Genomic DNA, 72,089 nt, shown 5'->3' on the forward strand with positions numbered 1-72,089 from the left:
GGTTCCTATGACCCCCATCTTCCTCAGAATTCCCTGAATCCAGTCTAATAATTGGCTGTGGGCTTCTGCATCTGTGCCCATCAGTTGCTGGATGAAGACTTTCTGATGATGATTATGCTAGGCTTTAGGTTCTGGTCTATGAGTATAGCAGAATCATTTCATTGACTGCTCATGTTTGGTTCTATCCTGGGACTCTGGACTATCCAGTCTCTGCTCTTGGTCCTCCAGGCAGTGTCAGGGGTGGGCTTCCTCTTATAGCATGAGTCTCAAGATGGAGACTGATTGGCTGGCCACACCCACAAGTTCAGTGCCACCTTACAGGTAGGATAAATCATATACTGAAACTTTGTGGCTGGGTTGATGTCCCACTCCCACCACTGGAAGTTTTGCCTGGTTACAGAAGACAGCTCACTCCGGCTCTGTACCCCTAGGAGTCTTTAGCCAGGGTCATCATTGTAGGTTCCTTAGAGTTTCTACTGCACTAGGTTTCTACCTCACCTTTGAAATGCCACCCAATTCCAGTTGTCTCTCCCAGTACCCTCCATCCTCCTTCCATCAGATCCTTCATGCTCCAGTCCATTTTTCCTTGTTATGAGCTGTAATATACATACCAGATATGCAGATTTCTGATATGCAACCCCTGTGAAAGCGCTGTTTGACTCCCCAAAGGGGTCGTGACCCTCAGGTTGAAAACCACCAGCCTAAGGTCTCATGTAAAACCCCCAGTGAGTTATTCTACATATAGCACACAGACATTCATCTGATGGCTCTTAAAATCTGAATAACGGAATGCTTGTCCCATGCCATACTGGGTTTAGTACAAAGCATGAAAAACAAAGATTTATGATACTGTCATATCAGTACTTCAGAAATATAATTTCATAATAGTACTAAAACATTTGGTGACCCACTCATTATTGATCTATGTCATAAATAAATATACCTGTATTTGTCCATCCAATCTCTATTTCTCTTTCTCTTACCTAACTCCCAGGCACTCTTCCAACCTCTGTCTTCAGGGAGCTGGGATCACAGGAACATCTCCCAACTTCTCATGGACACTCCTGCCACCCATTTATACACACTCACACAAACTCCCTGTCATTGTGTCATTGTGTGGTTGCTCTTTGGGATCACAAGTGCTACTGTGATCAATGACCAATAAACAGCTCCAAGTCTTTCCTATAATTTTCTTTTCCTTTGTTTCTCCAGACAAACAAGTTCAGTCTTGGCTGTCCTGGAACTTCCTCTCCTGACCAGGCTGGACTCAGACTCACAGAGAGCCACTGCCTCTGCCTCCAGAGCTCTGGGATTAAAGCATCAGGAGACTCATTACCCCCAACAGTCCACTGAAGCCACTAAGGGGACACCAGAAAACAAGTGGCAATCACTGGCTACAACGAGGGTAGACTAGGGGTATGGATTTGCTGTCCCTTTCTTTAGAGTCAGGTAGCAACCACCTAAGAAATAAGGATGCATACCTCATCTCTTAAAGACAGGAAGGCTGTTTAAGAAGTGCACTGAGTAATGAATTTAACTCATGCACTAGACTCTATTGTAAGTCAACTGATGACATTTAAATTTGGCTTGAGACCTGGCAGAACTTATGAGATTAAAAACAAAGTCCACTGTTAATTTTATTTAGAGTTAATAGGCTCTGGAGTGAGACTGTTTCCAAAGAAATCTGATGTTTTATTCCAACCATTTTGAAAGAGAGGAAATCTTTAACTTTCCTACTATTTCTGGATGCAAACATGGCAGGTGTTGATAGAGTGCACTTCACTAATCTTCTAATTACAGAATAAAAGAGATCAGAAGCCTTGGGGCAGGGAACTGAGGGCTTTCTTTGCATGATTTACATTCTAGCTAGTGACACTCTTTATGTCCTCGAATACGGTATCAATCCATAATTACAGGTGACTTTCTTAATCCAATATAGACATGACAAGACATACTAAGAACAGAAATGTAACATTGCTTGTACAATATAAACAAGTTATAAAATTTAATGTGGGTCAGTATAGAGTACTTATCTCTCACATGAGAGGCCTCAGTCCAATCCTCAGGAAAAGAGAAAAAGAAAAAAAAAAAAAATATATATATATATATATATATATATATATATATATGTATGTATGTATATAAGCAAAGGTCATGTATCTGATAGATATAAAATTTTTTATCATACCAATTTTATAAATGATTTTAAATTCTTTACAGAATATCCACAGGGAACAAAGTTACAATCCTCAGATTATGTCATGAGGTATCACTTTAAATTGGCTAATTACTATTTTCATGTGTAAACACTTGTGAGGGGAAAACCCCACATTCTCTCCAAATATAAATGTGACCACTTGGCCACCTAATTAATAGCTGATGCCAAATAATAATGAAACTCTGTCTAAAATAACTGGCACAAAGCCAAAAGCAGACAAAGCAATTATATAAAATGGTTCATCAGAATACTAGAAAAGCCATGATTTAAATAGAAATGAATATAGGTTTTATTAGCATGAATGAAAAGAAAATTAGACCTTTTTCTTTAACATATTCCTTTAAATTCAAGTGTGATCTTACATCGCTGCCTCTAAATTAAGTTAACTTTTTCCTGTTTGAAGGCTTCTCTAACTTGGTGAAGGGAGGCTTTGAAAAATACACCTGGTAGACTGGAGAGCGAGCTGTTTGCAAACACATCATGCCAGATTTGAACACAGTATTTACTTAAAACTTAACTAAGCCGGTTATTTTCAGTTTGGATATCATAAAATAATTTTCAGTTTTATCTCTGTTGGTGATGTTTTGTTCATGATGGAATGTCTAGAAGACAAATTTTCTCAATAATGTTTTTTCTTCCTTTCCTTTTGAGGTATTTATAAAACCAAAAACAATTATTTCTAGGTACTTAATTCCACCCTCCAGGGCATGAAGTGTGTCTGTTATCATACAGAACACCTAGATTGCTTTTAAACTCAATGATAATTAAGGAACATCAGAGTAAACCCAAGCTGTTTCACAGGGAACCAGCACCTATCATCTTCTGGCTACTGAATGACAAATTTCTTGTCCCCTGGAGTTCCACCAAGAGTTGTTAGCTGATTTTTTCCCCTCCCCTAAACAATAGAATGTTCTTTCTTAACATAGCCTTTACTCTTTTAGGGATCAGATAAGTCTAAGCTTTAAATGTAAACCACTGAAGGCAAAGAAAGCAAGGCCAGACACATGCAGCTACAGAAAACTTAAAAGCTCTTCCATGGCCAAGGCAAAAGAAGCAATGAGCAGAAGGAAAGATAACACCCAGAATGAGAGGAAAACATTTAAATTTCTGATATGACAGTAATATCCAAAATATATAAAGAACTCCTAAAACTCAAAAACTAGCAAAACCTATGTAATCCAATCTTAAAACGGACAAAATATCAAAAAGGGTCCTATGTCTACCTATCACACTCAACCCAAGAGAGCTGAGGCCAGAGGATAAATGGAAGCTACAGCTGGCTCAAGTCCATAACAGCTACTAGAGAGACTGAGGCAGAAGGATGAGAAATCCATGGGTCTAAAGCCAGCCTAGGCAACTTCGTAAGACTTTGTCTTGAAATAAAACACATAGGAGCTGGATACACAGCTCGGTGGTAGAGTGATTATCTCAATGGCTGAGGTCCTAGATCTAATATCAGTACCTGTAGGTGGGAGGCTAAAAAGGAGCATCATTCCATCCCTAGATTTCAAGGCCAGTAGAGACAACAAAACCACAGAAGAGATATGTCACCTCACAGTTGTTATCACCATATTTATCATAAAATAACAGCAGGCATTGGCGACAACATGGACACAAAATACAACACATAGATACTCTTGGCAAGAGCATAAAATGGTACAAATGTTATTAACCCCACCCCCAAAAAGGCAATTTCTCAAACTACAAAAGGCAGACTACCACATGGTATGATCCAGCAACCCTACGTCATAGTGTTATCCAGAAGGACGGAAAGAAGGAGGGAAAGAAACGCAGGGGTAAAGTGAGACCACGTTTTGGGGTTTGGTTTTTGTTTGTCTGGTTGGTTGGTTTTGCTTTATTTTTGACAACATTCCAAAACTGAGAACAAGGAAAATATTATGTAAGTTGGACTTCATCAAAATTAAAATGATAGACAGTGTTAGGGATGTTTCTGAGGGTCACTGTTGCTCACTGTCACTAGTATTGAGTTAACATTTAACATGTAATAACATCTTGTCTGGAAAAAAACATTCTTAAACTTCTTTCAAAAAATTTTAAATTGTTTCAAAGGGCATCAAAAATATAAAAAGACAGCTCACTGAATGGGAGAAAGTATTTGCAAATCTTGAATCAGATAGAGGATTGTAACCACACCATATCAACAGCTTTTATACCTCAACTATAAAAAGACAATCTAGGGGAAGTGAATGCCTCAGCAGGTAAAGGTGTTTGCCACCAGGCTTGAAATCCTGAGTTCAACCCCTGAAACCCACATGGTAAAAGAGAGAGCCAACATGCAACACGGGACACATAGTCCTAACTTTTACCACATATGTATTTTTTAAGACCACAAGAGGTTTTTTTGGTTTTTGGTTTTGGTTTGTTTTTCTGAAGACAACTCAAATGGACAAAAAAGAAGGCCACATGATCCAACAATTTTTCTTAGAGGTATACATCCAAGAGAAATAAAAACATCTGACCCTCTCCCAAATAAAGTTCTCAGCAGCATTATGCATAATAGTAAAAAAAATCCATAAATTGATGATGCTAAAAGAAACTGTGTATCCATATAATGTATTATTAAGGCACATTTTAAATGGTGATTACATGGTGGTATATGAGGTATCTCACAATAAAGCACTTAAAACGAAACCACTAGGATTTATATCACCAAGCAGTTGTGGGGAGGCAGCCATAGAGATTACCAAACTGGTTGTTTGGCTAATAGGAATGAGAGGCAGTGCCACAAAGAGAAGGAAGTGTATGCACAGAAACGCTGTAACTGAAGCCATTATACTGTATGCTCACTTAAAACTCTGCTTTCCAAGGCAGACATCCCCAAACACTGAGTGGGTCAAGATTAGACACCAGAACCAATGACATTCATGGTGATTCCCTGCCTTCTCCTCAACAATGAGGCTGAGCTGGGTGGCTAGTGAACCCCAGGGACCTGCCTGTCACTGCCTTCCCAGCCCTGAGAACAGCAGTGAAAGGTGCCATGCTGGCTGGCCCATTATACATGATGGGGAGCAAGGTCAAGTCTTGCAATATGCCATTGATGTTTTGACTGTCTTACAATAGCCACAAAAGCCACTATTACCCTGGCAGGTCAGGCCAAGCAAGTGAGTGCGAGCATTGCTAAAACAAACTCTTCATCCTTGCTGAAGCCACCTTTCAAACATTTACAAAATATTTAAAATAGCCCTGAGGCTTAACTCTAAATTTAAAGTAAGGGAAACCGCTAACTTCATCACCTACTTTGGACTCCCTTAATCTAGGAAATATTCCCAGGAACAACAAAAAAGAATAGCTCCCTCTCCTCTCCCACCTCCCACCGCATCTCTGCAGTCCCCACATGGGCCGTGCCCGCCCCCCACCCCCTCCCCCAACCCCCTCCCCCAAGTTGGGAAAGTTGCCGCAGGATCCAGCAGCTCAGTGTATCCCGGGTCCCCGTGTCCCGCGCCCTCCCCGAGGGCACCGGGTCCCCAGAGTCCCTGACTGCCCGCCGCTCACCTAAGGCGTGGGGAAGCCCTCCTGCCCGCAGCCGCCTCGAAAACTTGGGGCCAAGTTGAGGGGTGGGGGGTGGATTTCGGGAGCGCCACCGGCTGCCCTCCTCCTCCTGCCAAGGCCCCTCGGTGCTCAGGTGACTGATTTAAACCGGTGCCCAGGGTCGCGCTCACTCCCGCGAGCTGATGCTCGGAGTTGTCCCGCTCCTCCCCGGGCCGAGGGAGAAAAGAAAGAAGGGAATGGACTGTCCAGGAGGGGGGCTGCTGGCGAGGCGGGGTGCACACAGCGGCGCGGGGGGGGGGGGGGGTTGGGGGGGCGGGGGACCGGCGGCCGCGCCTGCACAAATTTCAGCTCCCGGAGCAACTGTCCAGACTGGGGTGCTCACTGCCTGTTTTGCTTTTGTCCCCAAGCTTTTCTAGGGGCTTCGGAGAGGATGTCTAGCCCTCCCCTACCCCCACCTCCCTAGACATACACCCCTCTTCAGTGGAAGGAAAAACAACTTTGGCGCCCCCCGGGGGGTACGGGTGTGGAAGTGAAGGTGGCAGCCAGCGCCTAGCTGTCAACAGGGGGGCGGGGAATGCAAGGAGCCTGGAAAGGAATGGGAAGGCTGCGAGCCCCCAAGCTTTCTACATCTTACAGCATAAGCTATTGGTGTTCTGTTCAGGAAATGTTCCCCTGTGCCCATGTGCTCAAGGCTCTTCCCCAGTTTGTTTTCTATTAGTTTCAGTCTGTCTGGTTTTATGTAGGGGCTCTTGATTCACATGACTTAAGCTTAGTACAAGGGGATAAGAATGGATCAATTTGCATTCTTCTGCATGCTGACCTCCAGTTGAACCAGCACCATTTGTTGAGAAGGCTACCACTACTTGGCATATACCCTGAGGATTCACCATCATGTAATCAGGACACATGTTCCATTATTTTCATAGCAGCCTCATTTATATTAGCCAGAATCTGGAAAGAACACAGATGTCCCTCAATGGAAGAATGGATACAGAAAATGTGGTATATTTACACTATGGAATTCTACTCAGCTATTAAAAACAACAAATTCATGAAATTCTTAGGCAAATGAGTGGAACTGAAAATATCGCCCTAAGTGAGGTAACCCAGTCACCAAAGAACCCTCGTGGTATGCACTCACTGATAAATGGATATAGCCCAGAAGCTTGGAATACCCAAGACACAATTCACATAACTAATGATGTCCAAGAAGAAAGAATGAGTGGCCCCTGGTCCTGGCAAAGCTAGATGCAGCAGTGTAGGGGATACCAGGACAGGGAAGCAGGGGGGGTTTGATTGGTGAACAGGGGGAGGGAAGAGGGCTTGTGTGACTTTCAGGGAGGGGAACCAGGAAAGAGGAAATGAGATGCTGATTGCCAGCAAAAAGAATGCAAACAGGCAACATTGGGAAGTTGGAAGTTGAGGGGAAGCTCTAGAATGTATCAGAGTCCTGAGAGGAGGGACACTCAAGACTAAAACCTAGGGACCTGAGATTAGTCTTAGTGTTTACTGACTCTATTGAATATAATGAATTAACTCTTTGTATATGATTTGTTAGAAAACAGATTCCCCAAAATAAGAGATACCTGTGAAAGTATTAAAAGCATACAGAACATCAGGTAGACACATAATACTCAAATATTACATGTGCAGAGGAATCAAAATAGTAAAAGCTATGAAGAAAAACAACAATGTCACATATAAAGGCTGATTAGAACAATGCTTGACTTTTTTTTTACATAGAGAAATATTTATATAAATAGTATACATGTGCCACATAATCAACAGATAGATGGTATTTCTTAGTCTTAAGTCAGGCTGAGGAGTGATCAATGCCTCTGACCAATTAGTGAATTAGTTTTGGAGACACTGGCAACTGTGGGAATGAATGACTCCAAGTACTACCCTAGAGCTATAAGGAAAGGAAGCTGGTCTCTTCTTGATTCACCCCATTCCTTATGTTGAACAAGCAGGTAGGCAATAGAAAAGCCAGGATTGTCTCTACACTTGTCTATCCCTGGACACTGGGGGGCAGGAGGATGATTCAATTAAAACTGCAGGTTTATTTTCTGTTTACACTTTACACATTTTGCACTTGGGAGAAGGAAAACTACAGCTGGGTCCTCCCTCTGAGGTTTCTCTGGTGGCAATGTAATGCATTTCTTTGTTCCTGTTTCTCTGCTCAAGCCCTGGCTTTGAGCACAGAGGGCTAATATCCAATATATACAAAGAACTCAAGAAGCTAGACTCCAGAGAGCCAAATAACCCTATTAAAAATGGGGTACAGAGCTTAACAAAGAATTTTTACCTGAAGAACTTTGAATGGCTGAGAAGCACCTTAAGAAATGTTCAACAGCATTAGTCATTAGTCAAATGCAAATCAAAACAACCCTGAGATTTCACCTCACACCAGTCAGAATGGCTAAGATTAAAAACTTAGGAGACAACAGGTGTTGGCAAGGATGTGGAGAAAGAGGAACACTCCTCCACTGCTGGTGGGGTTGCAAGCTGCTACAACCACTCTGGAAATCAGTCTGGTGGTTCCTAAGAAAATAGATAGAATATCTATCTATTTTTGCACTCCAGATTTTATTCTCATCATCTGCACTCTGACTGTTCCACTTCACATACCTCCTCCCCACCAACCCCAGTCTCCACAAGGATGTGCCTAACACCCTCACCACATCCCCGCTCCATCCCACCAGATCTCTAAATCCCCTGAGGCAGCCAGTCTCTTGAGGGTTAGGCGCACCTTCTCTGACTGAAACCAGACCCAGCTGTCCTCTGCTGTATATGTGTGGGGAGCCTCTTATCAGCTGGTGTATGTTGCCTGGTTGGTTGGTGGTTTAGTGTTTTGAGAGACCTCGGGGTCCAAGTTAATTGAGAGTGCTTTTTCTCCTACTGGGTCGCCCTCCTATTCTCATTCTTCTAACTTTCCTCTAATTCAGCCATGGGAGTCAGCAGCTTCTGTCCATTGGTTGGGTGCAAATATCTGCATCTGACTCTTTCAGCTGCTTATTGGGTCTTTCGGAGGCCAGTCATGATGGCAGCCTTATTCTTAAATCTCCATAGCCTCAAGAGAGTGTCAGGCCTTGGGGCCTCCACTTGAGCTGGATCCCACTTTGGGCCAGTCCCTGGTCCTTCTTTACCTCAGTCTCCTCTTCATGTCCATCCCTGAAGTTCTTTCAGACAGGAACAATTGTGGGTCAGAGTTTGTCTGTGGGATGGCAACCCTATCCCTCACTTGATGCCCTGTCTTCTTGCTGGAGGCAGGCTCTATAAGTTTCCTCTCTCTACTGTAGGGATTTCATCTGAGGTCCTGCCCTTTGAGTCCTGAAAGCCTCTCACCTCCCATGTCTCTGGTACATTCTGCAAGCTCCCCCCACAACATCCTACTTCCTGAGGTTGCCTGTTACTCTTTTTTTCTGCTGGCCCTCAGGGCTTCAGTCCTTTTCTGTCACCCAATAACAGACCAGGATCCTCTCCCCCCCACCCAAGCTCCCATCTGCCCACTTTCCCTCCCAGTTCTTTCCCTACCCCCTTGTGATTGCTTTCTTCTTACTCTGGTGGTACTGAGCCATCCTCAACTTCAGCTTGTTTAACTTCTTGAGTTCTGTGGACTGTATCTTTGGTTTTCTGTATTTCTTTGTCTTTTTTGTTAAGAAAGCTTTCTTTATGCACTATAGTACTGACAGTTTTATTTCCTTCATCTGTGACTTGTTATTTTCCAGTGTCTACAATCTAAAGATACTGTCGCATTTAAGAACCCAAACAAATGTCAATCGTTCTCCAGTGGTTTCATTCTGTAGAAGTGATGAGCAAACACAGATTTACTCCACATTTTCTCTCATTATAATTGACTACATGAGTACAGGCATTGATGACAGTAACTTCTACTCTAATAAACCTAGGGAATGGGCAGTAATTCTCATGTGTCTAACATGATAACTTGTTAACATGCACAATAAATTCCTGGCACAGGCAGAGTGCTAAAATAGATCCTGGACAGTGAAAGAATATTTCCAATGGAAATCTAGTAGCATATTTAAAATAGACTAAGCCTTATTACATGCCAATTTTATATAGCCCAGTAGCATAAAAAGATCAATATATAGCAAAGAACAATGTGTATATCTAATTAATTGTTAATATCAAATAAATGTCTGTAAATGTTTTAAATTATAAGATTTAGTAATCTCAGAGGCAATTATATTAAAGTACAATCTAGAGTATTCTGGAGTCAAAACACTGCTGAAGATATTGACAGTTGGAAAATCAATAGGGCACTTCCAAAGATTTATTTCATTCTAAAAACTGGTGAGTTTGGGTCTTTTCTGAAATCAGTTCAAATCATGGGAATACTGTATCATTTCTCTTTTTTTCCTTTTTCTTTAAATCAGAAGAGACAAACTTCAGTGGGATCTATATCTGTTTTAAAGGATCTTACCCTCATGAATAGGTTATCTGTACATTCATCAGTTTGATAAAATAATTTACTTAGAAGAATGGTACCCAGAATCTATGTGAAATAGGTCAGTTGTAGAAACCCAAAATGAAACTCACAAGTACAGGAGAAGGCAGCATTCTGTCCAAACAAACAATGGGTGGGAATTTATAAAATACTTGGTTTTTTATTGGTGCAAGAGTAGTTTGAAAAGGTGCTTGTAGTGTTATATCCATATTGCCTTCTGGTTTCTCTGAATCTAATAAAGGGAAATCATTATTTGCTGTAATTGATCGCACTTAGTTCTTGCATGCCCCTCCCATTTCATAGCTTGCATGCCTTATGCTTCACCACACATACACAGAAAATACGTGATCAGTATTATAAAATTTCTAATGATGGCATTGCTTGATAAGACATTGGATAACTTGTAGTATATGGCCCATACTTCTGGTATACAAAGTAATTTCTGGGTTGAAAGCTATGCATATAGGTATTAGAGTCAAACAATGAAATAGTACCAACATGTTAGTTCACCTGTGTTACTTTCTGACTGAACAGCAATGGCCAACTGCAAATTATCAGCAGTATCTGCACTTCAAAACACAACTTGCCTGGCTATATTTCTACTACAGTCCTTGGCTTTCTCGCTACTACCCTTCCCCCCTCCCCCCGAACCAAGAGCTCAAATCTGAGATCATGGTGTCTATGTCTCTCATATGGATACATTAGGCTATATTTTAAGACTATCATAAGAGAAAAGCATGGTGGAACATGCCTTTATTCCCAGATCTCAGAAGCTGAGCCAAGAGGATGGATCTTTGTAAGTTTAAGGTCAGCCTGGTCTACACAGGAAATTTCAGAACAGCCAGATCTTTTACATAGGAAAAACCTAATTTGGTGTTGAGTGGTTGTTCTTTGTATTATACACATCTATATCAATACTCTACATATCAAAGCAAGTGATACATCCTTAAGTAATTACAGAATCTCATTTCTGGGATTTACCTCTTATATAAATTCATGATCATTGGAAAGAGGTGCCAAAATTTGGAGGCTATTTCTTACAATAGGAGTTTATAACCCACAGGTAAATTTCCCTTTACATGGTCTATTAAATTCTTCATTGCTGTTTGTTATAATTCATAGTTTAAGTGCTAAATGACTCTAAGTTTTACGTTATGGGGTAGAATATCTACACACACCTATAATACTCTCCTAGAGAAGAGGAGCCACTGGACTTTCCACCAGTGCACAATGGCCAGGGGTCCATGTCCTCCTACTGTGGCAGCTGCTGAGTCTATGTTCTAGTTCCTTTATGTTGCTGATGTTAGATGGAGTATTCTGGGAACATGAAGTATTTGCTCCATGTGGATGAAAAAATGATGTTTCTTACCACACTACAACCATGTCTAATCTGAAAAATTTTGGAGAGTTTTCGATTATAAATGTTACCAGGAAATCTGTGATAAAACAGGGCAAATACAGAGGGTCTCTGTCATTTTGCATGGTTTCAAATCACATTTTATTTAAAACTCTTGGAGGTTAAAAGTATGTAGTTCAAAATTGTGAGAAAATATTAGCTTTCATAAACCATAGGGGTGGGCTTCTTGTAAGAAATTTAAACATTGTAAGATCAGATATTCAAGTGAGATCATCATAGTCCAATTTGATATAAGAGGATGTTTTCCAGTTTTCACTTTGTGATGACCAGTATGTTATACACATTTGATTAACTTTGGATGTCTTTGACACATTCATGGCTGTGCATATTTGTTAGGGTCCTTATAGGAACAGGAGGGAAGATGACCTTTGAATTTGGTCATTTAAGTGGGATTCCATCCTACTCACAGCTCCCAAGGGCTAACTAAAAAGCTAGAGACAGGCAAACCCATCTAAGCAGAAACATTCCCATGTCTCTGATGGCTCAATGCAGAAGCTATGGGAACAGCACAATCTCAGGTTTATTATGTGGGGAGGTATTTGAAATAATGCCTATGTGGAGGAAACTGGATATTTATGGATCTCCCATGCCAGGGTCTTTTGAATCCTATTTTTTCCTTCTCATATTTGACCCTATATAATATGAGGAATATTTATTCTCAGTTATGCTGTCCTAAAATATATTCCTTTCAGGTCAAAGGGCAGTTGGCCAATTAATAATGATTCAGAAATTCAAATACTGAGAGTCAAAATAAACATTTAATACCAATACTGTAGAAGTTTTGATATTTTAGTATAGTTTTTGAAAGGCAATTAGAAAATTGTACTCTATAATTTCTCTAAACCAATCATAACCAGCATCAAGAGGCCAACGGTATATTTAACCACACTAATTTTTTATTGCCTTTCTTTGGTTGAAGAAACCACATTGAAAATGAGTAGAATTTCACACATTCTACACTAATTATATCAGAATTCAGTCTTGTTTGCTGAACCCAGTACCCAGGATTTTTGATCATTTCACAGCATTTTTATCATTGGTTTAATCTAAGCATATTCTATATCAGAACTGACAAAACACTGAGTCATTGAGCTCAAATACTCATTTATATTTTTCTTACTTAAAATCCACCAATGATTTTTCCTCTCCAGACGAACACCATTTACAGTTTTACTTATTTTACAAAATGAAACAAAAGCAAAATCAAAACCATCATCAACTACAAAATAGCCTAGACTCTCAGAATAATCCCTCATTCCTATCTCATTGTAAAGGCTTCTCAAAGCCAGGTTTAAATTTTATGCCTAATTACCTTTTAGGCAATAAAAATTTCCAGGACTTTATTGTGATAGCTAGGAAGCCATGAGATATATGGTGCTATATCAGCAGATAGATGGTAAGGTGGCATTAGCTTAATAGAAGAATTTCATGCAATTTTATATCAAATCCTAAAATGTTGTCCCAGAAGAGCAGCATTTGGTTCTGGGAGTTTATCTAAAAGACTGAACAAAGAGGCAGTTATTTTAAAACAAGCTTACTAGATTTGTAAATATGAAGAAAACAGACAGAGTAATTGTATCTTATGTATGGACCTCCATGAATAAAATCAAAGTAAGAATAAACACTCGAAATATTGCTTAAAATGTTTCCCTAGATTCAGGGGGAAATGAAAAATGTACATGGAATAAAAAGATGATAGACATAAGGATGATCCACTGTGACTCACCAAGTCATACTTCTGTTTCAGAATGTCTTCCATGTTCCTTCTTTCAATTGAACAATTGAAACTTTTGTTGTCAGTCACTATTTTTAGTGAATATTTCTGGGATACATAATCTCTAATGTATGCAAGCAAATATAACTTCTATTTTGTTGATATTGTTCACATATTTGACCACAAATTACCTCCGTACTGCTGCTAATTTCTCTTTGTCATTGATCTTTTGGGTTATAGCAAGTCACTGGTTATATAATTTAGAGGTCAGCAGACTTCCTTTAATAGTTCAAACAATGCAATACCCATCAAAATCCCAACTCAATTCTTCATACAGTTGGAAGGAGCAATTCTCAAATTCATCTGGAATAACAAAAAACCCAGCATAGCTACAACTATTCTCAATAACAAAAGAAATTCTGGGGGAATAAGTATCCCTGACCTCAAGCAATACTACAGAGCAATAGTGTTAAAAACTGCATGGTATTGGTACAATGACAGGCAGGTGGATCAATGGAACAGGATTGAAGATCCAGAAATGAACCCATACACCTATGGCCACTTGATCCTCGACAAAGGGGCGGAAAACATCTAATGGAAAAAAGATAGCCTTTTCAACAAATGCTGCTGGTTCAACTGGAGGTCAGCATGCAGAAGAATGTGAATTGACCCATCCTTGTTCCTTGTACTAAGCTCAACTCCAAATGGATCAAGGACCTACACATAAAGCCAGACACTCTGAAGCTAATAGAAAAGAAACTGGGGAAGACCCTTGAGGATATCAGTACAGGGGGAAACGTTCTGAACAGATCACCAATAGCATATGCTCTAAGATCAAGAATTAACAAATGGGACCTCATAAAATTACAAAGTTTCTGTAAGGCAAAGAACACCATCAAAGGACAAATCGGGAACCAACAAATTGGGAAAAGATCTTCACCAACCCTACATCAGATAGAGGGCTAATATCCAATATATACAAAGAACTCAAGAAGTTAGACCCCAGAGAACCAAATAACCCTATTAAAAATGGGGTACAGAGTTAAACAAAGAATTTTCACCTGAAGAACTTTGGATAGTGGAGAAGCATCTTAAAAAATGCTCAACTTCATTAGTCATTAGGGAAATGCAAATCAAAACAACCCTGAGATTTCATCTCACACCAGTCAGAATGACTAAGATTAAAATCTCAGGAGACATCAGGTGTTGGCGAGGATTTGGAGAAAGAGGAACACTCCTCCACTGCTGGTTGGGTTGCAAATTGCTAAAACCACACTGGAAATCAGTCTGCGGGTTCCTCAGAAAACTGGGCATGTCACTTCAGGAAGATCCTGCTATACCACTCCTGGGCATATACCCAGAGGATTCTCTAGCATGTAATAAGGATACATGTTCCACTATCTTCATAGCAGCCCTATTTATAATAGCCAGAAGCTTGAAAGAACCCAGGTATTCCTCAACAGAAGAATGGATGCAAAAAATGTGGTATATATACACAATGGAGTACTATTCAGCCATTAGAAACAATGAATTCATGAAATTCTTAGGCAAATGGATGGAGCTGGAGAAATTTATACTAAGTGAGGTAACCCAGTCTCAAAAGATCAATCATAGTATGCACCCACTAATAAGTGGATATTAACCTAGAAAACTGGAATACCCAACAAATAATCCACACATCAAATGAGGTACAAGAAGAACAGAGGAGTGGCCCCTTGTTCTGGAAAGTCTCAGGGTAGCAGTATAGGGCAAAATCAGACCAGGGAAGTGAGAGGGGTAGGTGGGAGAACAGGGGGGAGGGAAGGGGGCTTATGGGAATCATGGGTGAAAATCAGTAAAAAGGTTTACTGCAAAGGAATTGGATCTAAGTCACAAAGGTGTTGAAAGACATCAGGCAGACTGCTCTTCTATAATACTGAGCATTTGCCATAGCTGAAATCAAACAGCGGAGGCAACAGTGCATTTCCCGGCAGGACTATCTGTTCTTCTGGTCTTCTCTGTCTTGAGGACACATCTGGTTTAGCTAAGTTACTGAGTATTCTATTTAATGTCACTGGTTAGAAATTACTTTTATACTACACTTTCTCTTCAATCACAATTTTGTATAACCTAGAAAGTATTAAAATCAAATTGCATGGTGATCATTATACACACCTTGGTTTTTTTAGTGCAACTTCAACAGTGACATGTTAGAATATCGACTCTAGATACATTTTGTACCCATTAGCATTTTTAAAAGTCAGAGAGGAGGTGAATCCCTGAGCTACATTCCATTCTGTTTTACAGAAGCAATGGTCTTCAATGTTCTGCATGCTACATAAGAGTTAAATTTATGATCTACACTAAATCCAATAGTGAAAATGGAACAATAATATAAGTATTAGAACAATAGACACTTTTTAAAAAACTCATTCATGAGGAAGTGCAAGAGGCCTGGTGTGCACCCGGAGGCAGACTGGGAGCGCACAGATTGCTCCAGCAGCACAGAGATTAGGTTCCAGTCCTGAGGCCTCTGGCAGGAGCCTTCAGATCTCCACTTCGGGATCCAGAACAGCCTGGGCTGCAACACCACATCTCCAGGTCCTGCAAGAGGCCAGAGGGGCACCCGAAAGACTGGCTGGGAGGAGTCAGTGTGCTCTGGTGAGTCCAGCAGGTCCCAGTGGGAGCCTTCAGGTGTCTGCTTCAGAATCTGGACAGCCTGGGCCATAGCACCCTGTCTCCAGGCAGTGCAGGAGGTCAGCTGTGCACCAGAGGCCACCTGGGAAGAGGCAGCTTGCACTGGTGAGTCCAGTATTGACAAGACCAGCTAACACCAGTGAAAACTAGATGGCAAAAGGCAAACGCAGGAACGTCACTAACAAAAATCAAGGCAATATGGCAGCATCTGAACCCAATTCTCCTTTAACAGCATGTCCTGGATACCCCATAACACCAGAAAAACAAGATTGGGATTTAAAATCACTGGTCATGATACTGGTAGAGGAACGCATGAAGGACATACTTAAAGAAATTCAGGAGAAAATGGATCAATAGTTAGAAGCCCTTACAAGGGAAACACAAAAATCATTGAAAGAAATTCAGGAGAATACAAAAGCCAATAAAGAGGAAACGCAAAAATCACTTAAAGAAATACAGGAGAACTTTGGTCAACAGGCTGAGGTCATGAAAGAGGAAACACAAAAATCTCTTAAAGAATTAAAGGAAAGCACAAACAAGCAAGTGAAGGAGCTAAGCAAAACCATCCAGGATCTAAAATCAGAAGTAGAAACAACTAAGAAAACTCAAAGGGAGACAATTCTGGAGATAGAAAGCCTTGGGAAGAAATCAGGGGACATAGATGCAAACAAATATCAACAACAGAATACAAGAGATAGAAGAAAGAATCTCAGATGCTGAAGATACCATAGAAACCATGGACTCAACAGTTAAAAAAATGCAAAATGCAAAAAGCTTGTAACCCAAAACATCCAGGAAATCCAGGACACAATGAGAAGACCAAACCTAAGGCTTATAGGCATAGATGAGAGTGAAGATTTACAACTTAAAGGGCCAGCAAATATCTTCAATAAAATTATGGAAGAAAACTTCCCTAACCTAAAGAGAGAGATGCCCATGAATATACAAGAAGCCTACAGAACTCCAAACAGACTGGACCAGAACAGAAATACCTCCCATCACATAATAATGTACTAAACAAAGAAAGAATATTAAAGGCAGTAAGAGAAAAAGGCCAAATAACATATAAAGGAAGACCTATCAGAATCACAGCAGACTTCTCACCTGAGACTATGAAAGCTAGAAGACCCTGGGCAGATCTCATGCAGACTCTAAGTGAACACAAATGCCAGCCAAAACTACTATACCTAGCAAAACTCTCAATCACCATAGATGGAGAAACTAAGATATTCCATGACAAAACCAAGTTTACCCAATATCTATCCACAACCCCAGCCCTACAAAGGATGATAGGAGGAAAACAGCAATACAAGGAGGGAATCTTCACTCTGGAAAAAGGAAGATAGTAACCTTCTTTCATCAAACCCAAAAGAAGTTAACTAATCAAATTTAAAAAATAACATCAAAAATGACAGGAAGAAACAATCACTATTCCTTAATATCTCTTAACATCAATGGACTCAATGCCCTAATAAAAAGACGACTAACCGACTGGATACGTAAAGAGGACCCTACATTTTGCTGCATACAGGAAACACACCTCAGGGTCAGAGATAAACACTACCTTAGGGTAAAAGGCTGGTAGACAATTTTACAAGGAAATGGTCTCAGGAAACAAGCTGGAGTAGCCATTCTAATATCAGATAAAATTGACTTTCAACCCAAAGTCATCAAAAGAGACTCTGAGGGACACTTCTTGCTGGTCAAAGGAAAAATACAACAAGAAGAACTCTCACTCCTGAACATCTATGCTCCAAATGCAAGGGCACCCTCATTCATAAAAGAAACTTTATTAAAGCTCAAAGCACACATTGCACCTAACACAATAATTGTGGGTGACTTCAACACTGCACTTTCCTCAATTGACCAATCAGGAAAACAGAAACTGAACAGGGACATAATGAAACTAATTGAAGCTTTGGACCAATTAGATTTTACAGATATATATATATATATATATATATATATATATATATATATATATATATATATATATATATATATATATATATATAACATTCTATCCTAAAACAAAAGAATATACCGTTTTGTCAGCACCTCATTTTACCTTCTCCAAAATCGACCATATAATTGGTCACAAGACAGACCTCAACAAATATAAGAAGATCGAACTAATCCCATGCCTCCTATCAGATCACTATGGAGTAAAAGTGGTCTTCAATAGCAACAAAAACAACAGAAAACCCACATACATGTGGAAACTGAACAATATTCTACTCAATGATACCTTGGTCAAGGAAGAAATAAAGAAAGAAATTAAAGACTTTTTAGAACTTAATGAAAATGAAGACACAACATACCCAAATCTATGGGACACAATGAAAGCAGTGCTAAGTGGAAAACTCAAAGCCCTGAGTGCCTCCAAAAAGAAAATGGAGAGAGCATACACTAACAGCTTAATGACACACCTGAAAGCCCTGGAACAAAAAGAAGCTATTTCACCCAGGAGGAGTAGTAGGCAGGAAATCATCAAACTCAAGGCCGAAATCAATCAAGTAGAAACAAAGAGAACCATACAAAGAATCAACAAAACCAGGAGCTGGTGCTTTGAGAAAATCAACAAGATAGATAAACCCTTAGCCAGACTAACCAAAGGGCACAAAGACAATATCCAGATTAACAAACTTAGAAATGAAAAGGGAGATATAACAACAGATACTGAGGAAATTCAAAAAATCATTAGATCCTACTACAAAAGCCTATACTCAACACAACTGAAGAATCTGGAGGAAATGGACAGTTTCCTAGACAGATATCCTACACCAAAACTAAATCAGGATGATCAAATAGATCATCTAAACAGTCCATAACACCCGAAGAAATAAAAAGGGTCATAGAAAGTCTCTCAACCAAAAAAAGCACGGGACCAGATGGCTTCAGTGCAGAATTCTATCAGACCTTCATGGAAGACCTAACACCAATACTCTTCAAACTATTCCACAAAATAGAAACAGAAGGAACTCTACCCAACTCGTTCTATGAAGCCACAATTATGCTGATACCAAAACCACACAAAGATCCAACAAAGAAAGAGAACTTCAGGCCAATTTCCCTTATGAATATTGATGCAAAAATACTTAATAAAATTCTCGCCAACCAAATCCATGAACACATCAAAACGATCATCCACCATGATCAAGTAGGCTTATTCCCCGGGATGCAGGGATGGTTCAATATAAGGAAATTCATCAATGCTATCCACTACATAAACAAACTCAAAGAAAAAAACCATATGGTCATCTCATTAGATGCAGAAAAAGCGCTTGACAAAATCCAGCATCCTTTCATGCTAAAAGAATTGGAACGAACAGGAATTCAAGGCCCATACCTAAACATCATTAAAGCAATATACAGCAAACTGGTAGCCAACATCAAACTAAATGGAGGGAAACTTGAAGCAATCCCACTAAAATCAGGGACTAGACAAGGCTGTCTTCTCTCTCCATATCTTTTCAATATAGTACTTGAAGTTCTAGCTAGAGCAATTAGACAACATAAGGAGGTCAAGGGGATACAAATTGGAAAGGAAGAAGTCAAATTATCACTATTTGCAGATGACATGATAGTCTACTTAAGTGACCCGAAAACCTCCACCAGAGAACTCCTACAGCTGATAAACAACTTCAGCAAAGTGGCTGGTTATAAAATCAACTCAAGCAAATCAGTTGTCTTCCTATACTCAAAGGATAAGCAGGCTGAGAAAGAAGTTAGGGAAATGAAACCCTTCAAAATAGCCACAAACAATATAAAGTATCTTGGTGTGACTCTAACCAAACAAGTGAAAGATCTATATATGACAAGAACTTCAGGTCTCTGAAGAAGGAAATCGAAGAAGACCTCAGAAAATGGAAAAATCTGCCATGCTCGTGGATTGACAGGATTAATATAGTTAAAATGGCCATCTTGCCAAAAGTGATCTACAGATTCAATGCAATCCCCATCAAAATCCCAACTCAGTTCTTCACAGAGTTAGAAAAAGCAATTCTCAAATTCATCTGGAATAACAAGAAACCCAGGATAGCTAAAACTATTCTCAACAACAAAAGAAATTCTGGGGGAATCAGTATCCCTGACTTCAAGCAATACTACAGAGCAATAGTGTTAAAAACTGCATGGTATTGGCACAGTGACAGACAAGTGGACCAATGGAATAGAATTGAAGATCCAGAAATGAATCCACACATCTATGGTCACTTGATCTTCGACAAAGGAGCCAAAAACATCCAGTGGAAAAAAGATAGCCTTTTCAACAAATGGTGCTGGATCAATTGGAGGTCAGCATGCAGATGAATGCGAATTGATCCATTCTTATTTCCATGTACTAAACTTCACTTCAAGTGGATCAAGGACCTCCATGTAAAACCAGACACACTGAAACTAATAGAAAAGAAACTGGGAAAGACCCTTGAGGACATGGGAACAGGGGAAAAGTTCCTGAACAGATCATCAATAGCTTATGCTTTAAAATCAAGAATTGACAAATGGGACCTCATAAAATTACAAACTTTCTGTAAGGCAAAGAACACTGTTAAAAGGACAAAATGGCAACCATCAAATTGGGAAAGGATATTCACCAACCCCACATCTGATAGAGGGCTAATATCCAATATATACAAAGAACTCAAGAAGTTAGACCCCAGGGAACCAAATAACCCTATTAAAAATGGGGTACAGATCTAAACAAAGAATTTTCACCTGAAGAAATTTGGATGGCCAAGAGGCACCTTAAGAAGTGCTCAACATCAATGGTCATTAGGGAAACGCAGATCAAAACTACCCTGAGATTTCACCTCACACCAGTCAGAAAGGCTAAGGTCAAAAACTCAGGAGACAGCAGGTGTTAGCGAGGATGTGGAGAAAGAGGAACACTACTCTACTGCTGGTGAGGCTGTAAGATGGTACAACCACTGTGGAAATCAGTCTGGATGTTCCTCAGAAAACTGGACATGAGACTTCCAGAGGACCCTGCTATAACTATCCTGGGCATATACCCAAAGGATTCCCCAACGTGCAATAAAGACACATGCTCCATTATGTTCATAGCAGCCTTATTTATAATAGCCAGAAGCTGGAAAGAACCCAGATGCCCTTCAAAGGAGGAATGGATTCAGGAAATGTGGTATATTTACACAATGGAATACTACTCAGCAATTAGAAACAATGAATTCACAAGATTTTTAGGCAAATGGTTTGATCTGGAAAATATCATCCTAAGTGGGGGTAACCCAATCAGAAAAGAATACACATGGAATGCAATCTCTGATAAGTGGATATTAATTAGCCCAGAAGCCCTGAATACCCAAGGCACAAATCGCATATCAAATGACTCCCATGAAGAAGTATGGAGAGGGTCCTGATTCTGGAAAGGATCAATCTAGCATTGGAAGGGAATATAAGGACAGAGAAAAAGGAGGGAGGTGATTGGAGAAGGGATGGAGAGAAGAAGGTTTATGGGACATATGGGGAGGGGGGATCCGGGAAAGGGGAAATCATTTGGAATGTAAACAAAGAATATAGAAAATAAAAATATTAAAAAAAAAGGGTGGATTTTGTCTGTGCCCCTCAACCTACACCAACACAAACACACACACACACACACACACACACTCACACTCATACTTGTGTGAGTGTGTGTATATATAAACATACCTATGTGCATATGTATATATAAATATGGATATATATGCATATACATATATACACATACTTTCATATATATACAAACATACATATGTGCATTTATATACATACATTATACATATGTATATATACATGCATATGTACACATATAAATACTAATCTATATGCACTTATGTGTATATGTATATATATACATACATACACATATACATACACACACACACACACACACACATATATATATATATATATATATATATATATATATATATATATATATCACATCACATATCACTAAAATAAAAAGTGACACAAGTGGAAACCTCACAGATGCTTGGTGATATGTAGGGATTGGTTCCAACACTTTGATCAGGAATCTGCATGTGAACCCTGAAGGTCCTGTTACCTAACTGGCTCTTCATCTATCAATAAAGATCCTATTGGCCAATGAGCTGGTTGGACTAGTCAGGATTTCCAGCTTCACTACAGTAAGGCTAGCAGATTCAGGGGAGGAGCAAAAGATTCACCAGCTACAGAGGGAGAAAGAGTCACCAGCCATGTGAGATCTAAGGAGTATTGGCCATTGGCTACTCCCACACCTGGTATGAGGTTGCAGGCAGGAGATTAGAAACATAATTAAGCTGAGGGTAGATTTAGGGTGCTGAGCTTGGACTAAGGTGACTGAGCACAAAAGCTGAGGGCAGATTCAGAGGTGTGAAGCTGTGGGAGAAAAGTCGGGAAGAGGAGTGAAAAGTGAGGAAGGCTTGGAAGAGCCTGGCCATTGAGCTAAGGCAGATCAACATGAGCTCATCTGAGGATCTGATGGAACCTTATCCCTTGACCTTTATCCTTATCAATCGATAATATGCCACCAGTGATACCAGGTCTACACAGACCTTCAAATACTTGAGCATTCTATGAGTAACCATTTTTATCTGTTCAATTAAATACTATTTTTATGGAAATTAACTGGGGAGTATCAGAGGTATTTGTTAAATTTAGCTATTCAATGCAGTATTATTGGAGAAAAATCAATGTGTTTATTTTCAAAGCCTAAATAATACCAGACATTATGGAGCAAAGAAAGTGGAGGATATGTTTTGCTTTGTTCTGTTTTGTCCACATCCTTCTTAGAAGACAATGTTCCTCCATTTGTCTTTTTGAATCTTTTTGAATCCTGATGAACATCACAGATCAAAAACTAAGGTATATCCTTAGATGTGAAATGTATGTTGTGGAAATTATAGACAAAATGGGGTCATCATAGAAGGGTAAAGTTGGATTTGTCACCTTGTATAAAATCAAACTAAACTGGATTTTGTAAACATCCTGGTTAATTGGCTTGATCTGTGAATTAGGAAGCATTAAGTTGCCCAACAATTTCTACAGCTATCTTCCTGTGAATACTGGTCCAGAGTGTTGCTCTTACAGAAAGGTGGACAAAAAATTTCCAGTGGGCAGGAAAAGGTTCTTGCTGGACAGGTTTGCTTGTTTTCTGACTAGGTCCACATTATCCACAGCCCACAGGTTATCCAGTGGGATGATACATTTTATCTTAAACTTGTTCTTACTCCTAGAAAAAGAATCAAGTATCTCTGTTAGTTTGATTTACATTGTAGTTGGTATTGCTGGTAGAAATAATCAGTTGCTCCTGCCCCAGAACAGAGAACTTCAGGCACAGTTCAAGCCAATGTAGATGGAATTCAACAAAGCATGTGTGAAAGACGGTACTGGATATGAGCTTCTCAGTGCTCACAAATAGACATAGCCTGATTGTTTTCTGATTGAAGAAGGTTGAAAATGAATATACTGTGAATATGTATGTATATATATATATATATATATATATATATATATATATATATATATATATATATATGGCATTTTTAGAAAACTATGTATCAAGATTTCTTCCTTAAATATTGTTAATTAGTAACCATTTTTATTTCCACAATGACCATACCATAAAATATTAGTTAAAATTTTGTACTTTACTTAACCACATTAAATAATTTTTCTAAAATAAATGATATAGAAATATTGTCTAACTGGATAAAATTCATTTTCCATTGCCCTTCTTTGTATGCTAAGAAGTAACGTCAGCTCACTACAATGGCTCCTTTAGTAAACACACAAAGCATATCTCATACAAGTGTCCAAAAAGATGATTATTTATCTCAATAATTTAAACAAGTAATTAGAAATATGTCTTCCCATCAAGCATTCTGATCTTATCACGTGTTTATAAGAAACAATAATCTTGGAAGCATTGACTTCCTACTTTCATCATTCCTTTTCTATAAAATTTGTCCTTTGAAAAATTCACATACGTAATAGTTCATAATTATTTTTTGTTGCTGTTGTTCTCTCTTTTCCCTTCTAACTTTTGACAGAATACTTCCCAGATGTGTGATGTTCTATTACTTCATGATAGGGTGAATATTACCTCTTTGTGTATGAATGTGTGAGTGTGTGTGTGTGTGTGTGTTCACATGGGTATATAAATCTGTATTGGACACTGTTAAGCTAATATGTTGGTCCAAATCTGAAGATACTTACTGTCTCAGATTCAGGAGGCAAATGACACAATATAAACCCTGAATCAAAAATCTTGTGTATATACATATACATATACTCTTCAACTCTGTGATATTTTCGAAACATGATGCTACAGAGAAAATTTCCCACACTATTTCATGTACCATATAACACTCAAAATACAGGAATATATAATATTTACTAAAGGATACACATGCACACTCATAAACAAACAACAAACAAATGTCAAATCAAATGAAACATTTGTACTTATATTTTTTCACCTCAAGACTTCTAATTGTAAACATACATATATATCTGTATATATGAACCAAAATTCAGAAGAAATACATAAAACTGAAATCTCCAATTTAAATGTCTGATAAGTAATTACCTTCCTTGCAAATGGAAATAATGATGATCATCTCCTATGAAACTAATAACGCTCTTAACATAACATGAAAGACATCCTCAAAATAATTTAACTTTTTATTCACTAGACAGCAGAATCAGGACACACATATGGTCTTTCAAGAAAAACATTCATTTTAGTTTTCTTTACTCTCAAAAATTAATTTCTCTTACATATACTACACTTGAAACTACACTTGAAAGGCACACTATGAGTATATAAATATATAAATATATATTTATATATATATTTTCATTTTTCATTCAAATGAGTTGATTACTATCTTCTAAAAAATGTGAGTATTTTCAAGTGTGGACTGAAAGTGAGTTGAGTAGAAATAACAAGAAGGATGACATATTGACAGACAGCCTGGATATTCACCTATTTTGAGCCTGCATCAGTCAGATACCAACTAATGTTTTCTAAGCTGGGTGCTTACAGTGACTGATCAGGGGTGAAATCCAAATTTGCCCTATTATTCTCTTCTAAACATTTCATTTTTTCACAATTTTTGTAGTGGATATTCAGGAATAGTATTTATGGATGACCAGAAAACTTATCCCCCCAAACTGAAAATATTGTATCATTGATATGTGTCCTCAAAACAATTGACAAACTTATGAGAACATACCTTAAATTATTTAATTATAATGTCAGTATCAACTTCATACCTTCTAGAAAAGTATGAAGGCTATGATCATGGGCAGAGGAGAATATATGTGATGTGGTCCCAGAAAACACCTCCATGGTCATAAGTTAGAGTGCAACTTTGTATACTGCTTCATTCAGTCACAGCACTTTTCTCTAGTATGTGCAGAATCACCAACCAGGAAGAACTCAGTACCTGTAGTTTCCCCTGATTAGTAGCTGCTATTAGGAGGGACCAACTAACACCAGAGATAGCCAGATGGTGAGAGGCAAAATAAGAACATTATCAACAGAAAGCAAGGCAGCTTGGCAACACAACAGGAAGTCCTAGATACTCCAAGCCACTTGAAAAGAAAGATTTGGATTTAAATTCACAGCTCATGATGCTGATAGAGGACTTCAAGAAGGACATAAATAACTCCCTTAAAGAATTACAGGAAAACATAACCAAACATGTGAAGGAATTGAGCAAAACCATCCAGGATATAAAAATGGAAGGAGAAACAATAAAGAAATCACAAAGGGAAACAACTCTGGAGATAGAAACCTAGGAAAGAAATCAGGAGTCATATAAACAAGCATTACCAACAGAATATAAGAGATAGTAGAGAGAATCTCAGGTGCAGAAGATACCATGGAAAACACTGACACAACACTCAAAGAAAATGCAAAATACAAAATCTCCTAACCCACAACATTCAGGAAATTCAGGACACAATGAAAAGACCAAACCTAAAGATTATAGGTATAGAATAGAGTGAAGATTTCCAGCTTAAAAGGCCAGTAAATGTCTTCAACAAAACTATAGAAGAAAACTTCCCTAATCTAAAGAAAGAGATACCTATGAACATACAAGAAGCCTGCAGAACTCCAAATAGATTGGACCAGAAGAGAAATTCCTCTTGACACATAATAATCAAAACACCAAGTGCACTAAAGAAAGAAATAATATTAAAAGCAGTAAGGGAAAAAGGTCAAGTAACATTTAAAGGCAGACTAATCAGAATTACACCAGACTCCTTGACAGAGACTATGAAAGCCAGAAGAACCTGAAAAGATGTCATACAAACCCTAAGGGAAGAACACAAATGCCAACCCAGGCTGCTATACCCAGAAAAACTTTACCATAGATGGAGAAACCAAGGTATTCCATGACAAAAACAAATTTACACAGTACCTTTCCACAAATCTAGTCCTTCAAAGGATAATGAATGGAAACCTCAAAAAGGAGGGAACTTCACCCTAGAAAAAGAAAGAAAATAATCTTCTTTTAACAAACCAAAAGGAAGAAAGCCACATAAACAAAATTCCACCTCTAAAAACAAAAATAACAGGAAGCAACAATCACTTTTCCTTAATATCTCTTAATATCAATTGACTCAATTCTCCAATCAAAAGACATAGACTAACAGACTGGATATGTAAACAGGACCCAACATTTTGCTGCATACAGGAATCCCACTTCAGACACAAAGACAGATACTACCTCAGAATAAAAGGCTAGAAAACAATTTTCCAAGCAAATGTTCCAAAATAGACTTTCAACCTAAAGTAGTCAAAAAATGTAAGCAAGGGTACTTCATACTCATCAAAGGAAAAAAATCTACCAAGATGAACTCTCAATTCTAAACATCTATGCTGCAAATATAAGAATACCCCCATTCATAACAGAAATTTTACTAAAGTGCACATTGCACCTCACATTATAATAGTGAGAGCCTTCAAGAGCCCACTTTCATCAATGGACAGATCATGGAAACAGAAACTAAACAGAGACAGAGTGAAACTAACAGAATTTAGGAACCAAATGGATTTAACAGATATCTATAGAACATTTTGTCCTAAAACAAAAGAATATACCTTCTTCCCAGCACCTCATGGTACCTTCTCCAAAAGTAACTAGATACTCGCCTTGGACACAAAACAGACCTCAACAGATATAAGAAGATTGAAATAATCTCCTTTAAACTTAAGGAATTAAAAGACAGATAGAATAAAAGAAAGTCATTGAGTGAATGCAGCTGATTCCAACCTTCCTAAGTCTTTCTGATTCTCCTGCCTCACTTACATTTATTTATCTAGTGAGTGTATATATGCAGGTATAGGCGTTTCCCAGAACACAAGTAGAGAACACCTCTGTCCAGACTAAGGCTTCACAGACAGTGCCTAACCCAGCCATTTCACTGGTCCAATACAGCATTTTTAAGATGCAGGAATAGAGGCTGGAGAAACAGCACAACTGTAGGTTGCTTGCCTAAAGCATGCACAAAGCCCTGGGTTTGGCTTCCAGTACAGGACAGCCAGCCATGAAGATGCAACCTATAATCTCAGCACTCACAGGCAGAGGCAGGGGGGTCAGAAACTGAAGATTATCCTTGAATAGGGACTTCAAGGCCAGTCTGAGATATATGATCCTCTATTTCCCAACAATAAAAGGCACAGAATATTAACAAAAGCAGAACAAAACAAAACACTATTTCTCTAATCTGTAAGATAAGAGGAGTCTAGTAACTGGTAAGGAATATACTCTATAAAACTACTCTCAAGTCTTGAAAAACTACTACCAAAGAGGGCATTTATACACTCTGAAACACTGTGAACGAGATCAGTACTTACTTGATAATCATTTCTCTTAATATTTGGAACATCCATGTTGTGAGTAGAGGGACAGATATCTTCATGTTTTCTGCCAGTGAAAATGTCAATTCTAACAAGGCGTACCTGACAGAGACGAGAACAACAGGAAACATGGTTAACCTTATTTATTATATATAAGTACACTGTATCTGTCTTCAGACACTCTAAAAGAGGGAGCCAGATCTCATTATGGATGGTTGTGAACCACTACTTGGTTGCTGGGAATTGAATTCAGGACCTTAGGAAGAGCAGTCAGTGCTCTTAACTGCTGAGCCATCTCTCCAGCCCCCTTTCAACTCTTTCAAAGTCATCTTACTTTCTTTGAAAAAGTTGCAGGGGCACAGAACTGAGATTCGTTAAGTACCCAAAACCTGAACAGTTTGGTGGCATCAAAACTCAACACACTAAGTAACTCAGGACTTCAATTAACAAGAGTCCCCAGAAAGTGAAAACCAAGTCTCTTAGAATTATAAGAACTGGATTGCCTCAACTAAACAAAATGTTTTAGACCACCAGGATTCAATAAAATTTTTGTTTCCAGTTAATGAAACATACTAAGGGCCCAATTAAAGGAGAGCATTATTGAGAGTAATGCCTGATCTTGCAAGAGACTGAGGTTAGAAAAAGAAGTTATTTTAAGTATAGAAACCTCATGATGTGGAATGGAACACAAATGATCTTATCAGTGAAGCCAAAGAATGACTTGGAAGGACCTACCTTGGCATGACCATGCTTCCCAGTCTTGGAAGTTGACATCTCTATGACTTTGCTTGGTTCCCCTTTAAGCACCAGGAAGCTATTTTTATGCAGGGCTGAGCACTGCATAGGAGAAGTGCTGTAAGCCCCTGCATCTCCAGTCGTGAAATCAATTTCCTCTGCATTGGTGGGCTGGGGAGATGTGTGGATATTCTGAGGGAACTAGGCAAAAAGTTTGTTTGCTTTTTAATAAAGGGCAGGCAGGCTGGCAGCCCTTCAAAGGAGGTGGGGAGGGAAGAGTTAGCAGTAGAGTGAAGGGGACACTAGCACCTGGCCAGCAGGTCCAGTCCCCACCACCCTACTCAAGAAGAGCCCATGACCTTCCTGTGCAGGAATGTGGAGCCCCCAGCCTCCCCCGACTCCATCCCGGCTGCCAGGGCATCAGCCAGGCCGCAGGTTCAGGGAAGACTGAGAGGCGAGCACCTGGCCGGCTCCACCTGGCCCTCAGTGCGCCTAGGACCTGCAGCGGCGCCGCCCTGGATCCCGGTTCTGGCCAGCGGGGAAGGGCCCGAGCCCGGGCGATCCCGAGCTTGCCGCCCTCTAGTTCCCGTGCATCTCGGCTCCTCGCCTCACCCGGACCCCCGCATCACCTCCTGCATTTCCCGCTGCTCCCCCAGGTCCAGCTGCAGGACTTCACCTTCCGGCCCACACCACACCACTTTGTTGTGATCTCCAATCCCTGAGGCTGCAGCAGAGCCCAAGGCCTCTGCTGGTCCAGGAGACTGGGCGGGGCGACAAAGCTTCCAACACCTTGCTCTCACTGTGGCTTGCCCAGCCCCGCCACAACCCCCGCCCCCAGGCCCCCTCCCCGCCCCTCACGGCCACACTTCTGAGATAGGCCCTGCACGCCAGGGGCCCGCCTCCAGACCTCCCATTGGCTGGAAGCTTCCTGAGGTCCCGCCCCATCAGGTAAAGCCTGCACTGGGAACCCCAAGTGCTGCAGAGTAGAGCACTCCCCCCTGTGGAGCCACCTGCAGTGCACTGTTTGAAGCCTCCCTGTCTTCCTGGGCAGGATGCATCCTCATCTTTACTACCAGGCCCAGCTGACCTTGGATTTGACCTTTAGGACCAGGTAGCTTGCTCTGGGCCCTAGATCTCAGGCACATGGATGCTGTCACTTAAAGGTCTTCAAACTCTCAAGTCCTGCTGATTTTGCAAGAGTTCAGATTGTTGGTGCAGTGGAACTGTGATTCTGATACAGCTTGCAGTCCCCCTTAGGGCTGGAATCCGTGCTTGAAGCTGAAGAGTGCTAGGTGTGCTGTACTATTTCATGACTCTGCATTGTAGATCCTTAGAGGACTCCAGACACCCTATGGTGAGGTGCTGGTGCAGCCTGGAGAGTCAACAGTGTTCCCAGGGGCAGGGAATCCCATGGACCAGGAGACTCTACAGTGCCCTTTGATCTTCCTGGCATAGCTGTGCCCAGGAGTTTGAGATTTTGTTGTTGTTTGTGTTGTTAAGGATTAAAGACAAAGATTCATGTGAAGTCTGCTTTCCTTTCACAGTTTCACCATAGCTTTATCTCTCACCTTGGAAAGAATTGAGGTATTCAACTTACCAACCCCACAACGCAGTTCAAGTCGTTCAGTGATTTGGCATTGCTGTCCTATAAGCAAATCCAGTCGCATAGTCACGTGTGCAGATATGCTGAACATATTTCATTTGTGCTGTTTAGAAGCAATAAGCCCATGGCTTCCATAAATTAAACTCTGCCTCTTGTTACTACATGAAAGTGTCAAATCACCGGGCGGTGGTGGTGCATGCCTGTAATGCCAGCACTCTGGGAGGCAGAGGCAGGCGGATTTCTGAGTTCGAGGTCAGCCTGGTCTACAGAGTGAGTTCCAGGACAGCCAGAGCTACACAGAGAAACCCTGTCTTGGGGAGAAAAAAAAAGTGTCAAATTAAGACCCAAGGCTTCTGAGTTCCCTTTGATTTTCCTTATACTGCCTAACTTTTTCCCTATTGTTGTTGTTGTTGTTGTTGTTGCTGCTGCTAATATGTAAGTAAGAATTGCTTATCTCCTTAGATGCTAAAAAAGCATCTAATTCTGAAAAAAAAATACAACACTCCTTCATGTTAAAAGTATTGGAAAAATCAGGAATTCAAGTCACACACCTAAATGTAATATGGCCAATATACAACAAACCCATCAGACAACATCAAATTAAATGGAAAGATATTGAAGCAACCCCACTAAAATCAGGAGCACGACAAGGATGCTCACTCTCCCCAAATCTATTCAAAATACTACTCAAAGTTCTAGCTAGAGCACTAAGGCCACAAAAGGAGATCAAGGGGATACAAATTGGCAAATAAAAAGCCAAGGTATCACTATTTACAGATGATATAGTATACAGGAGCAAACCCAATCATTCTCTCAAAGAACTTTTAAAGCTGATTCACAACTTCAGCAAAGTGGCTGAATATAAAATTAACTCTAACAAATCTGTAGCCTTTCTTCATACAAATGATAAATGGGCTGAGAAGGAAAATAGAAACACAACACCCTTTACATTAGTTAAAAATAACATAAAATACCTTTGGGTAACTGTATCCAAACAAGTGAAGTTCTTTTATGACAGAACATCAAGTATTCTAGAAAGAAATCAAAGAACTCAGAAAATAGAGAGATATCCCATGATCGTGGATTGACAAGATTAACATGGTAAAAATAGCTATCCAACCCAAAGAAAGCCAGATTAAATAAAAACTTCATCAAAATTCCAAATGATTCTTTTAAGACATGAAAAGGGCAATTCTTGGTGTGTGTGTGTGTGTGTGTGTGTGAGTGTGCGTGTGTGTGTGTGTGTTTGCGCGCGCACATATTGTGTGAGCAACGGGGAATGTGTACCAGCTCTGGATAAATATGGGTCCCTGGCCAGCAGTGCCTAGCAAACCCCAGACTGTCACTCTCCTGCTGGAACCCTCCTCTCTCTGTGCCCTGCAGCACCCAAGGCCAAGGCCTTCCTTCTAGCATGTCACTCAAGGAACCAAAAGCCAGGTTGGAACAGCTCCAGACAGTGGATGGCCTTGACTGACTGCAGGTGGGGCCTGCTAAAGGGTTTCCGGGCTGCTGTGGCAGGTGCCTGCAACTCCTGGCTCTTTCTAACACAGGAGCCCTCCTTGCTGCTTCCCCCCATCTCCTCCTCTTCCTCCTCCTGCTCCTGGGTCAGGGATCCTGGTGTCTATGGTGCCAGGAACTACAGGACTCAGCAGCTCCACCCTGAGGCAGTGGCAGGGCCTCTGGGCCTCTTACTCTTGCTCAGTCCCTGTGCCTTGCATCCCTTCCTGCTGCCCACGGAGCCAAGGCAACCTGGGTGCTGGCACTGGATGCGCCCTGTTGACTTGGGTAAACCTGTTGCTCTTCATTGACCTCGATCAGGCCGCAACTGCCAGCAAGCTGCTGTGGTCCAGCCAGGGCGCTGAAGTGAGGCCCTTCTTGGCCAAGCAGCTGGAGGAAAATACCAGATGCTCACTGCCTTGTCCAGCCAGGGGCCCACCTCTTACTAAGGCGCACCCTGTGGCTTTGTGCACTCCTCAGCTGCAGCAGCTGCAGCTGCCAGCTCCCTGGTCTACGTGCCCACCATGTGCATGGACTCCATGCTGCCCAGCCTGCACTATCTGCAGGGGACAGACAGCAGGCCTAGGAATCACGCGGGCAGAGCGCGTGCCCACCCTGGTTGGCCACAGGATTCTGCTGACAGCCCCAGTATGGCAGGGGTTGGCACTGCGCGCAGTGGCTCAACTGGACCTGGAGATGTAGGATCGGCCAAAGCCCAGGCCTCTGAATGCTTCCCCTACTCGCCCAAGCCCACCCAAGGACAACTGTGCAGCGCAGGACCCTGGGGGCTAAGTGGCTGAGGGCGGTGAGGGCACGGGCAGCATGAGTGGCAGTGGCAACAGCCTGAAAGCCATGGGTGGCACCAGTACAGCTCTCTGCCCACAGCACAGCCGCTGAACAGGAAGTACCACCACCATCATCATGATAACCCTGCTTACTCACCCTTCATGCGCACAATGCTGACTCCTGCCTGGTCAGCAGGACCTTTCGAAATGCTAGTGCGCCATGGGAGAATGCAGAACAACATTGGAGCTCTACTCCAGGTACCAAGAGGCCCCAAAGCAGACCTGTTGGAGGACCTGTCAGAGAACTGCGAGTGTGTGAATTGCTGTTCCATCGAGATGTCACTGTGGAGAGGAGATGTCACATGGGCAAAGAATGCAGTCTCTACAGCAAGATGAATGGCCTCAGCAGGCCCCCCATCAAGCCAGGAAATGAAACCTAAAAATATAAATAAGTCAAAAGCTTACTCAGATAACAGCAGTGGCTCTGTCCCTGTGACTCCCACTTCCTCTACTTCTGATTCACATGACTGCACCAAAAATACTTCCTTCCACACAAGCAACCACCTCAGGGGAGTGATATATGCAGTGGAAGAAAACGCCAACCATGAGAACAGTGATCTCAAGTATTCAGGTCAAGGCAGCCTGTACATAGGCACCAGTCTGTCCTCCACTGCTGAAGTCACATCCTCTGTGCATCAGGATTCTTAGTGTGCTCTTGTCCTGGCCTGAGCTGGAGCTACCAAGAGATGAGGGCTCTGAAAGACTCATATCACTTGTGTCTGATTTTGTCCAGCAGTCCAGATTGTGGCAAAAATGCAGACATAGCATTCCTTCAAAGCGTGATTCCTGTGCCTTTGTTTTGAAAGAGATATATTTCCCAAGAAGCTTACTGAAATAAGAAGAGATGGGCTTTTGCAGGAAAGGCCAGCACAGTGGGCCTGTGGCCCGCTGCTTCCAGCCAGCCTGCCTCTGCCTCTGCCCCATACCAGTGGGAGAAACTGTGACATTGACTGGGGCCTTGTCTGCTAAGGAAGATTCAGAGATTTATAAAAGTATTGCTCCAAAGCATGCGCTTCTTGTGATCAGCCTTGGTTATCCCAGAATTCTTTCATCCCTGATATATATATATATATATATATACACACATTTCACAAGCATTCGTGGAGAGGAGCACTGGAAGTCATTTGGTCCATCCTGGAGGCTGAGTGCATTCCTGGGGCCTAGACAAGAATATTACTTTGCAAGATTGCCTTATGACAGATGCTGAGTAACTTATCTAAATGTTCACTGTAATGTGGCTGTTCTGAGAACACTTGGAATTTGTCAACAGGGTAGCAAACAAGATATTTTTCTTCCATGTACACAATAGTTTTTAAGTGTAATTTGCTTTGCAGAAATTAGTTTTAAATCATTTGCATAAGCTTTAACAGCATTTTTATAATAAATGTAACATTTTAACTTAAGGGTACTTAAAATAATTAAAAAAAATATGTTAACTTTAGATATATGATTCTTACATCCACAGCCCACTTCTGTATTCCAAACTGTTTATAAGAAAAATGATTTCTAGAGCAAATCTTGTCTCAGGAAATTGCCTTTTTTCCATTTAGGAATATTTGTACAAGAATACCAACACAGCCTCCTTTCTTTTACTGAGTAAAAGTGTTGGAAATTACAACAAACTTTTACTACCTTAAGAAGAGCATTTGTAAATATTCTAAGCATTTGTAAACATTCTTGAAATCTGTACCTCTTGACTAACCAGCAGGTTGGTTTACATTATTTTTTTCTTAATGGGATATCCTATGAAAACCTATTACACCAGTTTAAAAAAATTAAAAGGGGAGTGTTTTCTGTCCTATAAAATAAAGAAGAAAAGAGTAATTCTCAATTTCATATAGAAAAACAAAAAACCTAAGAAAGTGAAATAATTCTTAATAGTAAAAGAACTTCTGGGGGAATCATCATCCCTGATCTCAAGCTAAACTACAGAACTTCAAGTCTCTAAAGAAGGAAATGGAAGAAGACCTCAGAAAATGGAAAAATCTTCCATGCTCGAGGATTGGCAGGATTAACATAGTTAAAATGGCCATCTTGACAAAAGCAATATACAGATTCAAGGCAATACCCATCAAAATTCCAACTCAGCTCTTCATAGAGTTAGAAAAAGCAATTCTCAAATTCATCTGGAATAAGAAAAAACCCAGGATAGCTAAAACTATTCTCAACAACAAAAGAAATTCTGGGGGAAACAGTATCCCGGACCTCAAGCAGTACTATAGAGCAATAGTGTTAAAAACTGCATGGTATTGGTACAGGGACAGGCAAGAGAACCATTGGAATAGAATTGAAGACCCAGAAATGAACCCACACACTTTGATCTTCGACAAAGGAGCTGAAACCATACAGTGGAAAAAAGATAGCATTTTCAACAAATGTTGCTGGTTCAACTAGAGGTCAACATGCAGAAGAATGCGAATTGATCCATCTTTATCTCCTTGTACTAAGCTCAACTCCAAGTGGATCAAGGACCTCCACATAAAACCAGTCACACTGAAACTGATAGAAAAGAAACTGGGAAAGACCCTTGAGGACATGGGCACAGGGGAAAAGTTCCTGAACAGAACACCAATACATTATGCTCTAAGATCAAGAATTGACAAATGGGATCTCATAAAATTTCAAAGTTTCTGTAAGGCAAAGGATACCATCAAAAGGATAAATCAGCAACCAACAAATTGGGAAAAGATCTTCACCAACCCTACATCTGACAGAGGGCTAATATTCAATATATACACAGAACTCAAGAAGTTAGACCCCAGCAAACCAAATAACCCTATTAAAAATGAGGTACAGAGCTAAACAATGAATTTTCACCTGAAGAACTTCAGATGCCTGAGAAGCATCTTAAAAAAATGTTTAACATCATTAGTCATTAGGGAAATGCAAATCAAAACAACCCTGAGATTTCACTTCACACCAGTCAGAATGGCCAAGATCAAAAACTCAGGAGAAAACAGGGGCTGGTGAGGATGTGGAGAAAGAGGAACACTCCTCCACTGCTGGTGGGGTTGCAAATTGGTGTAACCACTCTGGAAATCAGTCTGGTGGTTCCTCAAAAAACTGGGCTTGTCACTTCCAGAGGACCTGCTATACCACTCCTGGGCATATATCCAGAGGATTCTCCAGCATGTAATATGGATACATGCACCACTATGTTCATAGCAGCCCTATTTAGATTAGCCAGAAGCTGGAAAAACCCAGGTGTCCCTCAACAGAGGAATGGATACAAAAAATGAGGTATATTTACACAATGGAGTACTATTCAGCCATTAGAAACAATGAATTCATGAAATTCTTATACAAATGGATGGAGCTGGAGAACATCATACTCAGTGAGGTAAACCAGTTCTTCAAAAGATCAATCATGGTATGTACTCACTGATAAGCAGATATTAGCCTAGAAACTTGAATTAACCAAGTCATAATCCACATATCAAATGATGTCCAAGAAGAATGGAGGAGTGGCCCCTGGTTCTGGAAAGGCTCAATGCAGCAGTATAGGGCAATCCAAGAACAGGGAACTAGGCAGGGGGTCATGGGGGAACAGCAGGAGGGAAGAGGGCTTATGGGACTTTCCTGGAGTGGGGAGCCAGAAAGGGGGAAATCATTTGAAATGTAAATAAAAATATATTGGATAAAACAAAAGGGGGAAACAAAAAAAAAGGGAAACAAAAAAAGAAAATAGAAACAGCTTGAGCTCAAGAGCACTATGAATGTAGAATTAAAAAATTAGTACATAAAAAGAAATAAATGTGTAGATCATTAAAAAAAAAAATACAAAAACCAGAACAAAAAACCTGCATGGTTTTGGCACAGAAACAGACAGGTTAATCAATGGAATAATACAGAAGACTATGAAATAAAACTGTACAACTTGGACACTTGATCTTTGACAAAGAATCCAAAACTATATATTGGACAAAGGAAAGCATCTTCAAAAAATGGTGCTGGTATAACTGGCAATCAGTATGCAGAAAAATGAAAATAGACCCCTATTTATCACCTTGCAGAAAACTCACATTTAAGTGGATCAAAGACCTTAACATAAAGCCAGACACATGGAATATAATAGACGAGAAAGTGGGAAAGAGCTGCAAGCTCATTGGCATGGGCTGAAATTTCCTAAATAGACCTCCAAAGGCTCAGGATCTAAGATCAAGAATTGATAAGTGGGACCTCATGAAACTGCAAAGTTTCTGTAAGGCAAAGGTCATGGTCAATAGACATACCAGCAACCAACACATTGGGAAAAAAATCTTCACTAATTGTAAATCTGATAGAGGGCCAATATTCAAAATAAATAAAGAAACCAAGAAGAATATCTCCAACAATAAACAACACAATCAGGAAACATGGTATAGAACTAAACAGATCTCACAACAGAGAAATCTCAAATGTCGGAGAAGCATTTAAAGAAATGTTCAAAATCGTTAATGATCAGGGAAAAGTGAATCAAAGTGACCCAGAGATTCCATCTTACATGACTCAGAATAGGTAGGATCAAAAACTAAGGTGAGAGCACATGATAGGGAGGATTCTGAAAAAGAGGAAGACTCCTCCATTGCTGATGGGCTTTCAAACTGGTACAACCACTCTGGATATCAGTCTAACTAATAAGTGGATATTAGCCAAAAAATACAAAATACCCAGAATATAATGCCCAGAACTCAAGAAGATAAACAATCTGAAGGGACCAAGTGAGACTGCCTCAATAAATCTTGTAAGGAAGAAGACAGCAATCATGAGGGGGCGGGGGAGGGTTGAGAGTTGGGAGGGTTCTAGGTGGGAGAGGGTACAAGGAGTGGTAAAGGAGAACATGTTTAACTATTGGGTGGGTGGGGTAACAGGAGTGAGGCCCTTATGGCCATCAGAAGGAACCACAACAGTTAACCTCTGGTGGTATGAACCTTAGGGGGAACACTCTAGAATGTTCCACAGACATTTGGGATGAACTTTGAACATTTTTTAAGTGCATCTCAGCCATTTGAGAATTCTCTGTTGTGAGGTCTGTTTAGTTCTATAAACTTGTAGAGTCCACCTCCAGGAGAAGGACAGGGAATCCAGTGAAGAGATGGGGTAGGCATCCCATAGTAAAAATTCTGACCCAGTATTGTTCCTGTCTAAAAGAACTGATGGGACAAGAATGGAGAGGAGTCTGAGGGAAAGGAGGTCCAGTGACTGACCCAAATTGGGGCCCAGTCAATGTCATGCTCCAAAACCTAACACTATTACAGATGCCATGGTGTGCCTACAGACAAGAACCTAGCATTGCTGGCCTCCAAGAGGACCAACAAGCAGCTTAAGGAGTCAGATGCAGATACTTAGACCAAGCAAATGTATAGAAGCTGGGGATTCCTGTGTTTGAATTAGGGAAAGACTGGAAGAAGCCGAGGAGGAAGGTGACACCACAGGAAACCCAGCAGTTTCAACTGACCTGGACCCCCGAAATCTCTCAGACACTTAGCCACCAACCAGGTAGCATATATTAGCTTCTATGAAGCCCCCAACACATATACACCAGAGAACTGCCTGGTCTGGTCTAGGTGAAAGAAGATGCACCTAACTGTTGAGATGCATGAGGCCCCAGAGAATGAGAGCACATAGTCCAGTGGGAGGTGGACAGTGGGGACATCCTCCTGGAGACTGGGGCATGGGGAGGACTAATGGGAAGAGGAAATGGAGGAGGGCAGAGCAGGAAGGGGATGAAGACAGGACAGTAAATGAAGAGTAAAGATAATTTAAAAAGAGAGATAAAGAAGTTAAATTCACACTTGAAATTTGCATATCATTCAATCTTTTTGGAATATATTTTGGCAATGTATTTAGTATATTGGCTTGTAACAACCACACTAATTAGTGGCATTGTGTTATATGGGTGTATAGGAGAATAGTTTTCTTAAAACAGCATGGATTTCTTCTCTAAGTCCACATTGTGTAAGCGTAAATTAGGCTGTATACATTCTGTCTAAAATATAAATATGCAAGATGCCTTGAGCAATTTTCATGCCAGCATCACCAACAGCAAAAGTCTTTGGTTTTTTCCCATCATCTTTGCTATCATTTGTTGTCTTTTGTTTTACTAATCTTGGACATTATGACTACTGTAGGATAGACTCTCATGATCTCATTTCATTTTCATCTCATTTTCATTTTCAGTTTGTTCAGCCCTGACAGAGATGCCCAAGACTAAAGCCCTATCATCAAGCTTCAAAAATTTATAAGGGAGAGGAGACAAAAATATTTACTCATGCATTCTAATAACAAAAATGAGACAATGCTTCTTTGTCAATTTTTATTTCTTATTTCTTTGTCATTATTATTTCTTATTTCTTTTTATTATCTTTATTTCTTATTTACCATAAAAGGAGTAGAATTATATGAAATAGTATCTGCATACATTAATATCATCATAAACATTTCTATTATATTATAAAATATAGTGTCTCTTGACTAATTGACCTGAGGATGGAGAGTGAGTGGAAGTAAGAAACTGAGATTTGTCAAGCTAAAGAACACATGTTATACAACCACATTTTTTTTAAAACTTCCTCTCCTCTAAGATTGCTTTCTGTATACTTTACTGTGTTTTGAATATGCTGGAAGAAAGACCAAAGGGGATAAAAGGGATGCCTATAGCCCTCTCAGGATCCAGCCCAAATAGGAATAGGAAAAGACAATAACATCACAGGTTCCATTTAGACTCACCCTAATCCATATGGGTGAGGAAGAGGAAGAGTCTCAAGATGTTCTCCAAACCACACTATTTTCTTCCTTCCCTCTCTCCATGATTCTGGTATTTCTTTCCTTGTATCCACCTGGGGAGCCATTGTTAAAGTGGGAATTTCACAGAACAGCAGTAAGGTGCCTATAGCCTCAGGGACTTGCTTTCTGCCTTGTTGTTTTATGTGTTTTTTTTCCTTGAGTTTGTTTATATCGTGTGTTACATTGATGACTTTTCAGATATTGAACCATCCCAGCATCCCTGGAATGAAGCCTAAGTGATTGTGCTGAATGATGTTTTTGATGTCTTCTTGCATTCAATTTGTAAGAATTTTAGTGTGTATTTTGCATTGCCATTCATAAGCAAAACTGGTTTGATGTTCTTTATAATTTTGAGTCTTTGTGTGGTTTAGGTATCAGGGTAACTATAGCTTCATTGAATTAGTAACTTAGAGTTCCTTCTGTTTCTATTTTGTGGAATAGTTTGAGGAGTATTGGTGTTAGCTCATTTTGAAAGTCTAGAACTCTGTACTATGTTGATCTGGATCTGGGCTTGTGGTTGCTTAGAGGCTTTTAATGAGTGCTTCTACTTCCTTAGGTGTATGGGACTGTTTGGACAATTTATCTAGTCTTGGTTCAACTTTTATAAGTGGGATTAGTCTAGAAAAACCCCCATTTCATTTACAGGCTTTTGAAGTACGACCTTGTGATTTTTTTTAAATGTCCCTGGTTTCTATTGATATGTCTCACTTTTCATTTCTGATTTTGTTAATTTGGATATTGTGTCCTTAGCCTTTAGCTAATTTGCCTAAGGGTTTATTTATATTTTTGATTTTCTCAAACAACCAATTCTTGGTTTTGTTGATTCTTTGTATTGTTCTCTTTGCTTCTAATCGATTAATTTCATCCCTGAGTTTGAGTATTTCCTGGTGTACACTCCTCTTGAATGTGTTTGATTCTTTCTTCTAGAAGTTTCAGGTTCAAGTTGATAGTATGAGTTTTCCCCAATTTCATTATGAAGGCACTTAGTGCTTTGAATTTTACTGTTAGCACTGCTTTCATAGTTTCCCATAATTTTGGCTATGTTGTACCTTCATTTTCATTGAATTCTAGAAAGTCTTTCATTTCTTTTCACATTTCTTCACAAATAAAATGATCACTAAGTATAAATTTGTACAATTTCTATGAGTATGTGGGCTTTTTGATTTCACTGTTGTTGTTGAGGACCTACTATCCATGGTGATTTGATAAAATGCAAGGGGATATATGAATGTTGTATCTGGTGAGGCTCATTTTATGTTTGTTTATATGGTCAATTTTGAAAAGGGTTGTGTAAGTTGCTGAGAAGAAGGTATATTCTTTTGTTTTGGGTGAGAAATTGTGAAGATAACACCATTTACTTCAAAACTTTTGTTAATTTCATTTTGTCTCCACTTACTTTTTATTTTGATGATGTGCCCATTGGTGAAAGTGGTATGTTAAAGTATCTCACTATTTTTGTGTGGGGTTCAATGTGTGTTTTGAGAACTAATAAAGTTTTTTTAATAAACATTTGTATGCTTGTAATTGGAGTATAGATGCTCAGAATCAAGACTTCATCTTGGTGAATTTTCCTTTTGATGAGTATGAAATGTCCTACTCCATCTCTTCTGATTACTTTAGGTTAAAAGTCTATTTTATACAATATTTTCATTGCTACTCCAGCTTGTTTGTTGTTCCTGTTGGCTTGTAAAACCTTTTACTCCTAATGAGGAATCCTAGCAATGGGTGGTATGGAATCTCAACTGGTCATCTTTTGAAGCCAGGCAAAGCTTCCATTGGTGGGACCAGACTGCATTCAATTGAGATGTTGGCTAAGAGGGTCTCATGGAAATCCCCAAATAACCCAGGCTATTTCTAAGACAAAAGGTTGCTCTCCACCAACTGAGAGCAGGACCCCATTGCTGAGGACAATACCTGTACAACTCACTGAACATGGAGAAATCAAGCTGGTATGTATCTGGGGTCCTCCCTCCTATGTTCTAGTCTCTTTGGTATGGCAACGTATTCTCCAGGCTACTGAAAGAGAAATAACACCAATCCAGCCACAGAACCTCTGGCCTATAATCTGTCCTGCCTATAAAAATGTATATATAATTTGTGGGAGTAGCCAATCAATGTCTGATTCGATCTGTGACCCACTTCATGAGAAGGAACCCATACCCAACACAGCTCAAGTGACCAAGAACTGAAAACTAGATAGTGGAGAGATCTGGGGTAAACTCAAACATTACTGGAAAAAATCAATAAAATATCTTCTAATGATATTCTGCTATACTTGTAGATAAATGTCTTGCCCAGTCATAATCAGAGAGGCTTCTTCTGACAGCATATGGGAACGGATGCAGAGACCCACAACCAGACACTACGCAGAGAGAGTGTCTAAATTGGAAGTCTCCATCGAATCTCTCCTCTCAGGTGTAGAGAACATGCAGGACACCATGAGAAAAGGCCCTTGGAAACAACCAAGTAAGGCACATATGAGCTCACAGAGACTGAAGCAGGAAGCACAGGGCCGACACAGGCCTGCAAGAGGTCTTTTGCATATATACTATTGCTATTAGCTTAGTGTTTTTATGGGACTGCTCACTGTGAGAATGAATGGGTCTCTGACTCTGGTACCTGCTCTTAGGACACTTATCTTTCTGTTGGGTTGCTGTGCACAAGTTTGATATGGTAGTTTTTGCTTCATCTTATTATACTTCATTTTGTCAAAAATTTTATTTAGTGGTTGTCTTTTGGAAGCCTATTCTTTCCTAATTAGAGATAGAAAGGGAGTGGATCCAGTGGGTAGGAGCTGAGAGGAGTAGAGAGAGGGTAAACTATAATCAGGATAGGATTAAAGGTATGAGAAAAGAATCTGTTTTCAATATAAGAAAAAGAAATGAGCAAAACCAAAGACTTGCTTTGCTGAGTATCATAAACATGAATGGATAATTAAGGGTAAGGACAAAGTCTGATACCACACATGATACTGTATTTCAGAAGAAATTTTGAATAGTGAAGAATGGTTAGAGTATAGATGCTCACAGATAGCTTCTCTAAATATAATGAATATATGTATGGAAAGTGAGCAAACTACCTTATTGCATAGGAGGTGTGACACCAGACTCATGGCCCTTGGTTTGATTTTATTGCTTTAGAGAGCATGCTAACTCTTGGGAATCACCTTTAACTTTTGAATCTATAAAGGTGTTTCAAAAAGAAATGAGAAAGTATTTTGTCCTTCCCGGGAAAATGGAGTTGAGTTTCAGGATCACAAGAGGCTGAAACTCCAGGGATTGTGAAATCAGAGGCTGAATGAGTTTAAACAACAGAAGCTCTGGAATCTTCCAGACCCTAGCAAGGAAACATCCCCCAAATAAACAAAATAGGTCCACATTAGGCCTATCTGTGTGGTACACAAATCTGAAAGAATGCTCCCCTCTTTTTATTTTAAACTTTCCAGTTGATTTACATAAATATGCTACATCCTACTGTGAAGGAGATTGGTCAGAATGACCTGTGTCTGAATTTTAATCACACTGGGGCTTTCTAGGGGCTTTTCACATTGAGTGTTCTTGTCCAGTCTGTAACTCTGCTTGACAACTCTATTTAAAAGGGAACAGTTTACTGGGTCTGACACTTCAGTGGCAGCAACTGACCTTGTTGTCTGAGAGCTCCATTTTCTTTCTTTTTTAAAGATCTCATTTGCAGTGGTTTTTAATCCCAGTCCCACTCTGGGAAGATGAGAAATGAAGTCAGATGAAGCCAGAGATTTCTAGCCATCTGGCATGATTGGTCTACACAGGGCTGAACAAGAGAAAGAGAAACCTTGTCTCAAAGAAGGTGGAAGGCCACAAGATATACTTGAAATTGTCCCCTGTGGAATACATATTTGTACATACATATACAATACATGTATGTCATAGGCAAACACAGAGTCTGAAGGGTTGACATCTAAAAGAATCTAACCACATAAAACTACGTAAAATAAACTGAGACCTAAAGGAAATGCTATCCTTTAATATGGCCTTCATGACACTGTGCTTGCTGGATTCCACAGACCCCTTTCTGCAGGATCCTCCTGAAAACCTTTTATAAATCAAAGACAGAAGCCAATGGCCTCTCCAACCCCCACCCCATTATCTGAAACTTAAATTTTACTAAATTATCTGGAAAGGCGACACCTTAGAGCTGCTGACCCTCCAGAATGTTCTTTCCAGTTCTCTTGTGTACTTGTTCTGCTCTCCTTGTTCTGCTGGGTTGTCTGGAAATGCCCGTTGTAAAAGAAGTGCAGTGCCTAAAAACGGGAAAGAAAGACTGCGCTCTTGTTTTTATTCTTCTCCTTTTTCTCTCCTTTATGAGGATGGCTCTGCTTCTCTAAAAGAGTCTCAAATGTGATATTTTCTTTGGGAAGAAGTCCCTTGAGGAGGATATTTTAATTTCCCCTTGTAACCCTCGCCTTTTGTTTTTGTTGTTGATTTCTTTCAACCAGCTGTTGGCAGGTGGGAGGCACTGTGGAAATAATGTGTTTGTTCAGTTGGGAGGAGGCCAAACAAACTGTTAAATTTCTATTTCCATGAGAAATAGAAATCTCTCTATTTCTTCTATCTGCTGGTTTTCCGATAAAGTATCTATTATGGAATAGAGGTTAAACAAACTTGTAGCTAAACACACCTGGGCTTTCTACCTCTTTGAAATGAAATGCTCTATTGTATCTCCTCCTGGCTTTCTTTACTGGACTACCCCTGTGCAGAATCTACACGTTTTACTGCCTGATTTGGACTGTTGCTCTTTGTAGGTTTGTCCAAGTTCACTGACCAGCATTTACTACAGACACCACTCTGCTGAGTTCCTGCTGCAGGAGGCATAACTGCTGGGCTGTTCAAGTCTCTGGGAAGGTTGTAGCTGTGCAGAAGCTCTTGGCTGCTGGAAGCAAACTGACCAGTCCTTTCCAAGAATTTCTGCTGCGGGTGGAGAAGTTCCTGTGAGCAGCAAAGATGCTGAGGCAGATACTGTTGGATATGTCCATAGACCCTGACCTGCTGGCAGAGCTCAGCGAAGAGCAGAAACAGATCTTGTTCTAAAAGATGAGAGAGGAACAGATCCGGCAATGGAAAGAAAGAAAAGCAGTCATAGGAAGAAAGGAGTCCTTGCCAGCAAAATCCAGGCCAAAAAGAGGTAAACCTAGCTTCTTTGCTGTGAATGTGATAGTGGAAGGCCTGCTCTAAGCACTGGCGTAAGTCAGGCTGGCCAGGTATTAACTGTAATTTTGTGGCTAGATCCTGCGTGTTACTTGGCTTCTTTTTTTAATCTTTACATATCCTTTATTTTTCCATAATCTTTAATGCATATATGGATGCGGCATACCACACACTATTGTATGTCCAAGCAATGGTAACTAGGTGACTGATGCTTTAGTTTTTTTTTTCTATTTTCTAAATTCTTTGTTTACATTGTGGCTTCCTTCTGTTTCTCTTTTGTGGAACAGTTTGAAGAGTATTGGTATTAGGTCTTCTTTGAAGGTCTGATAGAATTCTGTGAGGATATGGAGAAATATACAGAGCCGTATAGGGGCAGTCATGCAAATGGTTTGAATTTGACATTGGTCAAGGACAATCCCTGGGTTCCGGCAGGAATCTCCAGGTTGGACATAATAGGGAAGTAGGTTAAGGCAGGAATTTTTATCCTAGGGTGGAGAAGCTCAGTGAAGGTTAAGCACATTGTTCCCACAGGTCTAGGAATTCCTGAATTAAGCAGGTGACCCACCCAGCTGCCAGAGCAGAGACTAGGACCTCCAAGAGAAGCTAGACAAGGGCTTTAACGCCTCAGCAAGTATACGCTAGGGAGTCATGTGGAAACTTAGCTTCCTCCTAACAGCTGTTTATTCATTAGCCTCATGAAAGAAATGGATCAACACACATGCCATTGAGGCATTTACTAGTCCCAGTAGCTCTTGAAAGGTATTAACCCATTGCATATTCTAAGGTTCTCCTTTGAAGACTGGCTCAGACAGTGACCCAATGCAAATACGAAATATTGCTGACTTCTTAGGTATTCATTCTGTCCCAGGTGAACATTTTCATCCCTGGGATCCAAGTTTCTTGTTGTCTCTGAATTCATGTAAGCTGATATTGAGACACTAAGGGATACAGAGTTCCAGGGGCCAGTCACTCAATGGCTTGGATTTTCTGTTATGAGAAAATGCATCACAGAAAGCAAATGAGCCCAATGTTGTAACTCAGGGAGGTGCTTAGTTTTGTCCTCCCTCTTTCTTTTATCCATCTTTTGTAATTTGTATCACATAATCATTCTTTTTTTCAAGTCCGTCTTTTCTTTCCCCGTCTTCATTCCTTCCCTTTCTTTGCCCCTCTTTTGTTTACCCTTCTGTAAGTCAGTTTGCTAGCCTATTGAAATTTATACTCTTTGCTGGAGATCTTTCTTATGGACATTGTAGCTGCCAATAAACACAAGTTAGTGCTCCCCTTTTGGTAGATAACTTGGAAATTGAGGCAGCTGATGGTTGTTGCAATTAGAAAAGAAGCTCCAATTCATGCATTCCATCATTTCCACTATAGATGGCCTTTAATGTACTCGACTTTCATTTGAAATCCATCTCTGAACCTGAAGCAAAGTATTTCATTACTGGATATAATATTCATGATCTTCTTCTTACCTGTGGGTTTTGCAATGCCTAGTACCACATAGAAGCTTCCAGATTTTAAGATTCTTTCCTTTAGAAAGAATTAAAATTAGAGTTTGATCTCTAAAACTCATGTTATAAAGAGCTGAGAACTGACTGGAGAGATGGCTCAGTGGTTAAGGGCACTGACTGCACCTCCAGAGGTTCTGAGTTCAATACCCAACAACCACATGGTGACTCACAACCATCTGTAATGGGATCCGATGCCCTCTTCTGGTATGTCTGAAAACAGGTACAGTGTACTCAAGTACATAAAATAAGTAAATAAATCTTAAAAAAAAGAGAAACATACCTGTTCACAATAATATCAAAGAGCTGAGAACTAGGCCACACATATGTAGTCCCAGAACTGAGGAGATGGAGACAGGAGTTTCCCAGTTTTTTGATATCAAGCCATTGTAGCAGAACTCATGAATTTCAAGATCCAGAGGGACACTCTTTCCAGAGGAAAAAAAGGAAGGACTCCTCTTCAGGAACAAACTAGATGCTACCAAACACACAGGAAGTATCTAACTTTCTTGTACTATTTCCTACTATCCCTTTAACACACAGAGATAGAGATGGAGGCACATAGAAGAGATGTACATACACACTCAAGTCGTGGGGATGAGGTAAATATCCTAGCACAACATTGAAAAGGTGAAGCTTACTATGATAAACTAACTCCTTGGTATGTATGGATATATTTGCTCATAATATAATTAATACTACTTCTATTTTCATAGTGTGAATGCTTTTGTGAAAATGATTAATTATGGAGTTAAGAAGACATCTCTGCTTTTAAGAAACACATTTTATCTTCTATGAGACCTGGATTCAATTTCTAGTTCTTACCTGGATTATTCACAACCATCTTTAAATCCAGTTTGAAGGGATCAAACAATTTCTGACTTCTGTAAATTTGCACAAATATGCATACATATAAATTCCCATGCATCTAACATAAAAATAATGGGGAAATTTAAGTTATTAATTGGTAGGCATTATGTCCAATTGTTTCTATATATGTTAGATGTGTGTGTGTGTGTGTGTGTGTGTGTGTGCAGTTGCTTACATTAGAGCTTATTCTATTCACTCTATACAAATTGAATATTAAAAACTCTTTTCATTTCTTGTTTTTTTCAGAGGGCATGAAAGGGTCATGTAACTTACACTTCCTCACTGTAGCCTATTATCAAAAGAAGCCAGGACATGAACTCAAATATCACAGAAACCTAGAAGCAGGAGCTGATGCAGAGGGCTGTGAAGGATGCTGTTTATGGCTTCATCATCATGGTAAGCTCAGCATGCTTCTTTTTCAAAAAAAATCATTTATTAATTTTATATCCCACTGTCAGCCCTTCCTCTCCTCCCAGTGCACCTTCATGCAATTCCTCTGTCCATATCACCTCTGCGTGTCACGCCCCCAAATAGCAGACCCACAATTAGCCAGAACAAACCCCTTGACCATCAAGTAACTGAGGGACTGGGGACATATTCTTACACTGAGGCCAGAAAAGGTGGTCCATTTAGGAGCATGGTATCCACAGTCAGACAGGCAACAGGCTCAGGGGAAGCCCCTACTCTAGTTTTTGGAGTCCTGAATGAAGATCAAGCTGTTCATCTGCTACATATGTGTATGCACCTAGTGCCAGCTCATGTTCTCTCATTGGAAGGAGGGTCACTCATTAGGAGATCCCATGGATCTGAGATAGTTAACAGTGTTGGTCTTCCAGTGGAGTCCCTGTCTGCATTGGGTCTCATAATTCTTCTCCCAGCAGTGCAGTAAGACTCCCCGAAATCTATCTAACGTTTGGGAGTAAATAGTCTGCCTCTATTTCCATTGGGTGATAGTCCCTCAGAGGGCAGTTAGAGTAACTTCCTGTCTGTAAGCATAAAGGAGTATCATTAATAGTTTCAGGACTGGTTACTGCCCATGGGATGGGTCTCAATTTGGGCCAATAATTGGTTGGCCATTCCCTCAGTCTCTATCATAGTCCCTGCACATTTTGTAGGCAGGACACATTATAATTTTCCAGTTTCTGGCTATTATGAATAAAGATGCTATGAACGTAGTTGTGCATGTCTCTTTGTGGGATGGTGGAGCATCTTTTAAGTATATGTCAAGGAATGATACAGCTGTGTTTTGAGGTGAGACTATTCTAATTCTTCTGATAAACTGACACATAGATTTCCACTAATATATATATATATATATATATATATATATATATATATATATATATATATATATATATATATATATATATATATATATACAGATATACATATGTGTATATACATATATATGTATATGTGTGTATACATATATATGTATATGTGTGTATACATATACATACATATATATACATGTACACACACATATATGTATGTATATATATATATTTATATATACATACATATATTATATGAAACTTGGTTTCAGCTCTTGTTCAAAAAATAGATTTACTAAAAAAAAATAGGTGTATTAAATAGCAAGCACATGGCTGGGAGCAATCTTTACTAAGTTTAAATGGTACATCCCATTTGATGTCATCTTCATTTTAAGATGACCCTATACTATAAGCCAACTAAGGCAATCCAATTTTGAATATGGGGACAAAATCAAGTATTGGAATTATAATGGAGGGTATTTTTATATTATGATAAGTTCCTAAAGGTATAAAGATATACTCAGGATAACACAAACAGACTTAGGGAATTTTTTCAAATTGCTTATAATTTTGCTAATGATATTAAATATCAGACTTCTAAATTTATGTGAGGAACAATATATATTTGATAAGTAAGGTTGATAAATACCTAAGATCTACTTGGTTAGACATATTTGACTTAAAGCTAAATGTCTGTATGCTTTGTTTGCTAACTTTGCTTTAGCTGTTTGGGTAAACAGAGTTATACAATAAATTGTGATATTCTATTATGTTGCACTGTAAAAAGGATCAAGAAAATTTCACAGGCCCTCTAAGCAGTGTATCTATAGTTAAATATTATATTTTGATGATAAAATCTCTCCAGTTTAAATCTTCAATTCAAAATTATAAAGCTCAAGTTCAATAGGGATAAAATTATCAACTCTTACTCTTATGAATGCCACTAATTTGTAAACTGTTATGTCTTTCTTATGAATGACAAACTTTATTTAGCTTCCTGTATGTGTCTTTAAGGTTAATCCTAAAACTATTAACTAAAACAAGTATAGTTTATTTAAAATCAGGTCTACTTAATAAATGATCCCCAATCTCTTCAGAAATTTAATTGACAAATGGGCATGATAACAGTGCACCTGGACTGTGGTAATCACTAGACTGAACTGTGCACATGCCTCTCTCCAGCAGGGCTTTTTCGAGACTGTGGACACTTGTTGACAGTGCCTTTTCAAATAAGTTCAGTTTGCCCTAGTATATTCTCTCTACAGGAAACCCTGTTAGACCTTCTAGTTTTGGGAGCTGAAAGTCCATGCAGCCTTGAGCAACAACAGAAGATTTAATGCTTTCCTGTAAGACAGCGAAAGACTGGCAAAAAGGGCATCTTGTTGACCATGGAAGCCAGGACAAATATCTAGATAGCCTGCAAGTCTTTGTAATTGTAGTGGAAACAGAGACCATTTGGATTATACTTCCTGCTACAATTCATTCTTTTCAGAATTTTGAGCATATGGACTTATGAACTGTAGCTTTAACAGGGCAAACACATAAGCTTATTTACCAAGACACTAGCTGCCTTGTTAAGTCATATAACTGGGGCTTCTACCCACAATTTTCTGGGAAATTGTAGGCTTCTTGCTGAGAAAGGCAAACACAGTCTACCTTGCTGAACTAGTTCCCTCTTAAAGAGACAAACTCACAAAATAAGTTTCAAAGTAGTTATTTTACTATTTCTTTATTTACAATTGTTGCTTTGCAATGACAGCTTTCAGTTATCTGACATCTGGGTTTCATGGTAAATGATTAGATGAAAAGGGTTCAAGCTCAAGTAAGTTGTGAGGGTCTAAAAAGTAGCTTAAGATGTGTAAATAAAAATTGTACAGTTCTAAGGAAGTAAAAGTTTAAATAATTAATGATGATATAAAAGATTTTCTTAAGATGTATAAATGAAATGTATAAAAGTGTAGGAAAGTGACTGAAGGTAATATTGTTTCAGATTTCCTCTTCTATCCATGTATTTTTCAGATGAAAACCTCTAAAATTAACAATTTTATTTTGGATGAATGGAGTTCTAATAAGCTATTAATGAAGCCCTGGTAAAGAATTCTTCAGGCTTTTGAAATATTGATGCTATTGGCCTGGAGTAGTGAAAGATACTTTTAATCTTGGAAGTGGAGGCAGAGTCAGTCAAATCACTTAGATGGAAGTCAGCCTGAGCTACACTGCAAATTACTATATAGGGCTACAAACTGAAATTCATACACACACACACACACACACACACACACACACACATGAAGTATTATTGTTAGCATCAACAAGTTGTAACTTTTAAAATTTTAGGCTTTCTTCTAAATATAGACTTAAACATTATTCTATTAAAACTTAATCAAAACTTTGGAGAGTTGACATTAATCCATCTAAGGTCAATGGACTCCATATAACTATTCTGGTATATTAATACAGTATCTTTCCCTGTCTACTGCCTGTTCCAGAGCATAGAATTCCATCGCTCTCCTCCTCTCTGTGCCCTCCCTTGCTGTTTGATAGCCTGGAAGTTCTTTCTGAAGAAGCCTGTATTATAATTCTGTTATTGAGAGTCTTTGAACAAAATGTGGTTTCCCTCTTTATGGACATGGATTACGTCATTCATTTAGCACCATGACAATGGAATGCATCCTATGTAATTGTTCACCAAGCAGTTTCAGCCCTGCAAACAATCACTCTCAATTATAACCAGGGTAAAGTGCTTATGAAGTAGTTGCTTCATGATTTTCAGCTGATATTCTGGATCCTACACTTAGTTAAAATAGTTATCTTTGTTACATTAGGAAAACCATAAACTGTGAAATCAAGGGAAGGAAACATCTACAGTCATCATTTTGGAGCCAAGCATAACTTGATCATAATGGCATTCTGAAACCATTTTCCAATTTGTAGTAAATATCTTTCAAATACATCTGAATATGTTATTATTTCTCTTTCTCCTGAACAGTAAAAATTAGCAAATCTTCATTGAGTGAAAATTCACTAAAGTCAGTCAGAGATGTACACCAAAGGGTTAAAAAGAGCGACCATAATATATCTAAATATCATTTTCTCCTATGCATGTTATCTTGGCTTCTCATTTTAGGCAATGTGCATGATCTTGGTTTTCTATCTGTAAGGTTCAGAATAAGAGAGCAGAGATAGTCTGTTTTATTTTAATATTATTTCTTTTGCCTCAAGTATCTTTCAGTTGATTAGAAAACAGAGACAGGTTGGGAGGTTGGCTCAATGATTAATAGCATTGGCTGTTTGTCTGGAAGACCTAGGTTTGATCTTCAGCTCTGTTAGGATGGCTCAGAAGTGTCTCTAACTTCCTTTATTTTCAACGGACTTGGAAACAATCTTCTGACCTCTGTAGCCAATAGATATACAATGCACACACATGCATGCATGCACGCACGCACACACACAGACACACAGACACATACACATTCATGCAAAACACTTATGCTTATATAACCAAGAAAGCCATAAATATTTTTAATATCATGACTGAAAATATGCCACAGCAATAGTTACACAAAGGATGTGGGAGTAACCTAACAATCTGAGTTCAGGCCATGTCATATGAGATGGAACCCCCTGTACATGTTACAGCAGGGATAGAAAAGTAACCTGGAAGTCAGAAGGCAAGGAATTCTTCAGGGTCACACAGACCAAAAATCTCACACAAAAGTTTTATTGGGAAGGAAAAACCCAGAGGGCTGTGTGGAGAGAATATCTTCTATTTGTATGGATGAGGCACCTGTCAATTAAAATCTGATGGCCTATAGCTTAGGCACAATATAGGAGGCGGGGCATACAGGAGGCAGAAAGGATTCTGGGAGAGTGCCGGGTGGAAGATTTGCCTGGGAAACTGTGACAAAACAGGCCCATGGTATCTGAGCAAAGGTAAACAGACACACAGCAGAATATTAATTAGAATAAATGTGTTAAATTTTTGCTATGATCAAGTCAGAAATGAGCCTAACTATATAACCAGTGTATTTATAAATATATTTTGAGTTCGAGTTTTCTTCCTGGGAGCATGGGGCTGGGAGGAAGAACCAAACTTAACTTCCTCTGGGGTGGCTGCCTCGGCTCAAATGCAAAGCAGCAAAGAAAATAATACAAGACAGGGATATAAACCTGTTCTTGGGGTTGGCACAGAGCTTTCTGGGGTGGGGATTGCTGTGATTTAGACATCTGTGCTTGGGCTACTCTCTAAGGATGGAGTGAGGATGGGGACACAGAGGCTGGCCTATAGGGCAGTTAGTGTGTTCTCTCTGTGGAACTTGGCAGTTGGAGGTGCTCAGGGGAGGGGCTTAGCCACTCCTGAGCCTCAAGGGATTTACACACATCAGATACTGCTTAAGTGGCCAAGAAAAGGAAACTAGATATTCACAGTGCTTAATTTAATATCAATCCTACAGATCTAAATATAAACACACAAATCTATACAAGTAACAAAATAATTCCCTTTTAGGATATTCTGCTATACTCATAGATCAGTGCCTTTTTCAGCCATCAGAGGAGGTTTCTCCTGCATCTGATGTCAACAAATGCAAAAACGAGCAGTCAGACATTATGAGGGCAGAGAGACAGAGAAACAGACAGACAGACCTACAAACAGACAGACAGACACACACACAGAGAGAGAGAGAGAGACAGAGAGAGAGAGAGAGAGAGAGAGAGAGAGAGAGAGAGAGAGAGAGAGAGAGAGAGATTGAGAGAGAGAGAGAGAGAGAGAGAGCTGTACACAATCCAAATGAGATAGCTCCATTAAACACCACTCATTACAGGAGTTCAGGGAAACCTGATGTAGAAAAATTAGTAGAAATAGTGTAATTGCCAGAGGACACACTATACACATGAAGACCAAAGCCTTCTAAGTCAACTGATCAAAGCTTATTTGTACAAACCGATACTGAGGGAGCAACCATAGGGTCTACAGTGTTCTACAAACATGTCTTCTCCAAACACAGCTTTCAATTTAGTATTTTTAGGGGACTCCTGAATGTATAAAAATATGTCTCAGAATCTTCTGTCTTCTCCTAAGCTCTTTTCTTCTTTTGGTTTGCTAAGTCATAATTTCTTGTGATTTTCTGTTTGGCAGCCTAAGTTTCATTCTCAAATTAAATATAAAGATTAAAGAAGAGAACCCCCTTCCCAATATTGTCTGCTGACCTCCACAATTCATACCATTAATGCTCCATATCAAACAAACATACACACAAACAAACAAATGTTAAGTAGCTTAGATGAGGGTTAGAGAGATGATTTAGTGATTAAGAACATGCACTGCTCTTGCAGACGACCCGACTTTAATTTCTAGCACCTCATCAGCTGGCTCACAACTGTAAAAGTAGAGCAATCCCAAAAGCAACATCTTAGATTGTCTTCTGACCTCCACATTTGCATGCTGTGAGCACATCCACCTATGTTGGGGTGACATTACTTACTTTGTATAAAGGTGCGTGACTATTTTCAATTGTGAATTCTGTACTGACAAAGAGCAAAGTGAAGGCAGGATTTTGATACTGTCATTTCTATGACCCCTCACTGGGTTTCAGATTTGTAAATTTTGTCCTTCCTTACCTGTTGTACATGAATGCCATTGCCTGATGGAAACCCAAAAGATGTTCTGTCAATGGCTTACTGGTGATTGCTAATAATAAATATCTGACAGCCAATAGTTGGGTCAGAAAATCCTGGAGTTGACCAGGGCAGGAGAGAGACAAAAGGGACAAAAGCAGATGCAGGAGTATCAAAGGATACTCATGGAGACAGAAGATAGGAAAAAGAGCTGTAACCGGACAGTGAAAAGCACTTGGGTAGGTAGATTGGTGAACAACTTGAAGTAAGTTAAATTGACATAGCTGAAAGTCTATCCCATCAAAATGCCTACAGCTTTGACCTATACAGAAATCTCTGTGTTCTTTATACTGTAAGCTTCTCTGTGAAAAGACCTGCTTTCCCCATACACTCAACAATACGTATCTCCAAAACAGTATGTGTTGCAGCTTCTTGGGTACATCTATCAAGAAAGCCATGTCACAGATGGAGGTAGCTGCAAGGAGCTCTCTATAAGGCAGGGAGGGGAGAGGCACTCAATAGTAATTGACAGGATTCAGCTTCCTCATTCAGCTTAGAATCTCTGTCTCCTCAGGTGGCTCCAGTCAGTCTGTGGAGAACATCATTCTTCTGCTCCCACTAAATCTCTATGGACTATAGAAAGGTAAGTGGCCAGAGAGCGCAGGGCATTGACCCATGTTGTGTGCAATAAGCTTTTCTTTATTGTTACCTGTGTCTTTGTTTGCCTATGTAGTATCTTTTAGCTTCTAGCAGCTATAATAAATATTTGTGGATTTTGGTGCTCCAGAACTTGAGCATGCTAGATCATTAACTCTGGCCTAAATAGAGCATCAACATCACTGTCACTCAAAGCTCTGTTTAGCTGAGGCAAAAAAAATCATGTCACCAGCCTGCCTTAGATATTTTTGAGGTAGGACCTCAAAAAACACATAATTTTCATTCAGAAATATCATTATACCTGGCACTTCATAGACTACAAAAGCAGTTATTATGATAACAGGAAAATGTCAGCAGCAGGAAGGAGAAACAGCTCTATAAGTGTGTTAGGGAAAGCACCTGAGAGGTTCTCAGCTTGTTGATGGAGTAGTACAAACACTCCTTCTCTCCTGTCTAGAACTTTACTTGGGACCAGGTCTCACTATATAATCAAAACAGGCAAAAAGTCATGGTATATTTCTACCTCTATCCAAAGTATCAAGACTTCAGATATAAGCCAGCATGACCAAATCACATTTACATTTTTCTTCTGGGTGACTTACTTAATAATCTTGAGCCCCAGTGAAAAGCAACCTTCTACCTAAAACCTCACCAAGCCCAGGACATTTATTCCATCTCATTGCTCAATTTCCTCATCCCATGTTCCTTCAGACACTGTTTAAATTTGGCATGTAACTCAGCCAAGAACATATGTACATAAAGTTTATCCCAGTAGGCTAAACTCCCAGAGCACATACTTAGGGGCCTGTGCTCAGGACTATAAACTATAGGAAGATTGGCAAGGTTTCCTATCTCCTATTTTCTCCTTCAGGTCCTCACTTGCAGCCCCAGGATTTCTCTAGAAAACTCATTCAGCGCCCACAACTTGAATACTATTATGTTTTCTCTGCTGCAAATCAGGGAGAGCTAATGGCTGAGGAGAAAGTCTGTATGCACCTTGTTAAAATGTTCCATGTTTCCATCTCTTGGTGTCTTGGGGTTTTCAGTCACAATACGCTTCCACTAAAACTCTAAAGTCTCTGCTTCCCCATGGTTTCTCTGTCCAAGTCCCCAGCTCACATTCCCTTGACAGACCTGCCTCAAGTCTGAGCAAACCTAGGGTATCTCTCATGAGCAGGTACAAGGATATAGAGTCCCATGTTTGTATATTTCTATTTTTCTCGCTTGTATAGAAGCCTTTCTGTGTGAATATTTCATCAACATGTAGGTATTTGCATTCCTGATGAGAGCCAAGGTTACCATGGGAAATTGTAATTAGAGTACAAATACTTGTGAGCCAACATATGGGTGCTGAGATCAAATAAGATCCACAGATTTAGTGCTGTTCTTTTTAGCACTGAGCCTTGTTTGGAGCTCCATTTACCATCTTTAAAGTAAGTGGTGCTCTGGAGAGCATTGGAGATCAGAATGCTTTGTTTACTCCTCATCTTTTCATCTAGGAACATATAAAAGTGATGACCTGGACCCTTAGCCTGGTCTTTTACTGATATTACCAGCTCACTTAAAACTCTGTACTGGTCTGCAACAATTTGGGCTCAGGGTTGAGTTGTATCCATGTCTACAGGACCAACTGTGATATGAAAAAACATACTGTCTGTCTTTACTTAAACCAACAACAAGAAGGATAGGAGAGCATACAAGGGAAGGATATAATAGAAGTGAAAAACAGAGCTTGTCTAGGACACATGTGGAATGGAATGTGAGCATTGCAGGAAGGACACAGATACACTTCCTGTACTCATCTCCTCAGAGACACCCAAGAAGCCAGTGGTAAGAAAGCCTTGAACTGTAGGGATGGAAGGGCCGTCAGTGTGGCTTCCATGTGTTATCCATTTGCTGACTGTTGACTTGTGGAAATAATTGAGAGGTCATTATTATCAGATAGCAATGGTTAGTGAGCCCTGGCTGCTCTTGGGGATCCAGTAGCAACCATTATGAACACATGATACTCAGTCCTGTCATGCTAAATTCACACACTTCTAGGCAACCTTCAAATAACCAGCTCAGTTCATAAATAACAATTCACTATTGCTTTCAACTTTACACCATCCTAGGCCAGGTCCTAGGATGAAAGAGTCAACAGGCTAATTTAGGAGACTGGATGTCTGGGCAACTGAACTCTTACATTGTATGTAATCTGGGAATCTGAATAGACTTCAAAGCCCAAGCTGAAGACCATAAGTCTTAAGGAAAAGGGAGGATCCACTGGAGAGGATACAGCAAGGTTCTATTAGCTACTATTGATTATGACCAAAGAAATTCAGACTCAGGTGTGAGAAATCCACTATGTACTTTTATTTGGGGAAGCCTAGAGCTACATGAACAATATAAACTTGTACTATTTCTCTTGGTTACAGACCAGAAGTAGATGTTAAGAACCTACTGTTGAAGACATCACAGTTCGGTGTTGGCAGATAGAGAAATGATCTGAGACTGGCAAACTTCTTCCCTGCTGCCTTGCATTCTCTGTGCAGTATGGTGCTATGCATCATGTTGGGAGAAAAGTCATTTTCTGACAAGTAGTGGCTTCTTTTTGCTATAATGCTGACCTGATAGGAAGGATATGCCTATAGATGCAATCATGGAACTATTGTTATAATAGTAACCAACAATTTCTGGTTGAATTTTTGGCCATTTCACAGGATGGAATCCATGCCTGAAGCTCTAAATCACAGTGATTCTGTGAAATTTGAGGGAAATATCAGTGTGTTGTGATTCGCTTCACTTGTGAAAAGGGCCAAAGTCAGAGGCGTTGAAGAGAATAGTTATCCACCCTCAGGTCATAGTGAGTTTCTTTCTGCAAGTCTGTCACCAACAGTGAGTTTGTCGTGTCATCCCTTGTTCAGGACAGTAACTTTGTGTGAAGTAGACACAAACCCTAGCCTTAGTGGCCAGGTCATTAACAATTCATGGAAATCACATGCTGTAGGAACCATGTTCAGGCAAGCACTTTACTGTCCCTAGGCCAGACAGATTTTCCTGGTATATTATGATGTGTTTTGTGGCTAGATTGGTCAGTCAGGAGTATGACCATCAGGACAACTTGGTTGCAGGACTGGACAGACTGGAGCAGGTGACATGGTGTATGAAGAACGGAGAAAGGCTTCCTTGTCCTATTTATGTTATATAAATGTAACAATTTCCACAGGGCTGTAGTCATTTCCTCTTGTCTTCCAGGGTTTGAGAGGTAGTCCCTGTGTTACCAAAGTTCCTTTCACATCTGTGATGAACTGCAGATTCAATATGCAGTGAATATCAAAGTACAACTGTCACTACTTTAATGGTATAAGCCTCAATTGGCATCCTCAAAGGTTCTTCTGGGAGCCTAGCAGAAACAGTAGGATCTTTTCCTTGAAATACATTTTTTTTTCAGTTTCCCATGATGGGGTACCAGAGAATAATAGAGTCTCACATAGAGAAACATCATATTATGCAGTTTGTATTAGAAACTGAATATTGGTGGTAGACATCTCAGATTAAAGTCAGCCCAAAAGAAAGTAAGTTTCTCTTGAGTCAGAAAATTCTCTTAATTATTTAAAAATCAATTTATCACTCAGGGTAACACTTTGAGTACATGAAAAATATAGACCAATATCTGGGTCCTTTGAGATATTTCTCTTCTGCAGTTGATTAGTTAGTGTTGGACTTACAATCTGTCCCATATTGACACTGCAGCAGATGAGGCAGAGCAGCTTTGGGTGCACTGGAGCCTTACACACGTACTGGTGCACAGCCAAAAATTTTGTCTTAACCTCTTAATAAATATGCTATATAAAATAATTAATTTCTAATTGCTATGAACTTCTCAAATACTAGTATATCTTTGAATAAGCCATATATATTGTTTTTCCTTCTGGACACTGTATATAATCATAGTATGCCTTCCATCCATGCCAGTGCACATAAATGACATAGATAAATTATACATGACATAAAAGCAACATGCATAACACCCATTGAATATACAGAGTTATTTACACTACACTACATGCATACATATAATACATTCATATATATAAAGCACACAAAGACATTTATAAGTGCATGTGCAGACACACACAAACACACTTAAACTCTCTCTCTCTCTCTCTCTCTCTCTCTCTCTCTCTCTCACACACACACACACACACACACACACACACACACACACACTCCCACAACTGAAAGTGTGTGAGATTTGATTCATCTCAAATCTATGACAGTTACCTTGATGTTCCAGATGGTGACATGACTGCAGTCCTGCAATTGGAGAAAGGGAAATGTTGATAAGTCATGGAAAATTCACATTTTGAAATAACTTATACATTTTATATTATACTAAAGGAGAGTCTCATGTGATCTAGGCTACACCATATATCCTAGAGAGCACAGAAGGATCTTGGAATTATCCTCCTGATACCTGCTCTCTAGTGCTGTATTACAGGCAAGCAGCACTTTGACAGATACCAGAAGTGCTGGGAACTGGATCCAGGGTCTAAAGCTTGAAAAACAAGCACTCTCCCTACTGAGCCCTGTCCCTAACCTTTAATATAAAAAGCTCACTGTAGGGCAATAGTTCTCAGCCTAGAGAGTGTGATTGCAATGTTGGTAGCAGCTATGGGAAAGGGTCTAGGGACCAGTTCTCCTACATAGTTCTCCTTATGGTCAGAGTCAGTATGTCACGACCATGTACCTTGGCACATTTTACCCAGAGTCACTTGCAAAATATTGCTTTATTAAAAGTACCAGTTAGTGCAGTCATAGTGGAGTCATGATATAAATCAGATGGTAAAAGTTACCTAATAATTTTTTAATATTTTTATTTTCTATATTCTTTGTTTACATTCCAAGTGATTTCCCCTTTCCCGGATCCCCCCCTCCCCATATGTACCATAAACCTTCTTCTCTCCATCCATTCTCCAGTCACCTCCCTCCTTTTTCTCTGTCCTTATATTCCCTTCCAATGCTAGATCAATCCTTTCCAGGATCAGGACCCTCTCCATACTTCTTCATGGGAGTCATTTGTTATGCAATTTGCGCCTTGGGTATTCAGGGCTTCTGGGCTAATTAATATCCACTTATCAGAGATTGCATTCCATGTGTATTCTTTTGTGATTGGGTTACCTCACTTAGGATGATATTTTCTAGATCAAACCATTTGCCTAAAAATTTTGTGAATTCATTGTTTCTAATTGCTGAGTAGTATTCCATTGTGTAAATATACCACATTTTCTGTATCCATTCCTCCTTTGAGGGGCATCTTTCTAGCTTCTGACTATTATAAATAAGGCTGCTATGAATATAATGGAGCATGTGTCTTTATTGCATGCCGGGGAGGGATGCTCAAATATGGCATACAAAAATGTAAGGATTAATTGGACTAACACAATTTGACTACTTAGTATCAGATAGCTTGTTACTCATGATTCACCTGCTATAGCTGTCCTGATGCTGCCATTACAGGTATGCTTTACATTGGCCAGAACTAGAAAGGGTCTTTACAACAGAGAACCTTGGGATTGGAGTTCTAGGCATTTTTTATAATCATGCAATCTCTTTCAACATCCCAGTAACTAAACATTATTGTATCCCAAGATAGGGCTATGTAGTTTAGAACAGATCTGCTAGAAACATCTTTCTCACATTCAGCTGAAAACCATTCTCTGCTTTTGATCCATGAGAGTACATAAAGGGAATCTGGGGAAATCTTACAGTGTGTAACAGTATCCACTGATCATGCAGGGAAGCAGGCACTTCACAATAACCTGACTCCAGATCTAGGGCATCTGCTAAACTCTTCTCACCACAACAGGTACTGAAACCACAGATAAAGGCATAAACTAAAAATAGTATCTGTTTTCACATGTCTACACAATGATGCTACAGAAAGAAGATAATATGTGTATCTTATAAAAGAAATCTTAAATTTTATTAGGTTTCAGTATTTTTATGATCAGGAGAAAATGCAAAATGTGTACACATATACATTCACATTTATATGGACACACGCACACACACACACACACACACAGAGAGAGAGAGAGAGAGACTCTGATATGGGATCTTAGATTACTTTGGATCTCTACGACTGAATTTCTGGTTCTTATATATTTAATGGGACATGTTTTGGTCCTTTCACTATGTTGCTGCATCTCCTCTGAATCTATACTCAATGGTAGAGTCCTGGCTGATATGCAGTAAAGTGATAGAATCTTGCCATCTGGGGTGGATCTGACACGCAGAGATCTGATCATACTAAGTGTGTGATCATAAAACACAACATAGGAGAAGAAACCACCTCCCTAGATGGTGAAACCATACTCTTCTAGACAAAATTCCAGAACAAGATTTGCATAATTTACCTTTTGTGCCAGTTTGTCCTTTGCATTCAGATCTCTGACTGCAAGTTTGTAACTGACATTGATAAAGAACAAAGTAACAGGGAGTAAGCATTAAATAAGCTAATGGATTTCTTTTTTTTATTTCCTATATTTGTTTACATTCCAAATGCTTTCCCTTTTCCCAGTTACCCCCTCACCATTGGTCTCATAAGCCCTCTTCCCTCCCTCAGCCCATTTCACAATCACCCCCTCCTATTTCCCTGTCCTGGTACTCCCCTACAATGCTGGATCAACTATTTTCAGAACCAGGGCCCTCTCTTTCCCTCCTCTTGGTTATCATTTGATATGCTAATTGTGTCTTGAGAATTCAGAACTACTGGGCTAATTAATATCCACTTATCAGTGATTGCATTCCATGTTTATTCTTTTGTGATTGGGTTACTTCACTTAGGATGATATTTTCTAGTTCCAACCATTTGCCTAAGAATTTCATGAATTCGTTGTTTTTAATTGCTGAGTAGTATTCCATTGTGTAAATATACTACATTTTCTGTATCCATTCCTCCACTGAGGGCATCTGGGTTCTTTCCAGCTTCTGGCTTTATAAATAAGGCTGCTATGAACATAGTGGAGCATGTGTCCCTATTGCATGCCAGGGAATCCTCTGGGTATATGCCCAGGAGAGGTATAATCTAATGGATTTCATACATTGTTCTTTTCCTCATGTTACTGGGGATGAAATTCAGAGCCTCAAGCATGCTGCTCTCACACTCTGACCCTGAGGTACACACAAGTCCTACTTCCTTAATCTTCTCTTGAGAGTATTAGTATCCCCAGATATCAGAATTATGGGACAGAAAGGAATAGCATCTCAGAGACAGTGAATGATCAGATTTCAAATATGAGAAAACTTATGTTCACTAATCCCAGAATCATAGATATTTGGTTATTATGGATTTCTAAGAAGGGGGGTGATGAAGATGAACTGCCAGGAGGGTAAGGAAAAAACCCAATCAGTGCTGTGTCCTGCCTAAAAACACGGCCTTGATTATTTGCACAAAGATACATACACAGAAGAGAGCTGTGTCCTGTCTGTGGGCATGGAGCCCACTCTGTAGACAATTGGATATTTATTTTAATCCAGTAGGTGTCAGTGTGAAAATCCCAATTCTGAAATGAGAAAAGACAGACTCACAGTTGCACACATTTGCCTCCAAGTCCAAGTTTCCTGTCTCTCATCTCCACCTTTCTCCCCACCTTCTTCCTTTCATTCAATTTTCCATTACTCATTTACCTTCTCTTCTTTCTTAGATTTCTCTCCCTATCTCTCCCTCTTTCTCTTCCCCTTCTTGCCTCTCCCTTCGCCTCCCATCTCTCCTCTCATCTTCTCTGCACAATGATACCATTCTCTTTTAGAAACTGTGAACTAATCTTCCTTTTGCAATTCATCATTTTTATCTTTGTCCTCCTTCTAGACCTTGTCATTCCTGTTCAATCTTAATGCCCTCTAGTTTCTTATTTTTGTCCTTTCTTTCTTTTCCATTTCTTTCTCCCTTGTCTTCCATCCACATTTTCTTTCTTTCTGTCTTTGTTTCTTCCTTTCTGTCTTTTTCCCTCCTTCCTTGTTTTCTTTCTTTCTTTGTTCATTTTCCTTTTATTTCTCATACTCCTCCTTCTTTTCCTCCATCTTCTCAATGTCCTTCCATCTCTACTCTGTGTCCTCCTTCTCTTTCCCCTGTGTGTATATAAACATCTTTGTCTCAATGTCTCTGGATCCCTTTCTTGTACAATGAATTCTTGCTCATTGATTGTGAGGAACAAGGGACAATAATATAAAACTGGGGTTAGCTTGTACCTTTAGGACATCAAGTGATGAAACATATTATAAAAGAAAGCATATTCATTGCTTGCCCAACACTACCTTGCCTGAAGAATTCAGAAGAATACAGCATTGGGAAGGAAAAAACATGGAAGTCTCAGTGTTTCCTGTGGAATTTCTTCAATCTCTGCCTCTTAAAGTTACTTCTTAAGAGGTTGCCTTAAAAACCAGCAGTGGTGTCATCATGTCTTTTAAGGGTGCTTATCTTGGTGATCATTGGAATATGCACATAAAAGGAAGGCTTTCATAGCAATCAGTTAAGACATTCTGAACAAAGACAGTTTTTAAATAGCTTTGAGACATTGGTGATTCTATACTTGTAAATTCCAGACTTGAATCTCACATACTTACTGTTTATACTTGGGGGCACACACCACAGCTATGGATTCAGGGAGCACCATTTGATATCCAAAATATGTGTGCAGTTCTGCACTTGACCAGAAGGCTGTCTGGGTTAGATGGGTCTGAGAAGACAAAAGAAGCCAAGAATTCTAAGTTAGCCCAGCCAGCTATGCTTGATTCACCAAGGAAGGCAGGCGCAAGGAGCATTAACAATCTGTTCTCTCCTGTGATTTCCAAAATCCTTGAATGTAGTCTGCCATCTGTCATTTGTAGCAGTAATATGGAACCATCTTCTTTGTCCTCCTAATTCATAACGTTCAAAATGTACTGCGTTTTTCTCATTTAGTGCCTTAGTTAGTGTTTTCATTCTTGTGAATCAACACCATGGTCAGTCCAACACTTATAAAGGATAACATTTAATTGAGGCTGGCTTATAGGTACTGAGGTTCAGTCTCTTATCATCATAGCAGAAAGTATGACAGCATTCAGGCAAACATGGTGCCTGATGAACACAGAGTTCTACATCTTGTTTGAAAGGCAAAAAGGAGAAGAATGTTTCACAGAAGAATGTCTCCTCCTCTCTCGAGGAGGAACTCAAAGTTCATGCCCAAAGTGACACACTTCCTCCAACAATGCCAATGCTAGTCCATCAAGGCCATACCCCACAATACCCTGCCTGGGACAGGAGTATTCCAACCACTACACTTACTTTTAGCTTGTCCCTCACTTAGGACAAGGCCCTTTTGGTCATCCACGCTTACATAAACCTGATGTCTAGACAGTAACTATTCCAAGTTTTGTCTTCACTTCTAACCCATCTCTGCTTCTTTCCTGACAACAACAGACTGATTGTTTCATCAATATTTCTGATGACTGCTTCAACAATTTTTTGGGGGGAATGCAGCTGTTTATATTGAATCCTGCCCCTGAGACCCATGGGATTTCTCCCTATGTGACAAGGAGCTACTTCTATCCTTCTGATGTGGTATAGTATTACTGTCATATGATCATACTATGTCTTTTTTTCATTACTTTTCTTCTTCCTTCACTGGGTCAGCATATGTAAAAATCCAGCAAACAATTGCTTGCATGAATGGTGATAAATCTTGCAGATGTTAAGCCCTGCAAGCCAGTTGTAAAAGTTACATTTCTACCCATTGCAATTGAATCACTGTTAGAATGGAAGCGGTGCACATGTAAAATGGAGGAAGACATGGTGAGAGCAAGAGGGGTTTCAATCTTTGAGGGAGAAAGTGAGAAATTTCGAGCAGGCTTCTAGCAGATTCTCGTTTCTTTCTCTAAGTTGTATATGAACATAGATTCTTCCTCCATGAGCCATTAAACAACTGTGTTTATGTATGTATACTCACACCTAAGCTATCATTTAAAACATCAAGCCTTTGGAAATCTAATGTGAAATCAAAGAAAAATTAAAAGAAAAAAAACAATAAACAAGAAGAACCATGTCCAAACTATTTCACAGGTCCTATATGACAGTAATCCATCAACCCATTCCAAAAGAGCAGCCTTCTCACTTCAAATTCCCCTAGATTCTAGGGCCTAGATGCCAGCTTCAGTATGACAGTTATAACAGAATCCACAATGGCCACTTTCTCATCAAGTGCCTTCTGTTTTGAGGCACAATATTACTGTTTTGTCAACATGGCACCAAATTCACCAACTTTCAGTCTATCCTCCTGAATGCTGGGGGTCTAGGAGAGGGACAGTATGCCCAGTTTTTGATGACATTATTGAACATTGCAGTCTCTGTACAGCATGGATTAAAATATCCCCAGAACTCCAGCAGGTTCCATCCTGAATTCCTGCTTCCTGTGTCCCCATCCTGTGGCTTCGGTGAACCTCATATCCAGTGCCCTTTCAGCCTTGTTGCTCCTTCATCCCCACTGTGTTCCCTGATTTCCTCATTAGACATTTACCTAAGGTGCCAGGAATTGTTTCTCTTGCAGCCAGTTCTCCATATTTACTGAGCTCATGAGCTACCTGCATGTTTAACTGCCTCAGGTCCCTCTCTAGCCTTCTCACAACATCCTCCCAATGTTGATGTTGTAATATTTCACAGGTGCCTTCAATTCCACTTTATAACTGCATCTCACTTTCAAGTTCTGTCCTCTTCTACAAACCCTATTCATGTTTATGAGATAAACAGTGGCCCCTCCATGATCCCAACTGAAATCCTGCCCTGTCTCAGACTCCTCAAACTCTATCCCTATTCCCTGGATATCTGAAATCCCCTGATCAGTCCTACACACACACACACACACACACACACACACACACACACAAAAGACTATCACCCTCTTATCATCATTCCATGGTATCAGCTCCCAAACCTCACCTGACTTTCCCTAACCAAGCAGCTTTGCATCTCCTTCATTTTAGGTTCTAGAGTATGGCTTTGATCACACCATAATTTTGCTCAGAATAACCCACAGAGTTTTCCCTCTACTCAAAATGGCCACTGTTTTTCCAGGCCATCCAAGACAAGGGATGCCATGGTTCTAATGGCTGATATCAACACATATCAGGCATTCTTTTCCAATACATACCATAAATCCTAGCCAACAGCAATGCTCACCGATACAGGAGGTCAGTGTATCACTCTTCAATGCTATCTACCTCCCCTATAAAATCAAGAGATGTATGCTGTGCATGTGCAAATACTTGAAAACCTAGCATGTAGGATCTCTTTGTTGGGCACAGAGGATGTACTTCTTCATAAATACAAAACACAACCATTAGAAAGGACACTCTTGGCTTACTTAAGTTTCATTTCTACATCTTTTAGGTATGTGGTCTGTACAGACTGTTTTAATACATCCTGCTAAGCAACCATTCTCCATGCAGATTCGTATCAAGTTGGAACATTGAAGAATTACTCCAAGTAAGACATAAAATACAAGGAGCTGTAAAAGTACTAGGAAATGCTCCTTTCACTTGAACTGCTCACTGTTGACTGTATATGGTCAGTGATGAAGATCTGGAAAGGATTGACTCTGTGCAGAGCACTATTTAGGCTGGCTGTTTCTAAGAGAGAGACAAGAGGTTCTCCAGTTACCGAGTTCCATTTGCTTACATGAATCCATCCTAATGTAAGAAACCCCAGTTCTTCTTATATGAGGAACTGATAATCCTTATAGCAATAATCTTGGGCTCCTTTCTGGAGAGGAATGATGATATGGGTAACATGATATTCCCCTTCAACCTACCAGGAGAAAACAACTTGTCACAACTCTTTGAGGACTCAGACCCATTCTCTCACACACACATGACCCAGACCACACCAGTGCATGCATCTCATTGTTCCTACTCTCTTTAGTGCTTCAAAACCTTGAGTGCTATTGTGCTTTGTTGAGATACAGTCAAAAGGAAAAGATGTTGAGTAGAATCAGAGATATTCATCCTGACACCTCCTGGTCCTAGGCTCTTTCCTGTAGCAGTGAGCAGGTCTGCTCAGGTGTCCTGAGGTGTCTTGATAATTTATACTCCAAAGCTTACCAGTGTAGGTACTAAGTCAAGGACCCAAAAGCAATTGTGTTTCCTTTTCTCTTTGCAACTAGGTACCATGTCTCTATTCCTGCTTTATGCCTCCCTGGCTGCCTTATGCTTTCGGTCTGCCTTCTTTATCCTTTAGGTAATATGGCACTCAGACTGTGGAGCTGATTTGAGCTTGTAGGAAGCCTTCAGGCTCATTGTGTGAGTGACTAGAATTATTGGCTCTAGCCCCCAACTAGAATGAAAATTTCTAATTATAGTGTTGAACCACATTGTTCATTTCCATGTACTCTGAAAAGCAAACAAATACAGTCATCAAATTCAAGATGGCCAGTCCTTGTCACCCACAGTTCCCTCTGGAGGGCGATGTGTGTGGATATATGCCCTAGATATGTTCCCTGACAGTCATGGAAAAACAAGGGGGAAGAAACGGCCTAAGATCAGGAGAAGTGTTCATATCTTTACCAAGGCTCCATGTAACACCCCACATTTCTTGATTCCTCTCTTAGTGTTCTTCCTTTCTGAGGTGAGGAATTTCTCACATACATCCTGAGGGAGGACCATCAGGTGCAGGTCTCTTCCCTTCTGAACTCTAATGAAAAATTTAGAGAAGTCTGAGGTGACAGGGCCTGGTATCTCTGAGCAGCACTCAGTCAGTCAGCCTGGGAGAGAAATTCAAAGTCATTGGGATTCTTTCCTTCATTCTGCTCCTGATAATTGGCAGGAAGTTTTGCTCTAGGTTCTGGCTATTGGTGTCTGGGAGATGGGGCCTTGGACTTTACTGTCAGCTTAAGTGGATAGAGCAATGTTTCTGGATGTGAATCTGAGATGATTATAAAATTTCTATGTGTGTGGAGGGATTCATTGGACAAAGTCTTCTAACTGAGGTATGGACCATATGCCTCCAGGGATCTAAACAGTCAGAGAATAGGAAAACTTCTGCTGTGTTTCCCCAGGCAGAGATATGTCTCCTCTATTCTTAGTTCATATCTCCAGATATTTGGCCTCTGGATTCTAAGATCTGGACATGTGTTTTCCTGTGTCCTGCTGGGATTTTCCTTAGGCAGAGTCTCACACAAGTGATTTACAAGGGATTTCCTGTGACTTCCAGACATAGAATCAAACTGCAAGTATTTCATAGAATCCTCCTTTAAGAAGCCAGCTGTGGGCATGCTCAATCATATGGAGAATTTACACTAGAGCTGTGAGCCTGTGAGAAACCCCAACAGATAATAAGAGGTTGCGTACAGCAGAAAGCCAGTCTATTCTCAAGATCAGACCATCAGGGTATATCCACAAAATATAGTATTGTAGGGAAAAGAGAGACCCTTGTGGCCTCAGAACTTCAAGGCAAGCTCAGAAGTTTTCTTTCTTGCCATCAACATACAGACACATCCAGAAATATTTCTATGTCTACTCAAGCTGACAAGACAGTTAGATTGTCAAGACTGAAAAAAGAAACACTCATCACAGTAGGTTCTATGACCACAGCATAGTGAGTTGATCCCTGGTAGCAAAATACTGAATACATGGCTGGAGATTGAGTATTCTCTGTGGGGTCCAGTGCTCCAGACTTGAGACACCTGTCCAGCATCTATGCGTTACCTTACTTATGAGCTTCAGTTGAACTCCTGTGTGACTGACCCAGAAGAAATTGGAACTACTTCTACACAAGGCTTGTCCAAGTCAGAAACCTGTGGTAACTCACCTGGCCTTTTCAAGGTGCGTGCTTCTGCAGCCTCTTTGGAAGCTGCTGATGTGGCTGGGGCTGCTTCTTCACAGGCTTCCTTTCCTGAAGACACCACTGGTGGGCTGAAGGTCCTTGTTGTTACTGAAGAAGGCTGAGCTTCCTTTTATGCTAATGGTGCTCCAGGGCTCTCCTCCCCAAAGTTGTTTCCTTCAGGACCATCCATTTTTCCAAATGGGTAGAAAGCCCATTTGAATAATCCCGATGTTACTAGAATATTTCTTATCTCCTCCCAGAAGGCTGCTGTGTGGTAAAGTTCCTCTTTGTCCTTCTTCTGTAGGAAGGGGAAATTATTTAGGCCACTGCTTTAAATCTTACAAGCAAATTCTTGTCAGCCCAGATATTAACCAAATGTAGTTCTATTAAAGTCTGACATCTTAGTCTAGGACCTGTATCCCTGGTGTGTTTGAAAATCCATTCTTCTACTTTACTCATTTCCTGTTTTCAGTAAAGCTAGGTCTGAGTCTTCTCAGTATGCCACTCCAGTGTGTGTGTGTGTGTGTGTGTGTGTGTGTGTGTGTGTCTTTGCTTCATATGCACATTGCATGTGGAGCCCTTTTATTAAATAACACACTCCACTGACACAGCACAAGACAGTCCTGGGAACAGACTTAGTAGGTGACACAGAGTTTTCCTCTCTCCATGCTTCTCACACTGACTTTCTCTGCCAAGTAGCTTAGATATTCTTCCAAGTATTCCTTTAGTAATTCCCTTTTCAGGTCCTCATCTCTCCTAAAAACTTGTTTTGTCCTCTGCAATACCAAACCAAAATGGATAATTAGAACAGTTCTAATGTCAGCAAAAAGACAAAGAAAATGAGTTAGCAGGGCAGCAGTATCTCACTCATGACCTGAACGCCATTCCCTGACATCCCCTGCTTTGTACTGAAATCCTGAAGGAGAATTTTCCTCCATTCCATCTAGTGTCATCATCTATGGCTTTTCTGTGAGTAGCCTTGTACTACTCTTTAGATTTTTGGTCACCCACATTGAGAATGAAAACCTACCTTGAGGATATTTGATCTTCTAAAATTCTCTAAAATCTCTTGGTACTTTTTTTTCTGTGGGGATTTTTCTACATAGAGTCTTAACAGAATAGAACAGAGAGAAAGCTGTGCAGAGAAAATTATGTGTCTAAATGAGGACCTAAGGAAATTTGGCCTCTGTATACTTGGTTTCACATGTTTCTCATATTTAAAAAGGTGCACACTGACATCCCACATCCATTTCCATCCCTTGGCCAGGAAAGAGAATATCCACAGTCTTCCATTAAAATGGCACATTCAGCAAACATTCAACTGTCAATTGGCATTGCTAAAGTGGCCTAGTGCCACTCTCACCTCGGCACTCAGGAGGAACCAGATGGACCCACAGAAATTTGAGGAAACTGGTTGTCCTCATAAATTTGAAACTAGAAAATAAAGAGTGTTCACAGTCTTCCATTCCCAATCACAATATGAATCTTTGTCCACATAGAAGGTTTGTTTATTGCTTACCAGGAGTGCACAACCTCATCAGATGTCATCCGGTAATGACTAGACACCGAAGGTTCTTAGTTCCTGGAGGTACTGTGCTGTTGGCACCTAGTCAGATGATACACTGAAAGATGCTGGTGAACTGCTTCAACCCTCAAGTCTGTCCAAGATTCAAAACTGATTCACAAACCTGTCAGAAATTCTGCTTAAGAAGAGGATATGACCATAAACTCAGTCTAAGAAACTGATGTCTGGGTAATTATATGACACCTTAGTAAGAGTGATTTATTTTTGGAAAAGAGAAGAAATAATGGGAGATTTACTATGATCTCAAGAGAATGCCTTTATTTTGCTGGAAAGCACCAGTGGAAACCCAAGAAAAACCTTGTTCTAGGAGTTATAAAAGAAGGATAATGCAAACTGTGGTACCTGAGCTCATCTGTAAACCTGAACTTTATCTTTGTAGACAAGGAAGTGTTATATCTGCTCATCACACAGTCTTCAGAAGTTCAATAAAATCATGTCCAGAAAACCCCTCCCCAGTGCCTGAGCTCCTCAGAGTCACGTGTATCTCCTTATATTCTGTTTCACAACTCAGGACCTGTTATGGTTGGTGAGACTTTTCTATCATCCCCTTACTATAGGTAAAGCACACTTGTCAGTCACTGAGGCTGTAATAGTTATTTCCTGGTGACAGCTCTGCTTTCTACTTTTTATTCTGCCTACCCAATATGATAACCAGTTTGAAAAAAGCCTAACTGTGCTTAACAACACTGATGCCAAGTAGTCCACAATCCTCTGGTGACTGTGGAGCTATAGGAACCCCTACCTCTCTCCTGTGGAATTCACTGAGCTTGGCCACCCATCAGAGACAAGCCAGTGACTTCTTGAGAGGAGATCTGGAAATCTAAACACCTACCAGGTCAGATACACCCTGCTTTCTGGCCCCCTTTTCTTCCACTATATCTGGACCATGTGTGCACAGGTTCAAGAACTAAGTCTACTACCAATAATATTCCTTACTCATCATACCACCACCTTTAGTCCTCATGTCTTTGAATTGCAAGAAAAAGCCTGTGTGTGAGCTGCCAGAAATCTGATAAAGAGATGACAGCCTCAAGTTCTATAGCTTTCAGCCAAGGAGAGAACCCTGAATAGAACAGCAGGATGAACAAGGGTAGAGTTTCAGGAAAGGATTAGAAACTGCAGGTTCTCATGTGAGGAATTTGTGATGGAGCACAAAGACGGCTTTTCCTTGTCCACATTTATCTAGGTCGGCTGCCATTTTGAAGAAGTTTTTCCTAAGGCTCATGTAAGAAGCCAACAAATAATTGTTGTTGATTTCAATGTTCTGCTCTAGCGCACTTAAGATTTGGAATCTCTCTTGTGGAGGTAGAGTGTCATTATGATGTCTGAGGATGTTCTCAGACAGAAAAAAAAGACAGGAAAGATCAAAACCATTGGTCAGGCCTGCTGTCATTCCAGATCTCTAGCGCACATGCACATGCATGCACATAAACACACACACAAACACACACACAAACACATACACATAGTTCTGTGCATCTATATTGCTGCATGTTTGTGTTGGATTCACAGATCTCTTTTGCTAAAGAAATTGGAGTGGATAGAACCTCACATGTGGTGATTGAGTTTTATGAATTTGGTAAATAATCCCACCATGGGATTTCCTTATTATGGTAATCAAGTGGTAGGCTTGGGATTGGGATGTCTGTCCCCATTAAACATGTAATGCACAAGAGCTTTCAGGGAATGTTCAACTTTAGGAGCTGTCTTACAAATAGCCTATTTATTGAAGTGAGAACCAGTAAACTTCACATAGTTATGAGTGGTTCTGTACACATAAAAGCATAATGCATTTTCATGACCATGAGGAAGGAAAACTCAGTTTCTGCTGTCTAAGAAGTTCAGAGGAATGGATACAGAAAATGTGTTACATTTACACAATGGAGTCCTACTCAACTATTAAAAAGAATGAATTCATGAAATTCTTAGGCAAGTGGTTGGAACTTGAAAATATCATCCTGAGTGAGGTAACCAATCACAAAGAAAACACACAGTAATCACTTGCTGATAAATGGATATGAGCCCAAAAGCTCAGAACACCCAAGATACAACTCACAGACCACATGAAGCTCAAGAAAGAGTAATACCAAAGTGTGGGTACATTGATCCTTCTTGAAAGCTGGATCAACACACGATGGCTTACAACCAACTGATAGACTGAGCTTAGGTTCCTCAAAGGAGTAGCTAGAGAAATGACCCAAAGAGCTGAAGAGATTTTCAGTTCCACAGG

The 72,089-nt window shown here is 39.9% G+C and overlaps 1 protein-coding gene and 1 pseudogene across 1 annotated transcript; one reads left to right on the forward strand and one right to left on the reverse strand.

Moving 5' to 3' along the window:
• Nucleotides 1–22,711: 22,711 nt before the first annotated feature.
• Nucleotides 22,712–32,997, reverse strand: LOC127666994 (eukaryotic translation initiation factor 5A-2-like). Its single transcript, XM_052160006.1, has 6 exons — nt 32,662–32,997; nt 31,197–31,253; nt 29,630–30,533; nt 28,620–28,820; nt 27,882–27,986; nt 22,712–23,240 (listed from the first exon to the last, which is right to left on the reverse strand). Exons 3-6 carry the CDS (start codon nt 29,762–29,764, stop codon nt 23,235–23,237), a joined length of 447 nt encoding a protein of 148 aa, XP_052015966.1. The 5' UTR covers nt 29,765–30,533; nt 31,197–31,253; nt 32,662–32,997; the 3' UTR covers nt 22,712–23,234.
• LOC127666711 (transcription factor GATA-6-like) lies at nt 31,673–33,233 on the forward strand (annotated as a pseudogene).
• The last annotated feature ends 38,856 nt before the right edge of the window (nt 33,234–72,089 follow it).

This window comes from Apodemus sylvaticus, chromosome 16, assembly GCF_947179515.1.
Source record: "Apodemus sylvaticus chromosome 16, mApoSyl1.1, whole genome shotgun sequence".
NCBI classification, from domain to species: domain Eukaryota; kingdom Metazoa; phylum Chordata; class Mammalia; order Rodentia; family Muridae; genus Apodemus; species Apodemus sylvaticus.

Excerpts from the sequence above, each read along its gene's own strand:
- LOC127666994 (XM_052160006.1), bottom strand. The coding sequence starts at position 29,764 with ATGTGCCTGAGATCTAGGGCCCAGAGCAAGCTACCTGGTCCTAAAGGT. Across the intron at positions 28,821-29,629 it reads CTTCAAACAGTGCACTGCAG|TTCCCTCAGAATATCCACAC; the intron begins GTGGCTCCACAG and ends CTTTTTGCCTAG. Across the intron at positions 27,987-28,619 it reads GGAAGCATGGTCATGCCAAG|GTACGCCTTGTTAGAATTGA; the intron begins GTAGGTCCTTCC and ends CGTCTCTGTCAG.